This window comes from Lotus japonicus, chromosome 4 (genome assembly GCF_012489685.1).
Source record: "Lotus japonicus ecotype B-129 chromosome 4, LjGifu_v1.2".
In the NCBI taxonomy this organism is placed as follows: Eukaryota; Viridiplantae; Streptophyta; class Magnoliopsida; order Fabales; family Fabaceae; genus Lotus; species Lotus japonicus.
In genome coordinates this window covers 46,254,060-46,325,194 of record NC_080044.1, presented here as the reverse complement: position 1 = coordinate 46,325,194, position 71,135 = coordinate 46,254,060, and the positions used below count along the sequence as shown (strand labels likewise).

At 38.9% G+C, this 71,135-nt stretch overlaps 6 protein-coding genes across 11 annotated transcripts in view; 3 read left to right on the top strand and 3 right to left on the bottom strand.

The window, feature by feature from the left end:
• Window positions 1-1,097, top strand: part of LOC130711365 (phosphatidylglycerophosphate phosphatase PTPMT2) — a 3,932-nt gene extending 2,835 nt beyond the window's left edge. The window contains exons 4-6 of the mRNA XM_057560947.1: window positions 1-46; window positions 151-240; window positions 509-1,097. The exon at window positions 1-46 is cut by the window's left edge and continues 37 nt beyond it. Of these exons, the coding sequence (XP_057416930.1) occupies window positions 1-46; window positions 151-240; window positions 509-904 (532 nt within the window). The 3' untranslated portion in view covers window positions 905-1,097. The remainder of the gene's footprint in view (window positions 47-150; window positions 241-508) is intronic.
• Window positions 1,098-37,856: 36,759 nt separating this feature from the next.
• On the bottom strand, window positions 37,857-38,693 carry LOC130712824 (uncharacterized). Its single transcript, XM_057562640.1, has 3 exons — window positions 38,557-38,693; window positions 38,313-38,496; window positions 37,857-38,231 (listed from the first exon to the last, which is right to left on the bottom strand). The coding sequence occupies exons 1-3, from the start codon at window positions 38,691-38,693 to the stop codon at window positions 37,857-37,859; spliced, it is 696 nt and encodes a 231-aa protein (XP_057418623.1).
• A 3,785-nt stretch (window positions 38,694-42,478) lies between these two features.
• Window positions 42,479-48,187, bottom strand: LOC130710522 (deSI-like protein At4g17486). 4 transcript variants are annotated; one of them, XM_057559823.1, is made up of 5 exons: window positions 48,053-48,187; window positions 47,508-47,751; window positions 43,577-43,864; window positions 43,176-43,262; window positions 42,479-42,829 (listed from the first exon to the last, which is right to left on the bottom strand). In XM_057559823.1, exons 2-5 carry the CDS (start codon window positions 47,659-47,661, stop codon window positions 42,684-42,686), a joined length of 675 nt encoding a protein of 224 aa, XP_057415806.1. In that variant the 5' UTR covers window positions 47,662-47,751; window positions 48,053-48,187; the 3' UTR covers window positions 42,479-42,683. The 4 variants fall into 4 exon arrangements, with proteins under 4 accessions (XP_057415806.1, XP_057415805.1, XP_057415804.1 ...); XM_057559822.1 differs by having other exon boundaries at window positions 47,991-48,127; XM_057559821.1 differs by having other exon boundaries at window positions 47,945-48,083.
• Window positions 48,188-48,287: 100 nt separating this feature from the next.
• LOC130710521 (protein FAR1-RELATED SEQUENCE 5-like) lies at window positions 48,288-52,334 on the top strand. Of its 2 annotated transcripts, none has more exons than XM_057559820.1 (5): window positions 48,288-48,613; window positions 48,857-49,031; window positions 49,160-50,337; window positions 50,428-51,580; window positions 51,690-52,334. In XM_057559820.1, exons 2-5 carry the CDS (start codon window positions 48,876-48,878, stop codon window positions 51,879-51,881), a joined length of 2,679 nt encoding a protein of 892 aa, XP_057415803.1. In that variant the 5' UTR covers window positions 48,288-48,613; window positions 48,857-48,875; the 3' UTR covers window positions 51,882-52,334. The 2 variants fall into 2 exon arrangements, with proteins under 2 accessions (XP_057415803.1, XP_057415802.1); XM_057559819.1 differs by having other exon boundaries at window positions 48,871-49,031; window positions 51,690-52,333.
• Window positions 52,335-52,401: 67 nt separating this feature from the next.
• Window positions 52,402-53,686, top strand: LOC130710523 (uncharacterized). Of its 2 annotated transcripts, XM_057559826.1 has the most exons (4): window positions 52,402-52,838; window positions 52,923-53,024; window positions 53,107-53,172; window positions 53,265-53,686. In XM_057559826.1, exons 1-4 carry the CDS (start codon window positions 52,479-52,481, stop codon window positions 53,322-53,324), a joined length of 588 nt encoding a protein of 195 aa, XP_057415809.1. In that variant the 5' UTR covers window positions 52,402-52,478; the 3' UTR covers window positions 53,325-53,686. The 2 variants fall into 2 exon arrangements, with proteins under 2 accessions (XP_057415809.1, XP_057415808.1); XM_057559825.1 differs by having other exon boundaries at window positions 52,402-53,024.
• On the bottom strand, window positions 53,630-55,786 carry LOC130712823 (protein MAIN-LIKE 1-like). Its single transcript, XM_057562639.1, has 3 exons — window positions 54,814-55,786; window positions 53,972-54,732; window positions 53,630-53,890 (listed from the first exon to the last, which is right to left on the bottom strand). Exons 1-3 carry the CDS (start codon window positions 55,784-55,786, stop codon window positions 53,630-53,632), a joined length of 1,995 nt encoding a protein of 664 aa, XP_057418622.1.
• Between the last annotated feature and the right edge of the window lie 15,349 nt (window positions 55,787-71,135).

Genomic DNA, 71,135 nt, shown 5'->3' with positions numbered 1-71,135 from the left:
CAAAGCTGGACGGGGTCGCAGCACAACTGTTGTTATTTGTTATCTGGTTTGTACCACAACTTAAGAGGGTATAAAAAATATTACTGAAAAGGAGAAGAGGCTGTAGTGTAATTGGCTAATTGTTCTTACATTTTGAGCTTTTCGGTGTAGGTTCATTACAAACAGATGACACCTGATGCTGCGTATGAATATCTGAAGTCAATTCGGCCTAGGGTGCTTTTGGCTTCCGCTCAGTGGCAAGTATGTGTGAAACTTGTGTTTTTGGTTATTGTTATTATTCATTGAAGTTTCACAGTCACTGCAGCTCCAATTTACCCATTATCATGTTTTTGGGTAAGCTGGTCCCTGACAAGATGAAGTGGAAATTTTATTAATGTAATTTAAACCTCTTCATTTTGTCAGTGCCAGTGCATTAACTTTAAAAGTGGAAGTCCATCAAATTTATTCTTTCTTGATCCATTTTTCCGACCAAATTTTTCTTTTGATTTGTGTTGTGTTGAAATTTCAGGCTGTTCAGGAATACTACTACCACCTTATGGTGAGGAGGGCTGTTGGATTTGCTCCTACAGCCGATCTATTCATTAAGGCTTCTAAGGTTGCAGCCGCTTCACGAGAGCTTGTGACATTTGATGACAGCTCTGTAGTTGTGGTAACAGAACATGATCTTGAAGGATACAACCCAAGCTGTCAATCAGGAACCATGCCAAGTGAAATATGGGCAGATTTAAGTGTTGTTTACCGTGTACGTGTTGCTGGACAGGCAGCATTGGCAAGAATATCGTGCCTTTGGCTGCGATACGGTTCTAACCAGAAGATTTCTGCGGAGAACCTGAGCGGGGAAAGCAGTTGCTCAGTCAGAACTAATCACTTGGGAGCAATTAGTGTTGATATCCATGTCTACTGAAAAAAAAAAGCCTGGGTTGCCTACTAAGTTCCCACCAAGTTTGACATGTTTTCCATGTTCTGCACAAAAATAATTCATGCTTGGCTGGGCTTTATATGAATAGCTTACCTCTGTATATTCTGCTACTTCCCTCATTTGAATTCAAATGATGAGTGTGTCATACGGGTTAATCAATTGATGTGCTTCATCTATATATATTTTGCTGATGGTTACTAACTTCTGGTGTCTATGGATATTAGTTGAGTTAACTTGAGTGTTAACATCCACTTTTTTCCCTTGGCGTGCTGGCACCAATGCATATTTAAACATACGTTACTAGGTTTGTTGGAGTAGATATATCAAATTGGGTGAAGTATTTCTGCTGCTAAGCTCAGTTTTCCATGGATGCAATGCTGAAGTCTGCTGCCTAGTAAATGAGGGAGAATTGTTGAATGTTGAGGTTAATTATTGCTATGAATGGTGATTTATTTGGTTTAACCACTAACTCTAACCCCTGGCGCAGTCATTTGGATTGAAATTTGGCTGGCCATAACGCATGCAGTGGAGTCCCAATTAAAATTATGTATTTTCTTCGTAATCAATACTGTTGTCCTTGCTGGTAATTAGGTTTGTTGAGCTGTCTATTACTTTATACTCTTGCAAGTTTTCGGTGAACCGCATGAGCTGGTTTTAGTTGTAGTTTTTGCATTACTATGATGCATCGCGTGCCTTTCAAGAGCGTGGTAACAAATTTTTATTTTATTTTTGAAAATGCGTGGTAACAAATTAAAAGCATCATTGTACATTTATCAGTTTATCACTATACTTGTTCGCTAAACTGCTTATGATAAAGCATCATTATACAACTAGGGATTATCTGCTTATGATAAGATCCTTCAATAATTGTAGTTTCTTGGCACTGAATATTCTAGTTACAACAGTGAGCTGCAAGGCCAATTCAGTCATTTCAGGACCTGAAGTTCAGGTTACATATTTGAATATATTGTTGATGCTCCCATTGCTTTTACCCTACAGAATTTTGCACATGTCACACCTCATGACAATGATCCCATTGTGGTGACGATAAGGGTAAACAACTACACCACAAAGAAAGTATTTCTGGATCAAAGAAGTTCGGCGGACATTATTTATGGCGATGCGTTCGACAAACTAGGGCTTAAAGGATCTGATTTGAAAGCCTACTCCGGTTGCTTGGTCAGTTTCACAAGTGACAGAGTAAATGTGCGGGGGGTTATGGGGAGATAACCACCGCTTTTGGTGAAGGAGAATTTGTGAAAAAGTTTCAAGTAAGGTATTTGGTCATTGCTTGCAGGGCGATCTACAATGTCTTAATTGGTCGGGATACATTAAACAAATCATGTGCTGTCATCTCAACCGCCCATTTGACAGTAAAGTATCCGGCGAGCAATGGGAAGATTGGTGTTTTAAGGGTAGACCAGGAAGCGGCGAGAGAGTGTTACTCACAGAGTTTGGCTTTATACGGAAAGAACGCGGCAAAGGAAGGTCATCGCATTGCTGAGGTCTTTCCTCAGGATGGGTTCACCTTGGATCCACGTGATGATACATGAGATATGCGCCCTCAGCCTGTTGAAGATACAAAGTCTATCCATGTGGTGAAAGGACGTTAAAAGAAAGGACGTTAAGTCATTCTGGAAAATCTCATTAAAGATTTGGAATGGGAAAACAAAGCAGCACAAGGAAAGAAACAGTGCAGGGAATGAGAAGATAGAATGGTAAAAAGAAAGAAGTAAGAGAGAACTAGCCGGTGAAAGGAGATGGTGGGGAATGATCGGAGCGAATGAAGGAGAAAGGAAAGCACCGCGCAATGATGACCGACTGGAGGATTCGGGTCACCGGAAACTCGAAGTTGCACGATTTCAAAAACTGTGGAAAAGAGAAGAAGGAATAGTCTTTTATAGGAAGAAGGGAAAGAGAGAGAATGAGAAAGTGAAGCAACAAACCGGGAAACCCTAGGGTTTTCACCAAACGAGTTAATTTTTCATAAATTGTGTGAAAAGACAGCTGAAATTAATACTAATGATGGCTACTCCTCGAAATTCGTGAAAGCGTGTGTTAGTGGACAAAGTGACGTTTGATTGATGGCAGCGATAGCAGTAATGATGCATGCTCAGACTGTCCAATGATTTTCCCTGAATTTGAATGTTGGCGATAAATTTTCAATACGAAAATGACCGAAGTTGTAAGACCCAAGATTTTAGAATTAAATAAATAATTAATTTCCAACTCACGCATGAGATTATGTGTAAGCGTGAGAGGAACTTGACTCGTGTTTAATGTTTGGATTAGCGTTATGAAGAAGAAAGTTCAGGAAATGGTTAAGAATAGTTATATAGTCGCTATAGGTTATAGCACGAGTTTCATTCACTTCCGTCTTAGGGCGAAAACGTTAGTAAATGGCTAATTTGCTCTTAAAGCACTGTAGAAACGATATTCAAAAATATTCAGAGGAATATAAGAACTTCTCTTATTCCTTTCCTTGACAAGTGTTTCGACACGAAACCCTGGACTGTACGAACGACCGATTTCAATTCTCGGAAGTTTGCCGAAACTGAATCTCTGATAGCTCAAGAACCTTTAAGTAAACAGTCGATGAAGACTTTTTCTATTCGGAGCTTCAAATGAAGATTCCACACGCGTACACCCATTTCTTTCGATGTTTCCAATCTTTCTTCAGAAGGAAGTTTCTGCATCTGACATTCGCTGCAAAAAGTAGTTTTTCGGGTTGAATTATTTCATACCGCTTTTTGGATCGTTTCATTTATTCCAAAACCTTGATTCAAGTTCTGGAAACTTGACATCGGAAACCCACTCAGAATTCACGGAGTATTGCACAGGAAAAATCGGAATCGAGAAATATTTGTTTTGCCAAGTTTTTGACCAATCTATAAATAGCCAAAATTTGAAATATCTTCATCTTTTTCCATGATTTGGCCGTGGGTGAGCTTGAGGAGAAGAGGGAGGAGAGCTTTTTGCAATTCTTGACTGATCGTCGCACTGACAGTTGCTATACGTAGGCCTCGAGGTTTGGAACGAGTTGAGCTGAGGAAAGAGACTTTGGAGCAATTGGTGAGGTTTCACAACTGAGGAGGACGCCCGGGGAACTTGCTGGGTTCGAGAGCTTTATTTTGGATTGGACTGGGATGTTGAGCTTGGATGGAGAAATTGGCTAAGGTAAGGGTAACTCAGTTTTAGCGCGTCTTTGAGTCTTGCATGCTTTTATCGCACTGCATGCGTTTGAGATGAAGGTGTTTAATTTGATTGGCAAGTAATTGAAATATTTGCATGTTTTGCAATGTTGTATGCTTGCTTATGTTGAATGTTTCTAAGGCTTGTGCTAAATGTTTTCTGGAGGCTTCGGCCGAGTGAACTTATTGAGACGCGTGTCTCCGTTTTCTGAGAGGCTTCGGTCGTTTACTGGTTTCTGTCATTACTGCTTTCTAGTTGATATGACAGGTTTATGTTTTCCAACACTGAATTATTGATTGATCGCTCAATAGAGCTTAATGTGTTTGTGTTGATATGGAATTGAGTTGACGTATGCTTGTTGACATTAAGAGTAACATAGGGTTACTCTGTCTTGATTATTGGATTTGAAATTGTTGATATATATTTGTGCATATGCGTTGTTGGATTTTACTGTGTGGCCTTCGTGGCGGACTGTGTGGCCTTCGTGGCGTTATTAAGTGGCAGATCAGTGATTTTCGTTCCACGTGATTGTCCCGTCTTGCGAGACGCTTTTGATTTGACCGACTGTGTGGCCTTCGTGGCGTACTGTGTGGCCTTTGTGGCGTTATTAAGTGGCTATGAGGTGGGTGTGGTCCCGCGTGATTGTCCCGTCCATAGTGGCGTTAAGTGGCGGTGTGGTGGTGATTGTCCCACGTGATCGTCCCATCTTGCGAGACGTTGCTGATCGATCCATATTGGTAGAAGCATTAGTCGCATTATAGGACACTAACATTTAATTATGTTATTATCTGCTTTAATTATATATCGCTGATTATGTTTATATCTGCTTTAATTATATATTGTTGACTATGTTTATATCTGCTTTAATTCTATGTTGTTAGCTTAATTTATTGGAATGTTTTGAAGTGACGATGTGGTGGATATTGTCCCACGTGATCGTCCCATCTTTCGGGGCGTTATCAAGTGGTAGTGGAGTTGATATTTTCACATGACTATCCCGTCCTTCGAGGCGTTACTTAGTGACAGTGGAGTGGATATTTTCACAGGGCTGTCCCGTCTTGCAAGACGTTATCAAGTGGCAGTGGAGTGGATGTTTTCACATGACTGTCCCGTCCTTTGAGGCGTTATCAAGTGGTAGTGGAGTGGATATTTTCACATGACTATCCCGTCCTTCGAGGCGTTACTTAGTGACAGTGGAGTGGATATTTTCACAGGACTGTCCCGTCTGGCGAGACGTTATTGTTTGATTGATATTGTTGAGGATTGTCGATACATGATTTGATGTTGAGGATTATTGATATCTGATTTGTTGTTATATTTTTGAGGATTATTGATATCTGATTTGTTGTTATATTGTTGAGGATTATTGATATCTGATTTGACGTTATATTGTCAAGGTTGTTGACATCCGATTAGATGTTATAAATTGAGGTTGCTGTTATTTGATTTGATGTTATATTGTTGAGATAATTGTCATATGATTTGATTCTATACTGTGGAGGTTGTGGATATCTGAGTTGTTATATGTTGTTACGTTGATATCTGAATTGATGTTATATTGTTGAGGTTTTTGATATCTGATTCGATGTTATATTACTAAGGTTATTGTTATCTGATTTAAATATGTTATTATTATGCTGATATGCTGATATACGATTTGATTTCATGTTGGTAGATATATGTTGTCATCTATCATGAATTAAATTGGTAGCTTACTTACCATGGCATGTATTAGATCTGAATAGCATGTTTTTCTCTTTCATACGTGGTAATGGCATGGAGTTAACCCTTTCTATTTGCTATTTGTTGTTTGGGCGCTTAACGCTATTAGGCGATGGAGAATCTTCGATGGAGCTTGACCTTCATACGAGTCGGAGAGGAGAACTTGAAGAATTGTGGAAGACTTGAACAATAGAGTCGGGTGTAGAGTTAGAGTCTTGAGTTAGAGAGCTAACCATTATTGGTTTAAGCTTGCATAACGGGTTTAGAAATTTATATTTGAGGTTTCGGGTACTCGCCTTGTTCAAGGCTTGATGTAAATCCCTTTGTAGTTGGAAGTATGCATGACATGTTTTGGAAATACATTTGAAAAGAAAAAAAATATACGCATGGTTATAAATCACTTTGGAAAATATTGCATATTTACTTTAATAGGTTACTAAAGTGACACCCGAAAATCGGGGCGATACAGAAGTCAACGGCGGCATAATGGCCAGTGGGCTTGGGTTAGCTGGGCAAGTGCCTACAAGCATGGGCAGAAGATTTTCACAATAGGAAGACATTAAGACTCTCAAGTCTTCGAGCATAATGCCTTGTGGGCTTGTGGGCTGGGCGGACCTTGTTACAAGCCCAAGATTGCCAGGTATATCAACCAAATGTAAGCAAAACACTAGATGGAACATGGCGGCCTTGAAGAAGATAAAGACTCACGTGCCTGGAACAAGTACCTGGACCTACTGCTTTGTTTATATTAAGGAATTGGGCCTCGTTTGGGAGGCCCGATTCCAAGAATCTTTTAGATAAGGACAACACCCACTATAAAAGGGAGCTACATGTGAGCTAGGCGAGCGCCTAGAGACTACTAAGCCAAGAAATTTTCCTCAACTTAGAAGACATCTCAGCTCTCAAAGTTCAAGCTTCATGTCTTGTGGGCTGGGCGGGCTTCTCACAAGCCCACGCCCGCCCAAACACTAGTCAGAAGAATGGTTAAGGTTCCAGATAAGGTAGGGTGGTCACCAGGGGAGCGAAAAGACGTCCGGCCGATACGTGGACCTGGGCCTGTTTTGTCTCATTTACATTGAGAGTTAGACCTCTCTTGTGAGACCCAAATCCCAGAATCTTCTAGATAAGGACAACACCCACTATAAAAGGGGGTACATTGTACTGGATACCTTTTTCATCATTAATGAAAGAATACTCTTATTTTACATCATCTTTCCTTTTATGCTTTGCTAGGGTTTATTAGAATATTCCTATATTCGCTTAAGTAAACCTTGGTACGGAACAATCATTCCTTCATAATCTTTTATGCCTTCTTTTAAATGTTTTCACTGTATCTCACCTATTTGTCATCAAACTATAATGTATTGAAACTTGAAACATGATTCCAGTGGAACGGTGAGTGTGTCATGATGTCATATAGTGCAGCACCAAAGACTTCATTCATTCATCATAAATTAAATCAGTATAATATTTTATACGGTAGTTTGTGTTGGAAAACAAGAAGGTATGAAGAAAAGTTTTTAGAAACGTATGTTTCCTAAATAAATAATTTAATGAATTCTTGAAAATTCTTCAATTATTAGTTTTAAAGACATAATTAAATATCTATTTATGTTTATAATTTTATAAAAATATACTAATCACTCGGGAATAAAAACATATTAATATAATAATAAAAAAGTTAATATTGGCATATTATCTTAATTTTTATTAATAACAAATTTATAAAGTAAAAACATAACGCAAATGTTATAAGGAGAAATGATAAAAAAAAATTATATCGCAAAATATGTATTTTCAACAAAAGTGATTCGCTACAAGAAATTTGCCATATACCAACGACAAAAAACTGTGGGTAAAGGGTTAAAAACCGTGGGTATAACCCAGAAAACCTTTACCGACGGACAATTCATTTCATAGACTTTGAGTTGCTATACCTTCAGATACAATTTCGTCGGTATATCGTTTAGTTACGGTTAAGCTTCCGTTGGTATATCTTTTAGTTACGGTTAAACTTCTGTCAGTATAGCTCTTTTAGTTACGATTAAGTTTCCGTTGGTATATATTTTAGTTCCGGTAAACTTCCGTCAGTATAGCTTATAATGATAGTAGAATAATATTTTAAGATATACCTATGGCTCAACTTCCGTCAATATAGGTATTAATGACACAATAACTTCGCTATACCAACGGAAAAATTCTTCTCTATAGCCTTTAGTGACAGTAATAAGTCTATCAGAACTCAAACATATACCAACGAGATCAATAAAATTAATACCCATTCAGTCTTAAAAATAAAACACCAATAGTAACTATCAAAATCTAAATTCATAACTACGAAAGTTTATACTAAACATCTAAAAGTTCAATATCAAATACTACTAAAGTACAATTTAAATGCATTTTTGCACGATCATTTCTAATCTTCGTACCGTTAGGTTGCTTATTTTATGTATCGGCCTTGTGACTAGTGCCATCCTTCGTCTCTATTATTGTCGATTAAAGATAGCTGGTGCAAAGTCTTTATCTTCACGAGTTTTCTCCTCATAGTTTGATTCTTCAACTTTAGTAGAAATTCTTGATATTCTTGAAATTCCCCAGAAGCATAATCTTATTCTTATCCTCCATGAACTGGGCAATAATAGAAAGGCTTGAAACAAAATAAACAATTAACTGAATTATACAATCAAATAAAACTATCAGTAAATGTTATTGCAAAGATTTTCATGAAAGCTATATTGTGGTAACAACATCTGTAGTGTGGATTATGGCATGGGATTGATGCTACGGTCCCCTTCCGGCCTCAATGCTCTTCTTGACCAATGCTGCTATGGAGGTGGTCTGGTAACTGGTTTTGGGTTGCTTGCTGCTGCTTGTTGTTCTATGTTTTTAGTTTATATATTTGTTACTGCTTGCTGGTTTTGTTAGGTTTTGGGTCTCAGCTCCTGGAGGGTTTTTCTTAGGTTGTTTCTTGGGGTTTTCAGTGGTTCTATGGAAGGTTTTTTAGAGGTTCTTTGGGGCTTATTTAGTGGTCGCTTGGGAGGTTTTTTAGAGGTTGTTTGGGAGGTTTTGGAGCTGAGTTTTTGTCTGGTATATTTGCAGACTAGGTGACTTTACCCATGTTGAGAGGGGTTGTTTCTCAACATTTATCTTATTTATATCTATCTATTTAACTTTCAAAAAAAAAAAACAACATCAAAATGATGTAGTCCAATAAACCAGAAGCCACTAAACCTATAACTCTAATTTGGCATCCTCATTCTAAACATTATACATCCATAGCCATAAAAAATAATTTGGCATCCTCAGTCTAGTATGACCCTCTGATTTTCTAGCAACTTAGCAAAGATTTTAAAAGAATAATGCCATATGAGAAAAAGATGGAATACCTTTCTCATTGTCAAACATTGAATCAACTTCAATACTAGATCTCGTATGCACCTTAAATCCTCTTAATGTGAATGCAGTGACCATCCCAGTCTCAACTCCATCGTAAAAAGTTCTGAAAAAGTCAAAAGACACAAATATTCCGCCCATTTTGATCCTACCAAAACATGTCAATGTAAGATCAAGTTTTGATCTAGTAGTACAACTCTATGTTTTGATGATTACAAGTTAACTATTAAGTATGAACAATTATGGTACTCTAACGTTGTTTTCTGAGTGTTCAAATGACAGACCAATACTCTGGACCTATCTCACAAAAATCAGAAGCACAATGCTCAAAGAGTAACCTCTGCAACGCTTTCGCACGTACTATGTTCAATCTGAACAGTAGATCAAGCTTCAGAAGATCTGAAGATTACAAAGCTCTGATATGGATTCAGCTCACTAGAAACTCTGAAGGATCAGACGTTCTGAAGAATCAAACGCTCTGAAGGATCAGACGCTCTGAAGGATCAGAAGCTCTGAAGCATCAGAAGCTGAGTAGTGAAGACTCTGACGTTCAAGAGTAAGCTGGCTCTGAAGACCAAGTACTTCTCCTCTGAGTCCAGAAGCAGAAGGTACAAAGGTCAGAGGATCCAAGCTTCCCTCTGACTCTGATCATCAAGCTTCATAAGTTCCAAGATGAAGCATCCTCTGATCAGAAGTCAACAAGGTTGAAGGTCATGTCGCTATCCCAAGTACAAAAGCAATTGTACCATTCCTGACGACCTTACCTAACTGATTCAGCCATAGCAGAACTTGGAAATTCCAGATCTGCCCTCCAACGGTAGCATCTCCATGCAACGTTCAAACCCTAATCCTTGGAGTATATAAAGAGGCTGAAGATTGAAAGATGCCGCCTAAGAAACTTACTCACGCGCAAGAAATATTTCAAAATCTTCTTAACAATCTTTCTTCAAATAGAACTAAGTGTGTTTACTATCAGATTTTGAAGAAGCACTTATTTGTAAACCCAATACTTTCAAACAATTGTTTGTTTTACCTTTAGGAGATCAAGGTTGATCGGATCCTAGAGAAGACTAAGAGAGTGAATCTTAGTGTTAGCTAAGTCAATGTATTGTTAGTCACTTTGCAGGTAGCAAGTGCAGTTGTAACAAAACTCTGATTAGTGGATTGCATTCATTCTAAGAAGGAAGAAATCACATTAACGGGTGGACTGGATTAGCTTGAGGGATTTATCAAGTGAACCAGGATAAAATCATTTGTGTGCTTTCATTATCTCTTATCTCTGCACTCTTATCTTTGGTGTTCGAAGAGATTTATTTAAATCTCAAGTGGGTTGAGTTTTTAGTTGTAAAACGCTATTCAAACCCCCATTTCTATCGTTTTTCATACCTTCAGTCAATCAACTAGAACTGATAATAATAAAGTTCAATCAATGTGAGAAGAAAAGGGTCCAACCTGTCCTTCCTTTATTGTGAGTTTTAGATAACTAGTACCGGGTCTTGATCTTCATGAGCTTTCTCCTCAAAATTTGATTCTTCAGCTATAGTAAAAAGCCTAGATCTCCCTCTTGAAATTTGCTAAAAACACCAATCATTGTATCGGACAGTGGATGCTCGCGTCACATGACGGGAGAAAGGCGTATGTTCCAAGAGCTAAAACTTAAGCCTGGAGGCGAAGTTGGCTTTGGAGGAAATGAGAAGGGTAAAATTGGTATTGATAATAGTCCATGCATTGATAATTTTCTGCTAGTAGATGGATTAAATCACAACTTATTGCCTATAAGCCAATTAGCTGACAAGGGTATGATATTATCTTCAATCAAAAGTCCTGCAGGGCCGTAAGTCAGATTGATGACTCTGTTCTGTTTAACAGCAAGAGGAGGAACAACACTTATAAGATCAGATTATCTGAGTTGGAAACTCAGAAAGTAAAGTGTCTTCTTTCTGTTAATGAGGAGCAATGGGTATGGCATAAACGGTTAGGGCATGCCAGTATGAGAAAGATTTCTCAGCTGTGTAAGCTTGACCTTGTCAGGGGCTTACCCACTCTGAAGTTCTCTTCAGATGCTCTTTGTGAAGCATGTCAGAAAGGCAAATTTACAAAAGTCCCTTTCAAGGCTAAGAATGTTGTTTCCACCTCAAGGCCGTTGGAACTTCTGCATATCGACCTTTTTGGACCAGTGAAAACTGAGTCTATAGGTGACAAGAGATATGGGATGATCATTGTTGACGACTATAGCCGCTGGACATGGGTAAAATTTCTATCCCGCAAGGATGAGTCTCATTCTGTGTTCTCTAACTTTATTGCCCAAGTGCAAAACGAGAAGGCTTGCAGATTATGCGTGTCAGAAGTGATTATGGTGGAGAGTTTGAGAGTCTGTTTGATTTCTATGGAATTGCACATGATTTCTCTTGTCCTAGAACTCCTCAACAAAATGGGGTTGTTAAGAGGAAGAACAGAACTCTTCAGGAGATGTGGAAGAAAGTAAAACCCAACATTTCTTATTTTCATCCTTTTGGTTGTGTTTGCTATGCTCTGAATACTAATGATAGATTACATAAGTTCGATTCTAAATGTCTATTACTTGGTTACTCTAAACGATCTAAAGGTTTTAGAATTTATAACACTGATGCTAAAACTATTGAAGAATCTATTCATGTTAGATTTGATGATAAGCTTGACTCTGATCAGTCAAAACTAGTTGAAAAGTTTGCAGATATGAGTATCAATGTTTCTGACAAAGGCAAAGCTCCAGAGAAAGCTGAACCAGAGGAAGACACTCTAGAGGAAGTTGGTCCCTCTGATCCACAACCTCAGAAGAAGAGCAGAATTGTTGCCTCTCACCCTAAGGAGTTGATTCCGGGAAACAAAGATGAACAAGTCAGAACCAGATCAGGATTCAGACCTTCTGAAGAGTCTCTACTTAGTCTGAAGGGATTGGTTTCCTTAATTGAACCAAAATCAATTGATGAAGCTCTTCAAGACAAAGACTGGATTTTGGCAATGGAAGAACTAAATCAATTCTCCAAGAATGATGTTTGGAACCTTGTCAAGAAACCTCAAGGTGCTCACATCATTGGAACCAAATGGGTATTCAGAAACAAGCTAAATGAAAAAGGAGATGTAGTCAAAAACAAAGAAAGACTAGTTGCTCAAGGCTACAGTCAGAAAGAAGGAATAGATTATACTGAAACGTTTGCTCCAGTAGCAAGATTAGAAGCAATCAGACTGCTGATCTCTTTCTCAGTGAATCACAACATAATCCTTCATCAGATGGATGTCAAGAGTGCCTTCCTGAATGGATACATCTCAGGGGAAGTATATGTGCACCAACCTCCTGGTTTTGAAGATGAGAAGAACTCTGACCATGTTTTTAAATTGAAGAAATCACTTTATGGTCTGAAGCAAGCTCCCAAAGCATGGTATGAGAGACTCAGCTCATTCCTTCTGGAAAATGAGTTTGCAAGGGGTAAAGTAGATACAACTCTCTTTTGCAGAACTTACAAAGATGATATCTTAATTGTGCAAATTTATGTTGATGATATTATATTTGGATCAGCTAATCCATCTCTTTGCAAATAATTTTCTGAGATGATGCAGGCTGAATTTGAAATGAGTATGATGGGAGAACTCAAGTACTTTCTTGGAATACAAGTTGATAAAAAACCAGAAGCTATTTACATTCATCAGATCAAGTATACAAAGGAACTTCTGAAGAAGTTCAATATGACAGAATCAATAATTGCTAAGACTCCTATGCATCCTACTTGCATTCTGGAGAAAGAAGATGCCAGTGAGAAAGTATGTCAGAAGCTATATCGTGGAATGATAGGTTCACTTCTATACTTAACTACATCTAGGCCAGATATTCTGTTTAGTGTACATTTATGTGCTCGTTTCCAATCAGATCCTAGAGAAACTCACTTAACTGCTGTAAAGAGAATTCTCAGATATCTGAAAGGTACCACTAACCTCGGCTTGATGTATAAGAAAACATCAGAGTATAAGCTTTCAGGTTATTGTGATGCTGATTATGCTGGAGATAGAACTAAAAGAGAGAGTACTTCTGGAAATTGTCAATTTCTGGGAAGTAACCTAGTCTCATGGGCAAGCAAGAGGCAGACTACTATTGCACTATCCACTGCAGAGACAGAATATATCTCAGCAGCTATTTGTAGCACTCAGATGCTCTAGATGAAAAATCAGCTAGAGGATTATCAAATCCTTGAGAGCAACATTCTAATCCACTGTGATAACACTGCTGCAATTTCACTCAGTAAGAATCCAATCTTACACTCAAGGGCTAAACACATTGAGGTAAAGTATCATTTTGTTAGAGATTACGTTCAGAAGGGCGTACTTCTTCTGAAGTTTATTGATACTGACCATCAATGGGCAGATATCTTCACAAAGCCCTTAGTAGAAGATAGATTTAAGTTTATACTGAAAAATATGAATATGGACTTTTGTCTAGTATGAAGATGGATCAGAACCTCTAACTGTGATACTTCCTCATCAGAAGATGTCTAGTTCGGAAGGTAACTTAGTCAGACGTTAAGTACCCATTGGTGCTTACTCTAAGACAAGATAGTAAGCGTGTGTCAGTTACTTTGATACATAGTTCCTTGTGCTCGTGCTGACAATCTGTTGTAATGAGTGTTGATGTGTTTTATCTCCACCGTGTGATGTGTGTAATAACTGTTCATAATGATGTCTTTAATTTTCAATCGTTGATCTTACTTTTGCTTTTACAATCAACAACGGTTACCTTCTAAGACCACTACGCACACACGTTCTCCATCATTCACGTTTTTGCTTCTCTCTCCTGTTTGCAAAACCCTCGTTTTCCTCGATTCTCTCTCGCATTCTCTCATCTCTACTCTACCCAAACCTTCTACCTTCAACAATGGAAAATTCTGAAAGAGCTGACTCCGGTGAACGATCTGATTTCGCCGACGGAAGAGTCTTTCCCAGAATGGTTGTGGGTCTTCCAACAGGGCAAGTGGGTCCTGCTCTACGTCCCAGATCGACTGAGAATGCTCAAGCACAAGTCCAAGATACGGAGGATGTTGTTCCCCTTTCTCAAAGAAGATGTGAAGTTACCTGCGTCTTCCCTCCAGAAGATCTCAAAGTTCTTGTTGAATGGAGATTCGACCTCGATAATATTGCTGACAATGGAGTTGATCTTCGTCCTGAAGCTCAAGCTCAAGGCTGGGAAGGGTACTTCCAAAGACTACACGGTCCCGTTTATGACAAACTTGTGAAGGAATTCTGGAAGCACGCTGATTGCAATGAGCATCAAGTAGTGTCATTTGTTCTGGGGAAGAGGATCATTATTACTGAGAAGTCGTTTGCAAAACTTCTGGGTGCAGAAACAAGCAAAGGCTACAGATTCCAGTTGCAGGAATCGAAAGTGAAACTTAAGACCAAAGAGGCAGTCAACATGGCTCTCTACTCTACATGGAAGCCAGGGAAAAATGACTGCAAGACCAAGGATCTTCATCCTCAACTGAGAATCTGGCACAAGATTCTGCTAAACTGCATAAATCAAAGGCCAAAGGGAAGCTCTCCAGACTACATCAACATTACCCAGAAGGTGTTACTCTTCTTCATCAAGGAGCACCGCAAAGTCTGTCTGCCCTACTTTATCTTCTCCTATCTGAAGGAGTGCATCAAGAAGTCAAGAACCACTGCTTCACCCAAGTCTGCAATCAAATACATACCTTTTGGCAGATTGCTTTCTGACTTCTTCATTGAGAGCAAACTTATAAAGGATCTGCGACAATTAGGATGCACTGAAGACTTGACAATAACTACTAGGGATGTCTTCACTCCTACTTCCATGAAGAGAATGGGCCTGATAGAGTCAAAGGCTGAGGTCAAAGCTGCTGATGCAAGACCAAGAAGACGAACTCATTTGAAGGACTACCCCCTCTGGTCCAAGGCTGATGACCCAGAGGCAATCAGAATCTACCTCGATGATTTGAGACGGCAAGGCTTTGAAATTGATGTGGATGAATTCTTCAGGACTCTCCCAGATCCTCTTGATTTTGAATCTCCCAGGAAGAGGAAGAGCAAGAGAAAGCAAGTTGAAGCCTCTGAGGAGAATGATCCCTCTGATGGTGATAACCATGATGATGATGAACCACCCCCTCAGAAGAAGGCCAAGAAGGTCAGGATTGTTACTCAAGTCACCCATCTGCAACCAACTCAGGAGACTGCTAGACCTGAACCCTCTACCAGAGTGACAAGATCTGCAACTAGAGCTTCAAGTAAGTTTGTTGTTCTTTCAGATGATGATTTTAATCTGCTTGATGCAATTAATGATCAAACCAATCCTGAACCCACACCAATCAATCAATCAACTTCTCCTCCTTCACCCCCTAGGGCCTCATTCTTCGAACCTTCCATTGAGGAATAACCTCTCTGAAAAATGCTCCAAGCCAACAAACTCTCTGCTTCCACCTCACCTATTATACTTCCATACAATCCAGAAACCTCTGAACCACAAGTCATTGAAACACAAGCCTCTGATAAAACCACCTCTGAATCACATACACACTCACTCTGAACGTGAAATTCTCTCTCCTAGTCCCTTTGTTTCTTTTCCAACCAATGTTCCTTTCTCTTCTCCCTCAAATGAATCTGAAGCCAATCGCAAATTCCTTCAGATTGCAAGAACTATGATTTCTGACATTCCTGCACATTTCAAAACCGTTCCTAGTCCAAACCGCTACGCTGGACCAAGGCCAGAACCTCTGGTTGCTTCGGATTTCCCACTCCAAGCAGTACCTCTGGCCTCAATGCCTCCTCCACCTCCTCCTTTTCAAACCACTCTTCCAGAAAATGCTGAATCAGTCTCAAACCATTCCTCAGACAAATCACCAAATCATGAGACTGAAACCTCTCATCGAAACCCTGAGACCAACATATCTGCACATCAGACTCTGCAGGTTGGCTCTCCCTCTGAGGTAGCTGTCCACCAACCCGTGACCCGCCCGAAAATTGAAAAACCCGAATTTTTTTATGTGCAAATGGGTAGGTCGGGTCGGATAACGAGTTATTTGGGTGAAAAAAAGGTGGTTTGACACGGTTATCATGGTCGGGTGCGGATATTGAAAAAAAATTCCGACGGTGTCCGACCCGACCGCCCCCATCTTAATCATACATGTTCATGTAGTAGTCTACTCTATAGGCATGTGATTTGAGTACCTGTATAGCTCTGATGCAGGCACAACCTCTCATATTTTCTCAAAGGTTGTGATATCAAAATCATTTAATATAATTAACCGTGTACTTACTCTCTTTGTGTCACTTCGTCCATTACTTTTACTACATGTAGCTACTGTGCCTATAAACCTTTCTCCCCTAGCTATAGCTGCAAACACATTTTAATATGTATTTCTTTCTCCAAAAACGTGCATAAAGCTGCAAACTCATTTATTAATTATCTATGTATAATACTAAAAGTAAGGGCACATTTTTTATCAAAGTAAAGAGATGGATGTTGTGGTGGGTATGCTGTATGCTCCACCGTTAGAGCTTCTAAACCATGGCAGTCATTTATGCATGCTTGACAATCCAACTTTCTTCTTCTAATCACACAACTGCCCCTCACCCCCAGCAAGACTTTCTAGTTGAAGCACAATTGCGGTGCGACACCAACTTTCGATCTCTCTCTCTTTCATCTTTCTATTTTTCACTTTCATCTAGATCTCAATGTATTCTCTGCATCTGGTTCCCCCTCTCATATTCTCTTCTTTTTTGCCAATTTTTTTTAAGATCTGAATGGGTAACCGGATGAACCCGCCCGAGTAACCCGCAATCCGCCCAACCCGGAACCCGAGAAAACCGATTGGCTAATCGGACGGTGACGGTCCAGTATCCATGGTGGTTGGTTTTGGTCGGTTTGAGCTTTTTTGGCCCGAATCCGTCCGAAATCGACCGGTGGACACCCTTACTATCAGCTGGTTTGTAAGGGTATAAACGCTCGGTTCCTCTGGATGGTGTACGTTGATGAAGAGATCTTCATCAAAGGCTTTCCTTCTCAACTGCTTAATACTTGCAATGAAGGATGCCATTGTATTTTTAAGCTCAAGAGAATATGAGATGTGAAGACTGATATGGTTTAACCGCTATTTATAAGCTCAGTTCAGTCTCCATAAGTTAATGCTGAAGCAGTTTCTTGAGGATTATTTATTGGTAACGGAAGTTTACCTTAACTCCTCGGCCGGTGGTAAACGTTCAACCTCTTCATTTTACTTTCCGCATATGCATAAATTAAATTCGTTTTCATTAACTTTTTTTTGTTTCTCCATCTTTTTAAACTTAGACCTTCTCTAAGGGGGAGTACCTTGTACTTCAAGCTAAGTTTTTCACACCCCATGCTTTTTGCTTATGACAAAAGGGGGGAGTATAACCCAGTTTTTGATGTGTAAGCTGTGTTAGTGTGATTTCTTTTTCTTTTGGAGAATTTAAGAGTTCCACATTTATGACCATAGATGTGTCATTGGGCAAACACAAGGAATACATTTTCACTTCCTCTGAAGTGATACTAGTTGGCTCTGATACCTTTACTCTGCTCTATGTACTTATGCGCTCTGATTATCTCACTTTGTCTATGTCATAAATTATCACTCTTAACTCTTATGATTTAGCTCAGAATCTAGATATTACTAATATTTTCATTAAGTCTAAGATTCAGGGGGAGCTAAGCTCAAAATCAAGCTGTGACTTGGATTCAGAATGAGCAACATAAACCATTCACCTCAGGATAAGTTTTTCTCTATTCTCTAAACTCTGAGTGAATTCAGTTTATTGTTTAAGAATTGTTCATCAAAATACTTGGTTTTGTCATCATCAAAAAAGAGGAGATTGTAAGATCACGTTTTGATCTAGTAGTACAACTCTATGTTTTGATGATTACAAGTTAACTATTAAGTATGAACAATTATGGTACTCTAACGTTGTTTTTTGAGTGTTCAAATGACAGGCCAAGACTCTGGACCTATCTCACAAAAATCAGAAGAACAATGCTCAAAGAGTAACCTCTGCAACGCTTTCGCACGTACTATGTTCAATCTGAACAGTAGATCAAGCTTCAGAAGATCTGAAGATTTCAAAGCTCTGATATGGATTCAGCTCACTAGAAGCTCTGAAGGATCAGACGTTCTGAAGAATCAGACGCTTTGAAGGATCAGCCGCTCTGAAGGATCAGACGCTCTGAAGTATCAGAAGCTCTGAAGCATCAGAAGCTGAGTAGTGAAGACTCTGACGTTCAAGAGTAAGCTGGCTCTGAAGACCAAGTACTTCTCCTCTGAGTCCAGAAGCAGAAGGTACAAAGGTCAGAGGATCCAAGCTTCCCTCTGACTCTGATCATCAAGCTTCACAAGTTTTAAGATGAAGCATCCTCTGATCAGAAGTCAACAAGGTTGAAGGTCATGTCGCTATCCAAAGTACAAAAGCAATTGTACCATTCTTGGCGACCTTACCGTTTTGTTTAAATAAAATGACTTGTCGAAATACAGACTCAACTCAATCGCGATTAACAGCGACTAACATACGATATAAGTACAGACCTCGCTGCAACTAAAAACATCGTCACGAGTGTCCTCAAGTGACGGAAAGCAACTGAAAGTAGTGCCCGCAGGTAAATAAGTGCGACCCATAGTTAGAGTCATGAGTTTTATAAATACAGTCCTCCAAGAAAGTAAGTCAGCCAAAAACGGCCTCCAAGAAACTTCCTACGTCCGACAAACTCCGTGTGATCCTCATGGAAGAGAACCACACAAAAAGCTAATAGTCGGGGACCTACCCTGCCCCAAAATAAGAAATGAAAATCAGAGCTATGACAACGAAACCCGATATACTACACCCCTAACATCAACCCTCATCCGATCCTGCATGAAGTCCGGGTCCACGTCGAAGGCTCAGTAGTAGTCATTTCGCTCTGGGTCTTCCCCGAACGACGAAGCATCACGAAACAATCCATCAACGGCATCTGACAAAAAGGGCATACATAGCCCCCCAAACACAGGTAGCACGCGCAAGGGTCAACTTACGGAATATAGTATAGAGAATACAAGTCAATAGGTAAAGTATAAGGGGTATATATATATATATATGTTGTATATATACGTATAAGTTCTGCATTGTCTACCTTAAGGTTTATACATAGCATGTTATCAAATCTCTAATACAATTCAATCATCAAAACAAATAACGATGTTTATCAACATCAAATCATCAAAATCTCAACAAATATAGTTAGAGTGCATGATATGTCAATGCAACGTCAATTCAAAAGGTTCAGGAAGAGGTAGGCTGGGCACGATCGAGTCGGTCCTAACACTGGCATTGTGTCGACCATAACCCTCGGGTGTCACTTACAACCTTGACATAGTCGGATCAATCCTAACCCTGCGGGTCGACTTTTCCCTCCGCTATACCTGACAATCAACAGGTCGATCCTAAGCTTACGGTCGATCATATCCCCCGTCGATGCCCGAATTACCCGAAGGTATAAACTGTACCCGAAGGCATATACTGTACCCGAAGGTATAAACTATACCTGAAGGCATAAACTGTACCTGAAGGTATAAACTGTACCCGAAGGCATAAACTGTACCCGAAGGTATAAACTGTACCCGAAGGCATAAACTGTACTTGAAGGTATAAACTGTACCTGAAGGTATAAACTGTACTCGTAGGTATAAACTGTACCCGAAGGTATAAACTGTACCCGAAGGCATATACTGTACCCGAAGGCATATACTGTACCCGAAGGTATAAACTGTACCCGAAGGCATAAACTGTACCCGAAGGTATAAACATTATCTCATGATGACTTCTCGAATCATCCGACTCATCTCCATCCGATGGTCAAAAACTGCTCACCGAGCAAATAGTATCGACATACTCGGAAACTACCCGTTTCCCGGCTTATCTTTTAGATAGCCAAACAACAAAACTGCTCCTCGAGCAAAAGAGTATTAACATACTCAGAAACTTATTAATTTCCCAAAACTTGGATTCGACGACACTTCTCTTTTTCCAAAACTATTATTCAACCCTAAGCTTTCATCCGAGATTGTTATCATTATTCAAAGATTCAGAGGTTGTTTAGTGTCTTATGAATTTTCCTTGTAAAAAGGTTTCCATTTAGTTTTATCGCTAATCTTATGAGTTTAAAAGATCCCATAATCCCAAGTAATTCCCAGAGAAGGTCTCGATCCACTAAAACAATACAAGGCCCGAAACTCCGTTCGTCCCGTCAAGCTTTCCCAAAATCTCATGATAAATTTGGCATAACTGCCCGTTATCCGCACTCTGGCGTACAACAGATATATGTGTAATTTCCTAGTCAAGTTAGCACAATCCAACAGTCATGACACATATATCAACACATCCTAGATTAACCATTTAGCACATAGCATGTAGATCAATATCAACACATCCTAGATTAACCATGTAGCACATAGCATGTGAATCAATCTAAAAAACAATCCAGCGATGGATAATCATCATTGTCAGCCGAAGCCTCAGAAAACATTTCCCAGTCAAACACAATCAAGTGCATAAACAATAAATCAAGTCGAATTCGTCGACACCTAAAGCATTAGCTAGCAAGGTAAGTTGCCCTTACCTCGAGTTGTTCTAGTCTCGCGGTGTAGGTCTCACTCACAAGCTTGCTCAGTCAATCCCGAAGTTTCTACAATTGAACCTTTGAGCAAACAAAGCAATAATGAATCAAAACAAGTCGATACAGTCGAAACAATCCTAACTAACGTTAGATAAAGCTCAAAAAGCTTCAGAGTACAACATCTAGGCACGAATGGAAGGGCTTTCCCCGAATGGATGAGTTTTGACTCGATTCAAGTTTTGTACAAAAACACTTTATTCGCTAAAACGTGCATAACTCGAGCTACAGAACTTGGAATGACACGAAACCAACGCCAAAATTTCGACAACGGAGAGAGCTACGCTATAACTCAGGTCATACAGACCCAAAAATTATTTTTGAACACGGTACCATGGCATATAAGTTTCGGCCACTATCAAAATAGGGCTTCCCGAACTTTTTCTTCGATCTGATTTAATTCCTAGGTATTCTTAGGCGATATCTAGGCCAGGGAAACTCGCAGAAAAATTATCGGGTCGAAAACTGTCATAGGGGTATTTTGGTCAATATTTTTAGCTAAGAATTTCAAAATTGGAATTTCGAAAAACAAATTGGATGGGGACGTCACCAACGATGTTTATGACAACTAATCCTACTAACACTAAGCTCAATCGAGAGTTTTAAGCCTAAAGAACGAAGCTTTGTCCAAAAATGGGTATTTTACTCAGAATTGAAACTCGGCGGCAATTCGGCGAGATTCAGCAGAAAACAACCGGATATTCATGCTCTTGGGCATGTATGCAATAAGTTTAGACACTGAAATCAAGTTATCTGGACAGTTTTACAAAAAGCTCAATACTTTGAGCACAGAAAGACATAGAGAAAGACGACAGAATTGACGATCAGAAGTAAGGAAAAGCATCAGTACCTCGAGGTCTACGCGTAGCAACGAACGGCACGACGATCGGGCAAGAAATGGAATTTTCCTCTCCTCCTCTCCTCCTCCCTCAAAGCCACGGCCAAAATGGTTGCAGAGGATGAAGAAATTTTGCAATTTAACTATTTATAGATTGGTGAAATCGCGGCAAAACGAATATTTTCCGATTTCGATTTTTCCTGTGCAATCCTCCGTGAATTCTAAGCGGGTTTCCGATGTCTAATTTCCAGAACTTGAATCAAGGTTTTGGAATAAATGGAACGATCCAAAAAGCGGTATGAAATAATTCACCCGAAAAACTACTTTTTGCAGCGAATGTCGGATGCAGAAACTTCCTTCTGAAGAAAGATTGGAAACATCGAAAGAAATAGGTGTACGCGTGTGGAATCTTCATTTGAAGCTCCGAATAGAAAAAGTCTTCATCGTCGGTTGATTTTAGGTTTCTTGAACGATCAGTGATTTAATTTCGGCAAACTTCCGAGTATTGGAATTTAACGTTCGTACATTCTAGGGTTTCGTATCGAAACGCTTGTTTATAGACGATCAAGAGAAGTTCTAACATTTCTCTGAAGATTTTTGGAATTAGTTTTCATCGCGTCTTTAAGTATGAATTAATCGTTTACGATCGCTCTTGTCCAAGTTATAAGTAAATACTAATCGTGCTATAACTTTTATCGACTTTACTACTATCCTTAGCCTTTTCCTGAACTTTCTCCTTCATAAATTAATTCCATTTGATAACCACTTGTTCTGGTTTCCTTCACGATACATCGAAACCTAATCGTGAATTTGAATTTAATTAATTTATTCTAAGCTTAAAAACTTGGGTCTCACATTACTACCCTCCAAAAAGAAAGTTTTGTCCTCGAAACTTAGGGCATAGTAAAAAGTTCTAGATATTATTCCTTGATCTTTTCCTCTAACTCCCATATAGCATCGCCGGTGTCTTTGTTCCAAATAACTTTCACTAAAGCACTCTGCTTTCCCCTCGACTGTTTCACTCTTTTAGCCCCAATGCTGACCGACGACGTCTCAAAAGACATATCATCTTTCAGCTCTATGTTGTCCGGCTCGACCACTTGCATTTAGTCTACGTTGGAAGTAATATTTGTTGGCATTCCGTGCAATCGCACAACCTTAACCATTTGCTCCTTCGCTCTTGTTCGTCCAAAATTCTGATTAGAAACTCGGTACATCCCTATGTTCCGGAGTGAATGCTCAACTTGTCCTCGTGATGTTCACTCATGATCCAAAACTCAACTCGATCGCTCGATAACTCCTAGACGAACCATTGCCTTGGAATCTACTAGTCCATTAACGTCACTTCCAACTTCATAATTATCCTCATTCGCCCCATGAAATCAATCTTCTACTTAGTCACCATTCAAATTAAAACTAAACTTGAGTCTTAATACCTTGTGCATCACAAGACTCATTCCCTTTAACATTAACTTATCAACAACTTATAAGCTCATCTTCATCTTAATATCTAACAATCCATTATTATCGTCTTCGTCCTCAAAACCTTCCTCACTCAAACCAATTTACACTTACTGAAATCCCTAACACTTCGCATAAATCGAGACTTATCCTCTAGAAGATCAAATCAAAACTATACCACAAGAGTCTTAACTAGTCATTTTATCATCCCATCCTTCAACTTTCTGAGGTTTAACTACAATCGTAAATGCTAACACCACTAAATCTTTTATTCGTACATGATTTTTTTTTTTTTACTCACAAAATCAATCTTAACCATAGGATTCTTATTCAACTTAGTAAAATTCACTTGCTAACCCCAGCATGCATCATCGGAACCCATAACAAAGTTCTATTCACTCTTAGACTCTAAGAAACTTGTCCAAATATGACAACCTCAAGTATTCATCTTAATACTAAAACTTTCCACTCTGTAATTTGATCATCCTCCAATCAATTCAATACTTAGTCTCTCGATCAAAACCTGACAGGACTTCATGTCTCACGAGTTCGTGATCAAATCGATTTGACTTAAAATCTAAACCTTCACTAAGTTTGGACCTCTAATGTCCTTTAACTCTCCAACACTTCTTAAATGAATATCCATTCCTTAAAACTATAACTCCTTCGGAAAAAGACTAATACTTAATGCGAACTTTTCCTTCCAACTCGACTAATCTTTGATCCAATCAAGTTAATCTTACCAATCCGTCTATCAAAGTCCATTGCCAGTTCTGATTCCGAATATCACCCCCTCAATATTAAGTTGATCAGGCCTAATATATCGAAGGTGAAAATTTAGAAAAACCCACTGGAACAGACAATGAGTTCCTATCGTCCGGTAGTCACAAATATCCTGATATTTAATCCTCAACGATTCCGCTACGGAACTACACACCCTCAATATAATACGTATACTACCCATAAGGAATCTCTCTGAGATTCAATCTTCAGCTCCTAGCTTCCTTTTAAACGTATCGGTGGAAGACTACTCCCTAGGCTTAGCGTGTTATTCTAAACCTCGTGTACTTCTATAGTTTAAACACGAGCAGCAGCCAAATAAAGTCTTAATAGGTGTAATAACTATAAGGTCAAAGCTCAAACAATATAAGTAAGATAGGTGTGTTCCATGCGCTATGAGAGTAATGGAGCGTATTATACTAGAATGAGAAAGAATGGTTAGAAGGTTACCATCGTTCTTGCGCTCTCCTCTGGCTAACCCCTCCGATCCTTCTCCGTCCATGATATAAACTCTTCCCCTAGTAGTGAAGCGCTTTCCCCTTGCAGTGTTAATAGATGGCTCCCTCTTGGGCGCCTTACAATCCACAGCTAGATGTTCCACTCGGTTGCAATTAAAGCATCTTGGTCCAGTCGCTGAGCACTTGTCAGCAAAATGTCCAGTCTTTCCACATCTGAAACATGTCACATCCTTGTTGTCGGCTTGATTCCTTGCACCTCCCGTAGCAATGGTCATCGGTTTGTACTGTCCTAGGGTAAAACCTTCCCCCATAGGGCGCTGATACGGCTTCTTTATCTGAAACTTTCCTTTTCCAAGGTTGTCTTGGGAGCTCGACCTCATCGGTCCCCCAGTTCCTGTTCTATTCATCCTTCTATTTTTCATCAGCTCCACCTCTGTGGCCTTCTCCACCAAAGCTTGAAATCGCAAAATCCCCAACGGCCTCACTGAATCCTCGATGTCTGCTCTCAGCCCATTCAGAAACCGCTTACACATGTAGCGTTCATCAACATGATTGTTGAAAAACTGGAAGTCCTTAGCCAATGATTCCAGCTTGGAAGCATACTCAGGTACGGTCATGCTCCCTTGACAAAGGGTCAGAAATTGTGCCTCCCGCTCATCGCGAGCGCTAGTTGGAAAGTACTTCTCTAGAAATGCAGCACGAAAAGAGTTCCAATTCACCTCTTCGTGGTTAGCTCCCATAATTCCTCTGGTACCCCTCCACCAGTACTCAGCATCGCCCAGCAGCAGATAAGTTGCCAGGCCCACCTTAGCCCCTTCAACAGTCTGCAGTACTTCGAAAATCTTCTCAATCTCTTGGATCCATAGATCCGCATTGTCCGGGTCAGTCCCACCCGTGAACTTGGGTGGATCCTGCCTTCTAAAATCATTCAGTCCCCTGTTCTGGTCCAGGGCTACTTCTCTCTGACGCCGGTGTAGCTCGCGTGCATCCTCAGCAGCACGCCTATGTGCATTGTCATTTGTTTGTACAGTCATTGCTTGGACCAAAGTGGCCACCATCTCAGCAAGTTGGTTCGCGTTCACCATGTTCTGTATTCGTTTAGCAAACAGTCAGTACTAATCATGAGATTATATTATGCATAGCTATACAATATGATTAGGTATCAACTTCAATCAATCTTCACTCTTTGCAGAGTCACACAACCTAGCACAGAAGACCTATTCCCCAAAGACTCCCGAAAGACTCGACAAGCTCTGATACCACAATGTAACACCCCGATTTCGGTGGCGTCACTTTAGTAATCAAAAATAAAGTAAAGCGGAAAAACAGGTTTTTTTTTTTCTCGTTTTGTTTAAATAAAATGACTTGTCGAAATAAAGACTCAACTCAATCGCGATTAACAGCGACTAACATACGATATAAGTACAGCCCTCGCTGCAACTAAAAACATCGTCACGAGTGTCCTCAAGTGACGGAAAGTAACTGAAAGTAGTGCCCGCAGGCAAATAAGTGCGACCCATAATTAGAGTCATAAGTTTTATAAATACAGTCCTCCAAGAAAGTAAGTCAGCCAAAAACGGCCTCCAAGAGACTTCCTACGTCCGACAAACTCCTGTGCTGCCCCAAAATAAGAAATGAAAATCAGAGCTATGACAACGAAACTCGATATACTACACCCCTAACATCAACCCTCATCCGATCCTGCATGAAGTCCGGGTCCACGTCGAAGGCTCAATAGTAGTCATTTCGCTCCGGGTCTTCCCCGAACGACGAAGCATCACGAAACAATCCGTCAACGGCATCTGACAAAAAGGGCATACATAGCCCATCAAACACAGGTAGCACGCGCAAGGGTCAACTTACGGAATATAGTATAGAGAATACAAGTCAATAGGTAAAGTATAAGGGGTATATATATATGTTGTATATATACGTATAAGTTCTGCATTGTCTACCTTAAGGTTTATACATAGCATGTTATCAAATCTCTAATACAATTCAATCTTCAAAACACATAACGATGTTTATCAACATCAAATCATCAAAACACATAACGATGTTTATCAACATCAAATCATCAAAACACATAACGATGTTTATCAACATCAAATCATCAAAATCTCAACAAATATAGTTAGAGTGCATGATATGTCAATGCAACGTCAATTCAAAAGGTTCCGGAAGAAGTAGGCTGGGCTCGATCGAGTCGGTCCTAACACTGGCATTGTGTCGACCATAACCATCGGGTGTCACTTACAACCTTGACATAGTCGGATCAATCCTAACCCTGCGGGTCGACTTTTCCCGCCGCTATGCCTGACAATCAACAGGTCGATCCTAACCTTACGGTCGATCATATCCCCCGTCGATGCCCGAATTACCCGAAGGTATAAACTGTACCCGAAGGCATAAACTGTACCCGAAGGTATAAACTGTACCCGAAGGCATAAACTGTACCCGAAGGTATAAACTGTACCCGAAGGCATATACTGTACCCGAAGGCATAAACTGTACCCGAAGGTATAAACATTATCTCATGATGACTTCTCGAATCATCCGACTCATCTCCATCCGATGGTCAAAAACTGATCAGCGAGCAAATAGTATCGACATACTCGGAAACTACCCGTTTCCCGGCTTATCTTTTAGATAGCCAAACAACAAAACTGCTCCTCGAGCAAAAGAGTATTAACATACTCAGAAACTTATTAATTTCCCAAAACTTGGATTCGACGACACTTTTCTTTTTCCAAAACTATTATTCAACCCTAAGCTTTCATCCGAGATTGTTATCATTATTCAAAGATTCAGAGGTTGTTTAGTGTCTTATGAATTTTCCTTGTAAAAAGGTTTCCATTTAGTTTTATCGCTAATCTTATGAGTTTAAAAGATCCCATAATCCCAAGTAATTCCCAGAGAAGGCCTCGATCCACTAAAACAATACAAGGCCCGGAACTCTGTTCGTCCCCTCAAGCTTTCCCAAAATCTCATGATAAATTTGGCATAACTGTCCGTTATCCGCACTCTGGCGTACAACAGATATATGTGTAATTTCCTAGTCAAGTTAGCACAATCCAACAGTCATGGCACATATATCAACACATCCTAGATTAACCATTTAGCACATAGCATGTAGATCAATATCGACACATCCTAGATTAACCATTTAACACATAGCATGTGAATCAATCTCAAAAACAATCCAGCGATGGATAATCATCATTGTCAGCCGAAGCCTCAGAAAACATTTCCCAGTCAAACACAATCAAGTGCATAAACAATAAATCAAGTCGAATTCGTCGACACCTAAAGCATTAGCTAGCAAGGTAAGTTGCCCTTACCTCGAGTTGTTCTAGTCTCGCGGTGCAGGTCTCGCTCACAAGCTTGCTCAGTCAATCCCGAAGTTTCTACAATCGAACCTTTGAGCAAACAAAGCAATAATGAATCAAAACAAGTCGAAACAATCCTGACTAACGTTAGACAAAGCTCAAAAAGCTTCAGAGTACAACATCTAGGCACGAATGGAAGGGCTTTCCCCGAATGGATGAGTTTTGACTCGATTCAAGTTTTGTACAAAAACACTTTATTCGCTAAAACGTGCATAACTCGAGCTACAGAACTCAGAATGACACGAAACCAACGCCAAAATTTCGACAACGGAGAGAGCTACGCTATAACTCAGGTCATACAGACCCAAAAATTATTTTTGGACACGGTACCATGGCATATCAGTTTCGGCCACTATCAAAATAGGGCTTCCCGAACTTTTTCTTCGATCTAATTTAATTCATAGGTATTCTTAGGCGATATCTAGGCCAGGGAAACTCGCAGAAAAATTATCAGGTCGAAAACTGTCTTAGGGGTATTTTGGTCAATATTTTTAGCTAAGAATTTCAAAATTGGAATTTCGAAAAACAAATTGGATGGGGACGTCACCAACGACGTTTATGACAACTAATCCTACTAACACTAAGCTCAGTCGAGAGTTTTAAGCCTAAAGAACGATGCTTTGTCCAAAAATGGGTATTTTACTCAGAATTGAAACTCGGCGGCAATTCGGCGAGATTCAGCAGAAAACAACCGGATATTCATGCTCTTGGGCATGTAGGCAATAAGTTTAGACACTGAAATCAAGTTATCTGGACAGTTTTACAAAAAACTCAAAACTTTGAGCATAGAAAGACATAGAGAAAGACGACAGAATTGACGATCAGAAGTAAGGAAAAACATCAGTACCTCGAGGTCTACGCGTAGCAACGAACGGCACGACGATCGGGCAAGAAATGAAATTTTCCTCTCCTCCTCTCCTTCTCCCTCAAAGCCACGGCCAAAATGGTTGCAGAGGATGAAGAAATTTTGCAATTTAACTATTTATAGATTGGTGAAATCGCGGCAAAACGAATATTTTCCGATTCCGATTTTTCCTGTGCAATCCTCCGTGAATTCTAAGCGGGTTTCCGATGTCAAATTTCCAGAACTTGAATAAAGGTTTTGGAATAAATGGAACGATCCAAAAATCGGTATGAAATAATTCAACCCGAAAAACTACTTTTTGCAGCGAATGTCGGATGCAGAAACTTCCTTCTGAAGAAAGATTGGAAACATCGAAAGAAATAGGTGTACGCGTGTGGAATCTTCATTTGAAGCTCCGAATAGAAAAAGTCTTCATCGTCGGTTGATTTTAGGTTTCTTGAACGATCAGTGATTTAATTTCGGCAAACTTCCGAGTATTGGAATTTAACGTTCGTACATTCTAGGGTTTCGTATCGAAACGCTTGTTTATAGACGATCAAGAGAAGTTCTAACATTTCTCTGAAGATTTTTAGAATTAGTTTCCATCGCGTCTTTAAGTATGAATTAATCGTTTACGATTGCTCTTGTCCTAGTTATAAGTAAATACTAATCGTGCTATAACTTTTATCGACTTTACTACTATCCTTACCCTTTTCCTGAACTTTCTCCTTCATAAATTAATTCCATTTGATAACCACTTGTTCAGGTTTCCTTCACGATACATCGAAACCTAATCGTGAATATGAATTTAATTAATTTATTCTAAGCTTAAAAACTTGGGTCTCACATGAACTATTTTGGACCACGGTGGGCCAGTTTTAAAATTGACTCGCCGTATGCAAAACCGACATTTCATTTCTATCACTATATAGTATACTAACGAAGTATGCAATTGAAGGTATATGTAATGTATACCCCCAATTTTTTAACATGTTACTAAAATCTATAGTGAAAAATTAAGATTTTTGTTAGTATATAATATATATACTCATAGTTTAAGTTTCGTCACTAGAAGATATAGCTTCGGTAACAATCGTCTGTTGGTATATCATAATTATAGCCGCGGTTAACAATTTGTCTGTTGGTATATAGTGTCTATACCCATGGTTTAAGTTTCGTCACTAAAATATACAACTAATGTCTATACCCATAGTTTAAGTTTCGTCACTAACAGATACAACTATGGTAACAATCATCTATTGGTATATCATACCTATAGCCATGGTTAATAATTTGTCTGTTGGTATATAAGGTCTATATCCATGGTTTAAGTTTCATCACTAGAAAATAAAGGTATGGTAACAATCATCTGTTGGTATATCATACATATAGCCACGGTTAATTATTTTCTGTCGGTATATAATGTCTATACCCATGGTTTAAGTTTCGTCACTAAAAGATATAGCAATGGTAGCAATCATCGGTTGGTATATAATACCTATAGCCACGATTAATAATTTGTTTGTTGGTATATAATGCCTATACCCACGCTTTTCATTGCTGTCACTAAAAGTGTCAGTTGGTATTTGACAAATTTCTTGTAGTGATTGTATGTATTGACAATTTTAACAATATTTGTATAACTATTGATAAAATTTATTATATGCATATAATGGATCCTTATTTAGCTGCTGTTTTTCTAATTTAGCATACGAGTTCAATACTAGTTTAATATAAAGAAGCTACGAAAGTATCGACTTAAATTGCAATTAGAAACATTATTTCATATGGTAATGAAAATATAAACGACCTATAATATATATGCAATGAAAATGCATTGATGAATAAAATTGAAGCTTGGTATTCATGAAATATTATTGATAATATCACATTGTAACTTCATACACTTATTATTCATTAAATATTATTGATAATATCACATTATTACTTCATACACATATGCAAGGCTGAAGTCTTTTATTCCAAGAAAAACAACTGAGTGTCTATCCCTTTTAATATATTATTGCTAGCGCCATGAGCTGAAGGAATCCTGCCCAACAAAAAATGACATTAATAAAATGTAGTAGAAAACTAATATAAATAAATATTAATAATATGTTAACTACTTGGTGAATTAATGAAAGAATTTGTTAAGCTCCTTAAGATTACATACAAAATGTTTTCAAACTTTGATAACTTAAAACATGTTAAGTATTAATATATTTACTTAAAAATTTGTTCACTTTTTGTTCAACACTATCTCAATAATTGGTTGAAATTCATCTGAATCTCACTAAATTAATAGCTGGTCATTTGCTGTCATTTTTATTAAAAAAAATGAGAAGTGCATATTAGAACTTACTTTAATAGTTACAGTTCAAGTCCTTGCTTAAGGTGAAGTTTATACCAACACCACATTGTTTAAGGAGTGCATCAGTTAAGTATTTCTCTGTGTCTGAGAAGTGGCTAACTATATCTTTAAAGCAATCACAAGCAACACGTAGATCTTCTTTACTGAACGATGATGATTCCCCACCACTAATAGCAATTAAAGCATTGCAGCAACCGCTTGATGGGCACCACCGCCAGTAAAGTAACCAATACAAGTAACAAGTGATGACTTCGTTTCTTCACAGTTGAATGCATGCCCGGGCTCCAGTATGGCTAGCAAGGTTAGAAATAAATTGAAGTAATGACAAAATTGTCATTTACAAAAGAAGGCAAAATTTGGGGCCTAGCATATAAAGTATGTGAAGAAAATATGAAGCGGTTAATTCAATTTGGAAGAAAAAAATATGAATGTGTCACTGAAAGATTTCAGCGCCGCATCTGCATGCTCCCACTCTATATTTTTTTGTGCGTTTGTATCAGATTGTAGTAGCTTAGTCTGTTTGTCTTCAGGAACGAAGTCAGGCCTTGACCTTCTTCTCTTACTTGCTTGTACCAGACTGTCGGATATTGTTCCTGCCATGGCTGCAACCTTTGTTTCACCCTCTTTAGCCAGTGTTCCGTTTGTAACAAAAAAAAGATGATAAACTAATTTTTCTTCAAGTGGTTAGCTATATTCAGAAGAAGAAAAAGAAAAAGATGAATGTGTTGCGGGAAGGATCTCAGCGCCACATTTGGAGGCTCTCAACCTCTAATTTGTTTGCATCTTTCTATTAGATTATGATAGCTTAATCTCTCCTTCATTGTTCTATTTATAATCGAAAAAAGAAGACAAACTAATTTTTCTTCAAGCGGTTCATTATATTCGAAAGACGAAGACGATGAATATGTCAGGGGAAGGATCTCAGCACCGCATTTAAAGGCTCCCACCCTCTAATTTGTTTGCGTCTTCGTATCAGGTTGCAATAGCTTATCCTGTCGTCTTAATCTAATTATGAATTTCCAAACTAACCAAATTCAACCGATATTTTTATTCACTAATTTATTAATTTTCAAGTTTAAAAAGTAATGAATTAGGCATCAACTACATTGTGTTTCACATACTTTTCTTACCTTTAGTTTTCCAAATCATCACACAGCCGGCAAGGACGAGACAAATCCCCTTGAGACTCGGAAACCACATTAAATGGGTAAGCTTCTTTCAACAAATCATTCTCCATACATACGTACCGCCTAATGATTGAATCTTGTACTAGATGATTTAAGAGTCCAACTATCTACCAATGTCCTAGACCTTCCCATACATTTCTTTTATTTAATTAATTGATTCTATTCCACTATTTTTTTCATTAATTTAAATAGGAAACTTACGTTTATAGACACTTTTCTTCATATTTTCTTGATTTCCTAAAACACATTTTCATTTAAAGTTGAAATCAAGATATTTTAAAGAAAATATAATACTGATTTAATTGATGATAAATATTTTGGTGACGTTTTCAATCGATGCTTCGCCATATGACATCATGATTAAACTCTTTGACGTAGTTGTTAAAAATTTGTCAGTTTCTTAAAGGTAGTAATAAAATTAACTATTCTAGACATGAGACATTCACAGCTCCACTAGAATCATGTTTCAATTTTAAAAACTGATAAAAACAAATAGTGAAGAAAAATCGAGTTAATGGAGGATCGATGAAGATATAAAAAGAAAAAAGTAAATAAGAAAAAGAGAAAATATACAAGAATTAAATTTATGGAATAAAACTTGTAAAAATTTAATAATTTAGTGTATGCTTCAAAATTCTTCTTTAACTAATTTTAAATTCATAATTAAATATCCATCTATGTTTATAAATTATATATGGGAATAAAAACACATTAATATTATAATAAAGAAAAATACAATAAGAGGGTCTTATATTAAGGGATGGAGGGAGTATTATCTTAATATCTTATTGATATAAAATTTATAAGTTATAAACATAAACAAAGATTATAAGAAAAAATGGTAAAATATTCTTTCTGTCGCAAGAATGATACGGTCAACAATAATGATTGTTTATAGGAAAATTTTAACAATATTTATATTCATAAAATATATTTTTATTTTAACAATAGATGTATTCATAAAATATTGATAGTATTTTTATATTCATAAAATATATTTTTATTTATATATCTTCCTTTTTTATATTTTAGCATACAAGTTCAATACTAGTTTAATAAGAAGCGAAGTTACAGGAGTATTGACTTAAATTGCAATGTCAATTGAAATGTACACAATTAACCATTAATATAATAATAAAAATGCATTGATGAATAAAATTGAAATTTGATATTCATTTAATATTATTGATAATATAATATTGTTACTTCATACACTTGATATTCAACAATTATTATTGATAATATCACATTGTTACTTCATACACATATGCGAGACTCTTTTTTATTCCAAGGATAACAACTAAATGTCTATACCTTTTGGTATATTATTTCCAACACTTTGAGCTTATGTAATCCTGCCTAACAAAAAATGGTATCAGTAAAATGCAATAAAAAACAATGTAAATAAATATTAATGATATATTAACTATTTTTCCCAGGTATTTATCCGGTCATGAATCTAATCCCTGATGCTCTGAGATTACGTTAAGAGGTAGGTCCCTCTAACAAGTGTTTCTTTGTACGCACCGCTTAGAGGTCGTACAGTGAACTACATGCTTAAGAAGTTCAACTATCTTCCAGTTGTACTTTGTATAATATATTAACTATTTCAGGAAATAATGAAATAATTTGTTAAGCACCTTAATGTACATATAAAACATAAAATGCTTTCAAACTTTAATAACTTAAAACACATTAAGTATTAAATGATTTCATATTTTTATGGAGAATCTTGTCGAACACTCTTTATTGAACACTCTCTTAATATTTAGTTTCCAAAGTAGTCCTAAGAAGACAGGATCCCAAGCAGATACTTAGCATGTCCCCCCTGTTCTTGGTCCATCACAAGGGAAACAAAAACCTACATTTTCTTTATTCAATATCAATCTCGAGCTATGAGCATATAGCCTTTTAGGAGTATCAGTGCAATCACATAAATTGTAAATGCATGAATATGATATGGACCAAAAAATTCGTAGTTCCTAAAGGAATAGGTAATAAAGCGACTTTGTTGCATACTGCCTTTAAATCACAACCCCCAAGTCAAACAGGTAACTAATGGAAGTTCATGTGAGTCTCACAAAATTAAAAGTGAGACACACATTTTTAGTTACCCTCACTTGAACTTTAATCAATTAATGAAAGAGTTTTTCTAGCATATTTGTTTCTTAAAGATTATATGAAATGCTTATAAGAACTTACTTTAATTGTTACATTTCATGTCCTTACTTATGGTGATGTTTACACCAACACCACATCATTTAAGGAGTGCACCCGCTAAGTATTCCTATGTGTCTGACAAGCCGCTAGCTACGTCTTTAAAGCATTCACAAACAGCACGTTGATCTTCTTTACTAAATGTTGATGATTCCTCGCCACTGATAGAAATTAAAGTATTGCAGCACCCACTTGACGGGTCACCACCGCCTGTAAAATATCCAATACAAGTAACTACTGATGACTTCGCTTCTTCACAATTGAATGCATGCCTTAGCTCCAGTATGGCTAGCAAGGTTAGAAATAATACAACCATACTCTTCATCTTGTAGTACCTGTTAAGCTTTTCCTGATGGACTTTCTATGATTTGCTTGTGTTTCCATCTATGAAAGGTTGTAGCTATATATATGCAAAAGAACTAGCTCCGCAAATGGAACAAGTAATCTGATATTGAAGTAATGACAAGATAGTAATTTAGAAGAGAAAGCAAAATTTGGGGCCTAGTATATAAACTAGGTTTTCTTTAAGCGGTGAATAAATTCAGAAGAACAAGAAGAAGATGAACGTGTCACGGAAGAATCTCAGCGCCGAATCTAGAGGCTTCCACCGCCTAAATTGTTTGCGTCTTTGTATTATGTTGTAGTTGCATAGTATGTCCTTTTTTAGTGTTATATTTTATAACCAAAAACAGATGATAAACTAATTTTTCTTCAAGCGGTTGATTAAATTCAGAAGAAGGGGAAAATTAATGTGTCACAGGAAGGATCTCGATGGCGCATCTGGAGGCTCCCATCCTCTAGTTTGTTTGCGTCTTTGTATCATGTTGCAGTAGCTTAGTCTGTCATTCTTTAGTATTACGTTTATAACCAAAAAATATGATTAACTAATTTTTCTTCAATATGTTCATTAAATTTGAAAGAAGAAGATGAATGCATGATGAAAATGATCTTTGCGCCCCATTTGAAGGCTACCACCCTCTAATTTGTTTGCACCTTAGTCAGTGTAAAAAAAATAAAAGATGAATGTGTCAGTTATTCACCTAATTATGAATTTCCAAACTAGGAAAATTTCAACCAGGTTTTATTTATTTACTCTTTAATTTTAATTATTTCTAAGTTCAAAATGTAATGAGGTATGCATTGACTACATTGTATTTCCCATACATTTCTTATTTATAGTTTTTCAAGGTATCTCCAGCCGGATGCCATGAGATGAATATTCTCGAGACTCGGAGGTTAGTAGGTCATAGTAAGTGACTAAGTCTCTTCCAACAAGTCATACTCCTTACGTACCGCCCAGGGATCTAATAGTTAAGGAGTTCAACTATCTACAAGTTATCTTAATAGTTTTTCAAGGTATCGCCAGCCGACAACCATTAGATTAATCTGAGATAATCAGAAGTAGCACAAGAAAAAGGGATTTGAACTCTGTCATCCAAAAAATCGGATTTCCAAACGATCGAAGGCATTGTTGCTTTAGTTGGTGTCGTTTGGCACAGCAGATAGTGAGAGTAGAGGAGAAATAATTGAACACCATTGTTTTTATCCTGGATCACCCCTAGAACGACCAGGCTACATCCAGTCCTTGGTTATACCAAGATTTAACTATACCAGTATCAATGACTTCTCTTTACAAGTATTATTTCACTATACCTGTAATAGGCATTGTTGAGTATACTTTCACCGCTGCCTCTCTAGACAAACCAAGTATTCTTTTGTCACTGCCTCTTCAGGCATTGTCAGGTATTCTTTTTCCGCTGCCTCTTCAGGCATTAACAAGTATTCTTAGGACTTCTCCTTACAAGTATTAGTAGAACTTTGAAATTCTTGCAACCGTAGGAAAGATGTTTAACCAGATGTCTAAGACATCTTGTACAACATTACACAAAACACAGCAAACACTTAAGCAAGTTGAATGACAAAAAAACAAAAAGTCACACAAGAGATTGTTAACCTAGTTCAGTGCAATATCACCTACGTCTGGAGGGTTTTCACTCGAGAAAGATAATCCACTATTATAGAGAAATTAAACCCAAAAGGTCTCACCAGAACTGCCCCAATTCAACTACCTTTTCTACCTATCTCTACCCGTGGTTTATTACTTAGTCATCCCCCTAAGTATGAGAGCCCCTCTCACTTTCTCATTCTCAATCACTGCCATAGTGATTGAACTCTAACAAGAGTACAAAACAGATATCAAGATCACACAGAAAACACACCTCTTAGCTTACAACAATGTAATATAGCGGCTAAGAGAACACTCAGTATGAACTCAATGAAACCCTAATACAAAACACACGATCAACACCTATGAACTAGGTCTTGGGTCTTCATAAATAGTAGTCTTCTAGGCCTTGTCTTCGTTGGGCTTGAAAGAGCACAGAGTCCACACACACGCGATCAAGAAGTTGTTTCCGAAACAAAAAACATAACAAGTCTTCAAGGCGTGAATAAAGGTGCAGATTCCAACTTCCGCAAATAACCCCAAATCAAACCCTTGTGAACCGGGTTTGACTACACTTAATATCTCCTTTGACAGCGCACAGAAGCTTCCAACAATAACCTAAGTTGATTACAATGTAATCAACACAAAGCTTCACAAAAACTGCCAAGTAACAGAACATCACTCAGGCACAAATGTCAAAGCACGATGTTGTAACATTTTGTCCAACATCTTGGCACACACAAACATTAGCTAAAATGCAGACAACCATAACAAAGGAAAAACAATCTCACCCTTTGTCTAATTTTAGCTAATACAAACCACTACCAGAAACCTCTTCAGAAACAAACACTTGCAACTTAATTCACAAGATAGAGCACACTGAAGATAACAAGGTAGCTTACACAACTTCTAGCAGCATAGCCATTATCAGGAGCTATAAGTGCAGTATCACAACTAGAATCAGAGTTCAGCATAGCAGAAAACCACAACACACACACCACTTCCCTTCACAATAGACAGAATAAGCACATCATAAACCCTACTGCTATTTTACTGCACAAACATAAACTACTGCTACTTTACTGCACAAACAACAACTACACTACTCCTCCTTATTAGCACAATTTGGCAAAGGCTCAATGAAGATCAATGAAGAACTAGCATACTAATTCATAGCATCCATAGTAGTGGATCAAAGTGCACAGAAATCAAATCCAGACTTATTACAGACCAGGAGCGTAGAAGTCATAGAGTCAGCAGACTTCACCAAATACATCCAAAAAGAAAACAAATTAAAGAGATGTACTAGTAGTGGCAGAACTGGTAGAACTAGTTACATCCTCATTTTCTTCTCCATCGGACTCTTCTTCTTCTTTTTCAGACTCACCATCATCTTCTCCAGCAGTCTCATATTGAGCTTCCTCTTCTGCAACATCAACATTTTAATCCTCAGCATTCTCAGTTTCCTCTTCAACCACTTCTTCCTCTGCAATAGCAGAAACCTCAGTCAGTGCTTTGATCAATTGATCAACATTAAGTTTCCTCAAATTGCAGGACTGGATAGTCTCTTGTAGAGTCTTGGAAATTTCCTGCAATTCAGCCACAACGTCTTCCTTGCTTGATCCAGGTGCCTTAGTACCACTGGCACTGGTAGATCCTCTAGCAGCAGACAACACAATGTCTGGAACATGTGGTCCAGCAAACAGACGATAATCAGCCCTCAGAATGGTGGGATGTTGTTGCAAAATAAGTCCATAGAGAAGACAATGAAACAGAATATGAAACTTCACAGCAAAAGAACCAACATACTTGAGAGTCTGCTCATAGACAAGATTACCAAAATCAAAATCTCCTCATGTGCCAATCGGGTAAAGCATTCTGGTAAGGGGTGGAGTCACTCCAGAGAGATGTTGAGTAGCCATCCAGTTTGCAGTGCCTATTTTGTAGAGCACAACATACTTAGCAGTCAGCTTTCCAGAGGGTAACGACCCTTTCTTGGGCCACTTCTTGACCAAATTCCCAATAAGGGTGTTAGCAACCCTAACCAAGTCAGGCTTCTCCTCAGTCACAGCATCAGGGCTTCTGCCCAAATAAGTATTGATCACTTCAGGAGAGAAATCAATTCATTTTCCTCTCACAAACACCTTCCTATACTCAGCATTATCCTCATTATCACAATCAGAGGGAATGTTCACAATGAATTCCCTTACCAGTTCAATATAGCACTTACCAAGTCCAGTCACAGTCTTCATCAATCCAACTTGTTCAATAACAGCCATGATCTAAGTGTAGCTCAAGACTTCTCCACTCAATTCTCTTTCAACAGCAACCCTCATTTGAAAAACAAATTTCCATCTCTGAGCAAACTCAATAGAGTGGAAAGACACATTGTCCATGGGTGCATCTGGAACATTTAAAGGAATTCTCTTCCCCTCGACTCTCTTCTTTGAAGTGGTAGAAATGTCTGAGACATCTTGCTCGACATCTGGTTCAGAGTCAGTGTCAGAAACATGTTTCCTCTTCCTTCTAGTAGAGGCAACAACCTTCTCGTCTTTCTTTTCCTTCTTTTTCTTCTTCTCAGGAACTGGGACCTGAGATGCTTTTGGAGTCTTGGGGGTCTGAGCATCAGAACCCTTTTTCTTCTTATCTGCAGCATTCTTGCATGCAGGAGCAGTGGCCTTCTTGCTTGCTGAAGCAGTGATCTTCTTGATCAGTTCTTCATCATTAGATTCCTCTTCTTCAGAGGCAATCAACACTGGTTCCTTACCCTTTTTGGACAAGGGTTCAAGAGATTTCTCAGAGTGGATCTTAAAAAAGGGAGTCTTCTCACTTGAAGAATCATGGCTTGCAACATCAGAATCATTGCCCTTCTCAGCATCAGACTCATGAGAGTTCTCTTCAGATTTGGATTCAAAACCACGATCTTCATGTGATTCAACATTTGGTGCAACATCCTGTGCAGTGGCAGCATCAGCAAAAGTCTCCAACACATCATTGATGGCTTGAGTTGCTTCATCATTGGGAACATCGTTTTCTTGATCAACATGAACCTGTGGATCGGAAACAGAATCATCAGAGATGCTCTGAACACTAGAAGCTTTTCCAGCTCCTTTCTTGACAACATGCTTGATTCTCAGACTTCTCGTTCTCTTGGATGGTCCAGAAGATTATGGAGAAGCAATTTTAGCAGAGGAGCGTGTAACCCTAGAGGATGTTGAGGATAAAGTCTTCAATCCAAGAAATTTGACTCCATGAGAATTCTTAACAGGCTTGGGACCGGCAACGTCCTTCTTTCCTGAATCTTGAGTCATGATTGTGAAGAACTTGAGACAAACACGAAAGTAACTGTTAGAGGTTAGAGAGCAAGATGAGCGAAAATAACTGAAATTTGTGGAATCAAGAAAGTGCAATTATGTGACTCCCTCATCAAAGGCGGTTAAATAGAGAGAAAAGTAGTCGTTGCCCTTGACATGTGTCAATAACTGCTATAAGTCAGTTATTACACAAATCCCTAATTTTTCTCTCACTTTTTCAAACTTTGCCACATCCAAGGCTTTAGTAAAAATATCTGCTAACTACAGATCAGTTTCCACATGCTCAAGAGTGATGACTTTTTCTTCAACCAAATCTCTGATAAAATGATGACTAATATCAATATGCTTGGTACGGCTGTATTAAATGAGATTCTCTGAAATGTTGATGGCGCCCAAGTTGTCACAGTACAATGTCATAACATCTTGTAAGACATTGTATTCTTTCAACATCTGCTTCATCCAAAGCAATTGAGTGCAACCACTTCCGGCAGCTATATACTCAGCCTCAGTAGTAGATAAAGAAACACAGTTTTGTTTCTTCCTGGACCAAGAGATAAGGTTATTCCCCAAAAAGAAGCATCCACATGAAGTGCTCTTTCTGTCATCTGCATTTCCTGCCCAATCTGCATCACAGTATCCTACAAGACTGGAGTTTGTATGATGAGCATAAAAGATGTCATAGTCACTCGTTCCACTAACATACTTGATAATCCTCTTAACTTGTATGAGATGGATTTCCTTAGGAGCAACTTGATACCTTGCACACACTCCCAGTGCAAAGGCAATGTCAGGTCTACTAGCAGTGAGGTACAGAAGACTGCTTATCATACTCTTGTACAGACTTTGATCAACATTGATTCCATTATCATTTTTTGTCAATTTAATGTGAGTGGCTGCTAGAGTTCTCTTATGAGATGATCCTTCAAGACCAAACTTCTTGACTAATTCTTTGGCATACTTGCTCTGAGAAATAAACAGAGTCTTCCATCTGTTTCACTTGCAATCCCAGGAAGTAGTTTAATTCACCAACCAAACACATCTCAAACTCAGACTTCATATGTTGAACAAAATGTTCTACCATGTGGTCTGACATCCCTCCAAACACAATGTCATCTACATATATCTGTGCTATCATGAGATTTCCACCATCATTCTTCACAAATAGGGTCTTGTCTATTCCTCCTTTGTTGTATCCTTTGTTTGTTAAGAATTCAGTCAGTCTTTCATACCAAGCCCTTGGTGCTTGCTTTAGTCCATACAAAGCCTTTCTCAACTTATAAACATGTTCTGGAAATGTTGGATCTACAAAGCCCTTTGGTTGTTCTACATAGACCTCCTCATTCAGATAACCATTCAAGAAGGCACTTTCCACATCCATCTGATATAGTTTGAACTTCAACAGACATGCTACTCCCAACAACAATCTGATTGATTCCAAACGAGCAACTGGAGCAAATGTCTCATCAAAATCAATTCTTTCAATCTGAGTATACCCTTGAGCAACTAGTCTGGCCTTGTTTCTTATTACAGTACCATTTTCATCTGACTTGTTTATGAAAATCTACTTGGTACAAATCACATTCACATCATCTGGTCTTGGAACAAGATCCTACACTCCAGTACTCATTTGTTAGAGCTTCCTTGATGTTCTTTGGCTCAATCCTGGAGATAAAACAAACATTTGCAATGATATCTCTAGATCTAGTAATGACTCCTTCATTTAGATTCCCTATTATGTTCTCTTTAGGATGAATTTTCTGAATCCTGATTGATGGAACAACCAGTTAGAGTGCTTACATGGCATGTCAGCTTGCAGGTAAGTGCTCACATGTCGGTTTTTCTTTATTTTTTATGTTTATTTTTTATAAATACAATTTCCCCTCTCTCCCACTTTCTCTCCCCTTGCTAGCTAGCATGCTAAACTTGTTTCCACAAAACCTCTTAACATTTCCCCCATAAATTTATAAAACATATAAATTAATAAAATACAAAAATTAAATTAAACCTAGAAATCTCCTCCTCCTTTGAGATTTTATTGTTATCTACAACTGTTTTTTGGGTGAATAAACACATTTTTTTAACGAGAATAGACACATTAATCCCTCAATATTTTGGGTGCTTATGATTTTGTCTTTATAAAAAGTAGATGGCTTCATAAATCATTGAATGTGGGAAACATAAGTCACATTGATTTTTCACAGTTTGGCTCTCTAAACGATAGTGAACGATAATCCAAGTGTCACTTAAGTCACATCAACTTCACCATTAACGTTCACTAACAGAAAATGTTACTTACAAACCTTAAAAAGAGGTGGAAGAGGTGAAATGAAGGAGAAAGATAGGAAGAAAAGAAAAAGTAAGAAAAAGAAAATATGAGATGTGATAAATGATAGAAACAAAAATAGGTTTGTGCATTGTTGTTCACTAACGGTTGGAAAGCCAAAGAACCGCATGACTAATGTTTCACTCAGAGGATTCAAGCAATTTCTTTCGACAGATTGTGAGAGCCAACTTCCAAGAACTAATTTGCCTATTTTCCTGGCTTTTTTTATCAACAACTCTTGACCTCGTATGTTATGTAATTAAAGGCATAAAATATTTTGCAGTTTACACGGACCATTTACTTTTGGAGCCTACTTCAACATGTTTTAGCATTAAATGATAACAAAGGAATAGATTAGGCTAAAGAAAGATATCACCCCACACAATCATTTTTAAACAATTTTGTTTGTACATAAATTAATAGCATCTAGAAGACAACCATTCGATTTGAAACAGACAAGAAATATACAACAGGCTATCGTCTTTGTAATACAAAACATGTCTCTTGGGTATCCAATATTCCAGTTTAGAAAACTTGCTACACCCTGAGAGCTAAGATCGCAGATACATTAGAAGCAAGAAAGAATAACATTAATAAATAACAACAACAATAATTGGAGCAACAAATGAAAATCATTGGAGATCTCGCGCTAGAGTCATTGGTTTTTCACTTATAAAGGAGACTTCACGAGTTGGTGAAGTTAGCAGATGGTGATTTGAACCCTCGTCTTCACTATCAACTGATTCCGAAAGGCCATCAGATTCTGATCCCTCATCATCTGCAAGGACATATTTAGTTACCTCATAGGTTAATTAACCAAAGTTCTTTGTCTCATGGTATTTGAGAAGGAAAAGCTAAAATATCTCATTTTTCACAGAAGAAAAAGCACCAAAGTTAACTGTTTCTTTCTGGTTTTCATGACTTACATTAGAATGCAATTTTTCTTCATTTTTCCTTCTTAAGTATTAAAATGCACTTATATGTAGAAAAGATAGTAGATGCATCATAAGCCATGTGCCACCCACATTAGATTTTAATTTCTTGGACAGCTGATAAAATCAATCTGTAAGATCCAATGTCGTAAAACAAATACTTAATATAGTTATCTTTAGTTCACAGCTTACCAGAACATTCAAGATGTTCAGGAAGGTGTCTAACAGCAGCAACCTGAAGGCTTTCAGGCAGAAGACAATTGCAGAAAGAACCTGAAACTTCAAACAGAATGAGATCAGATTACAACTAGACTAGTAGATGCAATCAACGGATTCAGAAAACCAACGCCCAAATGCCTAATTATATGCGATGCAGGTCATTATCCCCATCAAACTCTGACTTAACTTATTTCCACACTGATATGGAACTTTTTTGTGCATACACAGAAACATCTAATTTAAAACATCAACTAGTGGTTGAAAATAGAACATATACAAGATCTGAATGTTAGTTTCATAAAATAGATAAAATTGACAAGGTACAGCTTATCTGTAATCAGTTTAAGCAAAGCAAAGAGAAATAGAATCCTCACCAACACGAGCCAACCGATTTACCCATGCAGGTATAGCCTTTCCAGTTAGTTGTTGGCAAACTTCATCTGTGAAATGGTTGCAATTCTTAGCAATCAGATGGTAAGTGTCTCCATGATATTTCGCAGAAAGGCGCTCAATGAAAGATCGAAATTCTGAATAAGACATATCAGTGCTGCCTAACAATATTGAACGTCTGAAGATGAAGCCAGGACAGCTTCTAGGTTGCACCTCAAAAACACCACTTGTTGGGTACTCATGTGCTCCAAAGCCATATTCCATACCATGCACTATACATGAAAACAAAAAGGCTAAAATTAATCCATGCTCCGGACAAATAATTTGTTCCCAGGATATAGTTCTACTCCCTTACAATATACTCTCTCTGTAAATTTCTCATCCGAATTGGAAACTTCATCATAAGACGTCGTAATTTGTAACTAAACAATATTCAAAGTTGTTATGTTAAACAACGAACGAGATTTCTTTCAGAAACAAATGTTAGTGTTAAGGTTGTGTAAGATTTTATGAAAGGAATTTTATTTGTGACTTGAACACAACTACATAAATGGGCACCCAAGTATGACATACTCAGTGTTATTTATAAAGTCCTCAATTTTTTATTCATTCTTTGGTTATACCTTCACTCGATACTAGTCAAGCTCAATGCGAGCACGTATGGGAATCTTTCACTCTAATAAATAAATGAAAACATCCAGCCATATCAAACTTTTGAATAAAAAACTAGTAACTCATCCAACTTAAACCGGTACTATAATCCAAGATAAATTGCTTCACTTATTAGTTGCAAGCACTGTATAGGGTGCAAAAAATATAAAATGGTCATGTTTTGGAATGACAAAATAAGATGGTCCACTAGAAAAAGACAGCAACAAGAAAAAGAAAAGGGTTCATGATACATGAATGACTAATACACAATAAATGAATCAAAATCAAATCCGTTAAGAAATAATCAGAAAAATAACAGTGTATAGAAAATACTAAGACAAATGGAAACCCTAAACTAGTTTTGTATGAGCTATTGTTATTTACAACCCCTAAAAATTAAGCCAACCATCCAGGACTTGATGATGCAAGACGCAAGCCCACAGAAATGCAAAACTCGACCATGCTCAATGATTTAAATTCCAGAATCTCAGTCCTTGATAGAAGAAATGAAATCCTTGTAATAATTTTTTATTTTTTTTGCATATTAAGATCGAAAATTAAATCCTTGGAAGTGTGGGAACCAAAGATGAGAAATTAAAGCAAAGGGGGTAATGACTCAAAGTAGCAAATGTGTGAGTTCAGGCTAGGCCTAACTCAACCCAAAAGTTAGGACAACAAATATACTTGAGTTCAGGCTAGGCCTAAATCAACCCAAAAGTTAGCTAATGTGGTTAGAATTGCCAAAACCTTTATAAGCTCTACCTTGGCCATATCTCTAGTCATTGTGAGATCTCAACACACTCGCCAGTTTAGGCATTTGGATTTTGGAGTGTGGAGATTATTTGACTAACTTCTATGTGGGATTCTAACATACCCCCCCATGCTCAGAATTGGACATATGAAGCATCGGGATTATAAAGGATTTTTTATTGCACTAGAAATCCACGAGACTAGGTTGATTTCAATGGGAAAGTCGTAGGCCAGACAGATTGCACTGAGAAATCCGTAGACCCGGGTCGATTTTTGGACATCGGTTGATGGCCCAATATTAGATCTAAGATAGGCTCTAATACCATCTTGAATTTAGACTAGGCCAAACTCAACCCCAAAAGCTTGCTCTTGAGGCGAGTCTTGCCAAAGTCTAAATGGCCATAAAAAGATATTATATATATATGAATATATGATCAGTCCTTAACTTTCTCAAAACACCTTAGCAGTGTCTTTATATATCTAAAAGACTGTTGTATCCAGCTATAGTATGCAATGATGTTATTTCTTCATGAGGTGTCCCCCACCTTAAATCACAGCCTTATCTAGAAGCATAGAGCATCCTTGAGGGGCCATAAGCTAAACCTCAGTCTCAACACTCAAGAGAGAGAAGAAGCCATGAAGTAGAGAAACCACAACTCTTTAATGACAAAACTTAAAGCTCTTTTGGCTAGACAATAAGTTTCATTAGAAGGCAGAAAAATGTAACCATGTGTGTGCGGGTGCGTCAAGCCTTTAGCATGAAACAAACATATACCCATAATGGTCACATTAATGCTCAATGAAATGCTTGCATTCCATTGTCAAAATAACTGCCAAGTCACCCTTTGAATCATAAAATCAGCATTGAACTGCATCAGGAACATAATTAATCATAATAACTAGCACATCAGAGGGTACTATAAGGATTCTTTTCACGAACATCAATAGAATAGAAGAAGGCAAAAAGGTAAGAAGATAGAAGAGAGCAAAAACAGAGCTCAGAGGGAGAGAATATGAAGCCAAAGGAAAAATAAATAAATACGTCGTTGAAGAAAAGGAGCAAAACAACTGCTCCCTTGTATAGGTAATCCAAATATATACAAGATTATTTAGGAATAAAAATCAAACCTTAGGTACATTAGAATAATACTAAACCATATTAAATGCCTAAATAATTAAACCAGAGCTTGAAAATAATAGAAAAATATATCTTAAATTACCACATAACCATATGTAAATAATTAAGCAAATTACAAAATGAGTATCTTCAAGATAACTAGAAATTCCTTAGTTATAAGTAAGTATCAGCAGATCTTACCAGGTTTACCACCATAATTTACTGCACTTCCATATTTGATAGTGAGATTCAATTAGGGTGGTCAATAGCGCGCTCTAGCGGGCATTATAGTGTCGAAGCAATGTGCAGTGACCCCTGGCTGCTCCTGGTTGCCACATAGCATTGCAGTTTAATGTAGAGGCCATCACTGCATCTAAAGCAGGGGAAATATCGGCCATCACGGCACTATTTTGCCGCTAATCAGTGAAACTGACAAAAACCCAAAATGCCCTCAAAATTTTAATTCTAGGGCACTTTGGGGGGAATATTTCAGTTCAGGGCTTTTGTTTAGGGAACATACTGAAAAGGGTCTGGTTTGAAGAGGATGAGAAGGAAGAGAACTACAATTGTGATACTAATGAAAGAGATAAAGATGAAGACTTGGATTTACAAGAGGATGATTGATAATTCCTATATAGGAAACTTATTTTGAATTTTCATGTTTTTTAGATAGTTTAGTTTAAGCCTTAAACACTTAAACTGCTTGGTTGCAATGACTTTTATTGGTATTTACTATGTTTCGTTTAGGACAACTACAACTTTTAATTATGAATGTTATGACTTTCGACTTTTGAGTATTTTTCTTTTATCATTTTTAGCATTTATAGATGTATATAGTTTAAATTATATAAACGCTACAACAGATTCAGCATAGCGGCCATTCCGCTTTGCACTACCGCTTAACCACTATTGCTTTTTGGGACGGCTGCTACGCACTGCTATCCGGGATTGAGGGCTTCAATCATGTTTGTTATAAAGGGTTATCATGGAAATGAAGTTCCAACCAAAGACAGAAATATATTAAAAGCGGAGACCTTATCCCGATCATTTTGAGCATTACTTCCTAGGTTCACCATCATGCACATGCAGTATTCTCTAAAGGCATATCATAAATAAAAACCCTCCGGTAAAAATATTCAACAAAACCTCAATAGATGAGTGGAATGATGACCTACTGCCTGGTAATCTATTCTCATGCCTCTCTTCAACTTCATATAAATTACAAAACTTAGTCTTTCAATTTCCTTTTTTCCTCTTCTTTTCAATGATCAAATATTTCACCATAAGGTCATTTGCAATTTCTATGACAAGTACAAAATTTAATTCTCTTGTAATCACAACAAGCAACAGAATTAAAACTAGACAGCAAATGAGGTACAAGGATCACGCAGACACACCTTCTATACCCGAATGAAAGATTCCAACCCCGAATACGTAAAGATAATTGTTGGCAGGCGTAAGATCATACACATTGAGATACACCATAGAACTATTCTTTTTATTGCTATCCTCTACATTTTCCGATCCCGAGCTTGAGGGCAACGACGGCATCGTGTATGATTTGCTCCCTCTCTTCTCCCCAATTCTCCAATTGCATTCCCAGCCTCACCACCCCATCTTCTTCTCGCCGCAAAGAGAAGCCTACAAAATCATCCAAAAAATAAAAATCAATTTTTTTCCGCAAAAATAAAATACCCATTTACAAACACACATGATACATCAAAAGGGATGGGAAAAAATTCAAACTTTTCATCTGGGGTTGGTTTAAAAAAATCAAAAAACAAAAAAGAAGCTTAATTGAAACCATGCTGCGTTTATCAAAAATGGGGTTTACTGAGAAAAAATGCAGGTGAGGTTCAAAGTTTGTGTGATGAAATGACCCTTAAAATCTCTGGTGGAAAGAGTTGAATCAAGTGAATCGAATAGAAATTGGGGGGTTTACAATGAATATAAAAGGTGGATCGTATGAGGGTTGAAGAAGCAACAGGAATAGAGAAAGGGATAGGAAGAAACTTAGAGCTCTGGATTTGGCACCCCAGGGCTTAGAAATGGCACCCCAGATTTTTTAAAAAATGCCAGAACTACCCTTTCGGACACCGGGTATCCGTAACACTTCGGAATCCAAAGTTTCGAATAATACCTTGTTGAATCTGACACTTAAACGACAGACATAATTCGGAAACGTACAATCCGAAGTACTTCGGATTCGTACAATCCGAAGTACTTCGGATTCGTTGAATCCGAAAACCTGTCGCACACTGCCACCTTTTGAGCACCATTACTCCTCCACCACCAACTCCATCACCATTACTCATCCACCACCAACCCCATCACCACCCCCCCATTACAATCAGATTCAAAAAACTCCACCACCACCACTCTTCCTCTTCTTCCTCCACGTTTGTTTTCCTCCCCCTCACCACCATCTCCTTCCAAGTTCCACTTGCTCCACCCTCAACCACCATCTCCTTCCAAGTTCCACCTTGCTACCAAGTTCCTTCTGGTAAGTTTCATTTCTCTCCCCCTTCATATCCTGCTTTACTTATCATTGTAGTTACATTTCATTGTTGTTTGTTGGAAGTTCGTTTTGCACCACCATTGTTTGCTTGTATTCTGATGCTGTCGAGCTTGATACGGATTGTCTGTATCCGAACGAATTCGGATTGTCTTTATCCGAACGAGTTCGGATTGTCTGTATCCGAACGAGTTCGGAATCCCAATGTCCGAAGTAGTTAACCAGTTGCAGTTTGTTACATGCAGGCTGAATGACTGAACCGTACCTATATGAAGAAGATTTACTGGTTGATGCCGCATGCGATGCCGCATGCGGTTCTGGGAATGTTGAGCCTCCTAGCAATATCATTCCGTGGGTGCCCCCTCGTATAAGCGTGGACGCCACACATTTATTTACAACTGACCAGGTATTCATTGAATAATTTTTGTTGGAACATACTACTATGTATTTGGAAAATGATGTGATGATCATTGAATAATTAGTGATGGTTGGTAGGATGTTTTATTTCTAAAGCAATATGTTATCATTGAACAGATATTTGATACTCGTGATGAGCTTGAACAATGGGCTAAGAATGTTGGAAAGGCGAATGGTTATGTGCTGGTGATTGCAAGGTCTGACTATGCTATAAGTGGAGGAAAGGTATTTGTTACTATTAAGTGTGCAAAGCATGGTATTTACAGGCCATACAAGGACCCGAATACATTCAAGTACAAAAAGACCGCATCACAAAAGACTGATTGTAAGTTTAATCTCAAAGGACGACCTACGAAGGGTGATAGAATGTGGTGGCTGAAAGTGATGGATGGTAAACACAACCATGAACCAGCTAAATCACTAGTTGGACACCCCTACGTTGGTCGACTAACAGAGGAAGAGAAGGGGCTTGTGGGCACCATGACTAGTACTTGGACTCCACCGAGACAAATACTAGCGGCATTGAAGGAAAACAATCCAAGTAACTTGACTACAATCACTCAAGTTTACAGTTGCAACAAAAGGTTTAAAAAAGAGGAGAGGGGACCATTGACAGAAATGCAACATTTGATGAAGAAGTTGGTAGAAGCCAAGTATGTTCACTTTGAAAGGCAACAAGCTGATTCAAGTGAGATTAGGGATCTCTTTTGGGCTCATCCTGATGCGGTCAGACTCTTCAACACATTCCCTCATGTGGTCATCATGGATTGCACGTACAAGACAAACAGATATCAGATCCCCTTGCTTGAAATGGTTGGTCTCACTTCTACGGGGTTGACTTTCTCCATAGCATTTTGCTACATAGTTAGGGAGCACACAATTGACTATGTTTGGGCCTTGGAGTGCATGAAGTCTCTTATTGCCGATGATGCCAGATTACCTCAAGTGATTGTGACTGACAGAGATTTGGCTTTACTGAGTGCTGTTAAGCAATGTCTTCCCAATTGTACCAATTTATTATGCCGGTTCCACATAAACAAGAATGTGGAGGCAAAGTGCAAAGTGTTGATTGGCACGGATGATTTTGCCCTTTCAGTGATGGAGAACTGGAAATGCCTGATTTATGCTGAAACAGTGGAACAATTTGATGAGGAATGGAAGGAAATGTGTGTCATGTGTAAGGACTTCCCAGATTTCATATCCTACATTTCTACTACATGGTTAAAGCACAAGGAGAAATTTGTGAGTGCGTGGACCAATTCTGTGTTGCATTTTGGAACTACAACGAGTAACAGGTACAATGCACACTTTATTGGTTGTGATCTTTCATTTCATAGTCTTGCTTTATTAGCAGAAATTGATAGAGTATGATCTTTTGTATGCAGGGCTGAAAGTGCACACTCAACCTTGAAGAGGATGCTGAAAGACGGCAGAGGTGACTTGTGCGCCTCGTGGGATGCAGTGGATAGGTTGACCACTGTACGACACAATGAAATCAAGGCATCATTTGAGCGCAGTATCAACCTTGTAGAACATCGTTTCAAGTCGCCCATGTATACAAATATCAGGGGATTTGTGTCCAGAAAGGCCATGCAACTCATGGAAGATGAACAGAACAGAGTGATGCGTGATGGTTGTGGATGCGCATTCCAAGTTACCCATGGGCTTCCTTGTGCGTGTGCACTTCATAGTTATGATAGAATTCCGTATGAGGCAATCCATACTTTCTGGAAGATACTTGGTTGGGACCATGTACCCATTGGGAGTCAAGCCTCAAACCAAGGAGACCTCAAGTCAGAGATTGATGGCTTGACCGCTTATTTCAACACTTTGGATGTTGCGGGCCAAAGTATGCTAAGGAGGAAGGTAAAAGAGCTATATTGTCCTTCTAGTAGTTCACTGTGTCCTCCTCAAGTGAAGATAAAGCCCAAGCGCTCGTCCAAGGCTATGGAGAGTAAACCACCTAGTCAACAAAAACCATCCTTACAACGTGATCCTTGTTATTGGGAACATGTTAACAATAGCCTCAAGCCAACACCTAACAAAGTCTCTTGTCCTCGAAGCAAGAAGTCTAAGAAGAGCAAGCAGTCCTCCACCAGCATATACTTGGATGATTTGCCATCTTTCTTCCATCAATATATAGAAAAAGTCATAGATGTTATTGCAGATGGTAATTGTGGTTATAGATCAGTTGCTGCATTGTTCAGACCCGACATAGGTCAAGACGGTTGGGCTTTGATTAGGGAAGAGTTGCTTGTAGAACTCTCAAAGAATACCGCTTACTATAGCAACATATTTGGTTATGAGAGGGTTCAGTCTCTACAAAATCGTCTCATCCTTCCGATTGGTACAATTGCAACGGAAGACAAGTGGATGTCTCTACCGGAGATGGGGTACCTCATTGCTACGAGGTTGCAAGTTGTCTTCATCTCCATTTCACTAAAAGGTTGTTACACTTATCTGCCATTGAGAGGAGGCGCCCCACCGGAAGTACATCCCGTTATAGCAGTTGGTCACGTCACCAACCACTTTGTTCAGGTATAACTTTTATGAAGTACCTTACACTCGCTTGTCACGTTAAATTAGTATACTTTGTACTCAGCCACTTTGTTCTTATCTAACTTTATTGCTATACTCTCAAATGTAGCTAAAGCTTAAGCCGGGACATCCTATGCCAACAATAGCTCCCCAATGGCCGTTTTTGGCCAAAGAACCCACCGACCAATGGATCTTCCCGTATGCGGCGCGTTTGGCTACATTTACGGCAGAATTGAATGCTTGGATTGATCCTACGGGTGGTCCTCAAGAGAATGTCTTTATAGACCTTGGAGAAGATTGAGACTAGGATTGATGTTTGTAGCAATGACATATGTACAACTAATTAGAAGTTCAAAGTATTATGATGTAGTATTAAACTATTTCTCATGTGCATTTTATCTGTTTCTGCCCTGCAATGTAGCTGGTTATGAGAACTTGTGATTCTGCCTGCATTGTTTCTGGTACTGTCATTTTAACTGGTTAAGCAAATTTCGGAACTTTGGTTTCCGAAGTACTTCGGAACTACGGAGTCCGAAATCTTTCGGACGACTCCTTTCCATTTCCGTGTCATATACTTAAATTTGGCACCCCCAAGTTTAAACAATCTTCGACATTTAGGTTTCCGAGACAGTTCGGATTTATAGGATCCGAACAACTTCGGAATCTGGGGATCCGAACGTTAATTTTTTTTCTCATTTTAATTTTAAGTCTCTCCATCACTATCCACAACCAACCACAACCAACCTCATTACTCTCATCCAACCACAGCCAACCTAATTACTATCAACCACCAACAACAACCAATCCCATTACTCCTTCATCTATAAATTTGCTTGATTTAAGCTTTCTTGTATTCATCCTCTCCTTTCATTCTTTCAACGAAACCTTCAAAATCAAAATGGAACAAGATTTGCCCACCTTCATCCGCCCTTGCAAACTCCGAGGCAACTCTTCTGCAAGTTCTCGTCCTCTCATTCCCGGCCCTGCTGGTGTTGTCCAGGCCGCCATGATTCAACGCAGCTCCACCACCGACGGACACCTCATTCCAACCCAACAATTTGTTAGGCGCGTCGTCGAAGACGGTCACGACACTGATCCCGATTTTCACTCCAATGCTTGGCTTTCAGCCCTGCAATTAGGCGGATCTGCAACTCCTCTGGGTTCAATCACTCACCATCTAGAAAGGGTCGATCTCATCGTCGCAGTTATCAAATCATGCACGCCAAACGGATTCGGCGATGTGTCAGTTACCCTGAAGGTATTTCCATCTTCCGCGTTCTTTTTCATCAATGTCATGGTATTTAAATGTCCTCTGTCAATGCCATATGGGTTTGAGTTGCAGGATCCTACGGGCACTGTCGGTGCTAGTGTCCATCACAAGGTTTTCACTGAAAGCGAATTCGCGAAGGACATAAATGTTGGATCTGTTATGCTTATCCAGAAGGTTTATTATTTCTAACCGACTTGACTATTGTTTCTACTTCTTTAGACAATTTGAACATTATTTCTTCCTTTTTTGCTTTTAGGTAGCTGTGTTTTCTCCTAGAAAATCTAATTGTTACCTGAACATAACATTGCCCAACATAGTTAAGGTATGGAAATCTTTTTTACACATATATAATTAAAATAAAAGTGACTGTGGATTTTTACACATCTCAATTTTCGTTTATGTGAATTTTCACAGGTATTCTCCAGTGACTGTGGACCTCCATCTGAAACATTCACCGACATTACAGAAGATTGATTAATGTTATTTGGCTAATTTTGAATTATTTGCAACTTTAAAAAATCCTTGACCTGGATTATGTAGGCTATGTTGCGTCCCTTGAATTATGTACGTTATTTTGCTTCAATTGGATTATGTGCGTTATTTCACTTCCCATTGGATTTTGTTTGTTATTTTACCTGATTTAAAAAGAGATAAAAATGTAATCAAATCAAGTAAAGCGTGATAATGTGAAATCCAAACTAATAATGCGATAAAAGTACAGACCGATAATAAAGCGTGTATAAACTAATAATGCGATAAAAGTACACATAATAATAATGTCACTGCCCCCTGCCCCTACGACCCACCCTACCCCTACGACCTCTGCCTCCGCCTCTGCCACCTCCTCTATCTCCGCCTCCTCCTCTGCCTCGACCTCTGCCTCCTCGTACACCAACGAAAGTGACGCCCTGGGTCCTGCTCAAGTCTCTGATGACAGTGAGGCACTTCTCTAATAAAGTGCGGGAGCGTGTATCTCTAGGGGGACCGTCGTCGACCTCAAGTCCCTGCTCTAGCAAATCAACGGCCCGACGCAAAGAAGCCTGAAAATAAATCAATATACATGTTAGTAAACCGCATACACAAAACCACAAATGCATAAAGAAAATTAAGTTCACACTTACCACAGCACTGAGATCGGCCCTACTCTCATCCGGGATGATGAACCGGTGAGATACACCGGTGTACCAGTCCAGGTAATCATCTACTGCCGCTCCATCCACTATACTAGGGACCCCCCCTGGAATCAAGTGTGGCTCATAATCCTGGTATGCTGCATCAACGACCTCCGCAGCAGAACTCATGCCCATCACAACAGATGGGTGTCGCGGGATAGGCTGCACGTACCCAAACTGCCGCATCACACGCTCAGGAAGATGAGGTCGCACGGTCGTCCGGATGGGAGTCCGGATGTAGCCTGAGTATAAAGCTCGGACGTCCAGCTCTCTGTGACTCCTGTGCTCCTCATACGGTGTCCATATGACGTCCTCTGCCGTCATCTCATCGAAGAGAACTCGCCTCTCCATCAGTCCAGCATGCCCAGCCCGGGACTCCATCCACCTGCACGCTCTGGGCTGGTCCTCCGTGTACTCGGGGACCTCAATCCGCTGAATAATGGTGGGTGGGAAGTGCTCAAACACCCAAGCTACCAGGAGGGAAGAACAACCGCTCATCTGCTTGGTCTTCCTCCGTGAGGCATGACCAAGTGCATCATACAGTGTAGCTAGTGCAATGGCGCCCCACGCATACTCTGACACCCGATCAAGGTGCTGCAGCATGCCGATCCAATGGACAGAAGTGTAGTGTCCTCCACTCTTGTTCGCAAACAAGGTCGAGCCGAGGAGGTGAAGTAGCCACATCCGTGCTGCATGGTCATGCCGATGCTCTAAAGTACAACAAAGAAACCATTAATCATTTAATTCACATATAATAGTTGCAAATAAATTAAGTATACAGTACAACTAACCAGCAAGAGCCCTAGTGTAAAGAGTCTGCAAGAACCCGAATCGCAAGCCAATGGTCTTCACCGCCTTAAACTCCATGATGTAGTCCGTGGCTACCCCTCCTAAGAGCAGAACACAGGTCTCCGCTGCCTGTTCTCTGCTGGCCTGTCCGGGAGTATAAAACCTATCACCCATCGGCAAATGAAGTATAGATGACACGTCATCCAGGGTGATGGTCATCTCCCCGAATGGCATGTGGAAGCTGCTGGTATCCTCATGCCATCTCTCGACGAGGGCAGATAGAAGGGGTGTGTCTATCTCCAGATAGGTGCAACTGAAGAGCGGATAGAGTCCGGTCCCCTCCACACGCTGACGAACAGCGCTCATATCGTCTCCCTCGCCCTCACATGTCAGCTTTGCCAGCTTCATCCCAGCGCTGGCAAACTTCAACACACCTCTATCGGGGTAACGCGGGTCGGTGCCTATAATATGATGCCACAGACACGGCGCAACGTGATGTGGGTAACGGACCAACAGTGACAGATCATCAGGCCCCCCTGGAAACGGTGCCTCTGTCTGGACTGGCACCTCATCCCGTCGTGCTCCAGCATCACCCTCAAGCTCCACACCAACCTCAGGCTCCACATCAACCTGAAGCTCCACATCAACCTCATGCTCCACATCAACCTCATGCTCACTCTCTGCCGAACTCTGAGGAGTCATCCGACGAGAAGGCGGAGAAGGCTCGGGAGTCGTCTGACGAGAAGGCTCATGAATCATCTCACAAGGGTCTCGACGCTCCTCATTTGATGTCCCACCAACATCCTGGTCCTCACCAAATCTGCCTCTGACTCTACGAAAAGAAGCATGCAGCCGTCTGTGGCGATCCTCAACATCATCAGGGGCTGTGTAGCGATCCTCAACATCCTCCGTGGCATCATGGGAGCTCCCAGCAACATGTGATTTCCTGCGCCCTTGGCTCTTCCTCTTAGCCATCTATGAAAAAATAATACTCATCAGATAATTGTAAAAGTACCAATTGATGAGCTTTATAACTGAATATTCATGCAATCAGCAAGAGATAGTACCAAGACAGATTATCAAGTATGTTGAGGATGTTTAGATCAACTTTTCTTTAAACATGATCAATAGTAAAAGAAACAATCAGAAGTGGAACAATGCAAGCATACTATATAAATCTGGTTGGAGAAAAGGCTTTTAGGGAGCATAATGAAATCAGATAGTGGGGTGAATCATTTCCAATGGTTAACTTCTTCATACAGTGTATGGTAGGATAGACATCCTCATGATTTGTGAGAGAACCTTTGCCTTCTTATTCAGCTAATTTCTCATGGATATTTTTCACATCTTATCTGTATATTCCTTCACTACACTAAATAAGATAAATTCAGGCAAACAGCATAACTATTAGCCCCCTCACAATGCAAAGATATCTTCATAAATTTATTAGCATCTAGCTTTATGCTTCACCGAAATCAGCAATTAGCCCAGAGCAAGCCAAACACAACTATTTTTTCCTCAACTTGCTTTCTATGAAAACTGTATGTGAAGTACATTGTACCACAAACAAAGGATGCATAATTTACACAGCTTCACTAACTTTTACAACACAGCAGGGGACACTAGGCTGCTTAAGAAACTAATGTAATTAGTGGACACACAGAAGGAAATATAATCAATTTGTGAGAATGGACTTATTGGAGCTTAACTAGATAACTTGTGGGTTTCCATTGTTATCAATAGCATGGCATATCTATCTTAGAATCTAACTTCTTTCATTTGTTTTAATTTTTAAACAATACCCTTAGAGCCCAATTTCATTTCAATGTAACTTGGTACATTGTGACATTACAACATTGTCACTAAACTGCTAGAGCTTCATTACACTGCTCTACCTTTTATTTAAATCCTAAATTAAATAGGGTGAAAAATTCATTAAAATGAAAGTTTTAAGTTCCTTAACCCCAAACAAGGAAAACAAGTATAGAATCGGACATTATCCTTTGTTTTAACACTATAGAAAGGAGGGGGAAAACATTTTGAACAATTAGTGTATAATACAGTAATATACTGGACCTGGAACGCGTGTTGAGACCTAAATATCTACCTATACCAACAGACATCCTCCCACAATATTTCTTACTGGTTTCTTAGTCTATTGGCTATCAATTTCTTGATTAAATATCTTTTGAACACCCTCTCTATTTTTCACTCAGACTTCACTCCTTGCATATCCCAACAGTATGCCACTCCATTATCATTTGAAATATCTAAGTTTCATGATCTCATTCTTTTGTATTAAATTTTACAGAGACAATTTCAAACAAAGGTAAAAACTGGAATGAAAAACTGGAGTTTCAGCCCTGTAATTAGGCTTTCAACAAACTTTCTTTCTAAAATATCTCAACAAAGATATAGCAGAGGGGAATTTATAGCAACAAGTTACAAAAAAATCCAGCAATATAGCAACAATCATCAATATAGCAGCAACCTATGTAACCTGAAAAGAGTAATGGTTATTTATATAGCAGCAACCTATATAGCAGCAACCTATATAGCAGCAACCTATATAGCAGCAAAAGTTAGCAACAACCTAGTAATGGTTATTTATATAGCAGCAACCTATATAGCAGCAACCTATAGCAACAACTTCCTATATTTATTGTTCCACAGCTACCATTTCATGCAAATCAAAAGTTATGCTAGAAAAGAGTAATGGTTCTGTCTCAATTATTCATGAGATTGAGAGTAAGTGTACCTGAAACAAGTTCTCCCTTTGTGCTCAATCAAATCTTTTTGCTCAAGTTCTTAAGTTCAGAGGGGAATTTCACAGTTGCCTATCAAAAAAAACTAATGGATCAATGTTAAGAAAAATAAATGCAAACATGGTAGATAACAGGTGAGAAAATGCAGCTTCCAGAACTCAAAACTCCAAAACTCAGGGTAGATAACAAACAGTGAAAGGGATGTGAATTTCAATTCGTTCTGGGGTGTGAAAACATGGTGCCCGTACATGAATTTCAATCGTTTTTCATATCAAACATGAATTAGTATAGGATTCTCCACAATAAACCCTAATACCCTAATAGCAAACCGCACCCAACGAATCGAATCCGTAACCCTAAAAACAAGATGATGATGAATGAAGGGAGAGCTCTGATGATGATGAAGATGAACGAAGATTACCTCTATTGCGGAATCCCAGTTCCAGGAGCAATTCCAGTTGACGAAGAAGATGATGAAGGCAGAGCTCTGATAGAGGGCTTCGGAAATGGAAGTTCAAGAATGGTTTCGGAATGAAATGGGAAATGAGCCCGTGTTTTGATTTAATAATAACATCCTTCGGAACTTTATTATCCGGAGCATATCGGAATTGAGCAATCCGAAGTACATCGGAAATGGTTAGTCCGAACTAAAACACGGAGGGGCATAATAGTATTTCCCCACTTTTAAGTGGGGTGGCATTTCTAAGCCCTGGGGTGCCAAATCCAGGGCTCAGAAACTTACGATACGAGAGGGAAGAAGGGATGGGATAGGATGGGATGGGAGAAAGGGTACAAGTTGAAAATTTAACAAAAATTTGGGGTGCAAATTGGAGAAGCAATGTAAGGTAATAAGGTTAGTTTTTAGTTTCTTCCTTATTATTGTGAATGTTAAGGAAACAGGTTTTTCTATGTTTCATATTTTTTGACATCATGATTCATAGTTTTTTGAGAGAAATGATTCATAATTTTGTATTGTTACAACAGCTTCATTCTGATTTTTCATATATAACATGTGTTAATTTTTCTCTAAATTAATACATTTTTTTGTTTTAATTGTTAAATAATGAAATTAATGTTTGTAACTTTTAAACCATCATCCTAATGTCTATTTATGTGTTGAGGATATATTTACTTATAAGTAAAATAAGTTTAGAATTCCTCACAATAACACTATTTGAAAAATATTTTTTATAAAATATCTTACTAAAAGGACATTTGTGACAAGCCAAAGTGAAAAGCTCTTCCGGTTGTAGTAGTAGATTTACCCAACCGTAGTAAGAATGTATGAATGTAATAAAGTGATACTTTGTTGGATCGCTCCTCTCTGGACGGACTCCACCTTCTCGTAATACAATGACCAAGTGGGCACTAGAGATGGGTACATACAAGATACACCAACGTTCAAGTCAGCAAAGCTAAAAAAGAAATAAGAATTGTGGTTCGAAGATAGTGTTTACATACCTTTGGTGGGTCCCTTGTTGTGTATTTAATATTTAGAAAGTTTGGGTTTTTTTTTCCAAAGCAAAAGGTGTTGAATGCTAACTTACTCCTTCACAAAATCTAGTGGGAGTAAGTTAGCATTCCTCATATATATATATATATGTATAAAAAACTGAAAGGAATCTTTTATGATATGATGGAGATATGCGAAGATATAACAAATGTTATTTAGCAATATAAGATATCACCTTGATTTAAGAGATCTTATTCTCATATGAGCAGGACGTTATCGACATTAAGCCACATGGACCGATAATTTTATTCCATACCAGTTGCCCTTAGTCCGAGTATTCCAGGCATTAGGATGTTTGGAGTGTCAAGATCTGAGATAGTTTATGGTCTGCCGCAATGAAATGTATGTCATGCCTCATACAATATAGTAGTAATCCGAGATGAGTTTAAAAGCTCCAAGGCACGTGTCCGAGATGATATAAGCCAAATTTGTATAGCCACTAGATTTAACCTATTGTATCATCACTTTGTCCGAGGTCCCTTGGAATGATAAGAGATGTGTGTCCTCACGGTTTAACTGCTGATGGAGTAAGTGAACTCGTAGAACTTCTAGATTGGTGAGGGTTGATTCATGTGATTCTCTAAAGGTGGCTCAATTATCGGTATAGAGCTCAAAATGTCGTCTTGCCCTCGTTTGGGAGGTGAAAGATCGCATTTTCCTCGGTTCATTGCCTTTAAATTAGGAAACTGGGAGCTCTTTCACCTTCTTCCAATTTCTTCCATCTTTGTCAAACTTATGCTTTTAGAGACCTCAAATCCAAAACATGTGAATCACTTCTTGCCGAAACCTTCAATTCTCCCATGATTTCGTCCTTGATTTATGTACCAGAGAGCAAAGATGTCCCTGAATGAGATTGTTCAATCACTCATCCACCATCCGTGAATATAGCATGAAATCCAAAGAATTATAACAATCAGGCTTTTGATCATACTAGATTTTGAAATAAAATAATTAGAGCTTGTGACTATGAGTGTGTTCCAAAAGGTGTTGTCATCAAACGTAGCATTCATATATGTCTCGGTAGATTGGTACTCCTTTGTCTTTGGTGGCTATTTAGTTTCAAAACAACGAGGTGTGGAATGGATTGATCTCCTCGTCCCTTAACCATGATGCCAAAAATTTGATTCTCTCCGATAAGAATGACCACTATCAGCATTGGATATCCTAATATTAGTAAAAAAAAAAATTCTAGTATTTTTTTAGAGTTTAACTATAATGCACTAACAATGTAATTTTTTTTTACATACTCATCCAATAAGAATCCATCAATTTTCCATGTCATTATTTAATTTTGAATCTAAAATGGAAAATGAAGAAATGTGATTAGTTTCTAATAAAAAAAGAAAGGGCGAAGGTTGCCGAGAATGGCATAGCGATCAAACTAGTGTTAGTTTGATCATATATAAGGACTATTTTGATCATATCTCTTGTCAAAATAGGACTTCTTAACACACTCTCACACACAATGTTGGACATCTACAGTATGAAATATGCAGGAATGAACACCTGTGGGTGGCGCATATACGGTGGTCTCCACTTAACGAGTCTAGAATATACTATGATACCTTATTAGAATTTATGAGACCTAATTCTGCCCTAAAAACTATCTTGTGAGGCAGAGATTGTTTTCCCATATATAAGAATTAACTTAGTCATATCTCTAGTCAATGTGAGTCTTCCCAACATCCTCAAAATCCAAGACCACCCAGGGTCGGCCCAAGGATAAAGCCACCCAAGCAACCGCTTTAGGCCTTCAAATTTATATATTTTTTTATCAAGTAGAAAAGGCCCCAAATTGTTTTTTACTGAGTCAAAAAAGGCCTAAAAAACCAAGCCTAAGACAAAAAAGCCCAAAAAAGGACCTTAATTTAAAATTTGTTTTAGGCCTCATTTAGTGTTGTGCCGGCTCTGAGACCACGTGCACACTTAGAGCGGCAGAGTCGCCAATGGATTTTCCACCATGTGACACTTCACTCCAATAGAACAAAGACCATCAAACAAGGCAAAATAAGACTGGTTGTAAGCTAGACTTCTCTTCTCGCCCGAGAGAGATTTTCCTTCCACTCATTGAACTTCTTTCTAACCCGTTCCTTGAAAAATCTAATAATCCAAATCTTTGATTTGCCAATACCGACAAGAAGACCCAGATATTTATCCCAACACAGCAACACTCTAACGTGTTACGTGTTAATTCCTAACAGCTGGGTAAATTGATTGAACCTGATGCTTAACACATTTTTCAATTACAAGAAAAACATACTTGTAAAGATCAAGCTCCTTCATAGAAAGTGTGGACAGCCTTAACTCTTAATTAGTAAGCTATACGCATCTCTGCCTCTCTGGCCCAAGCTATTAATAAGACATATATACTTTCGTTGTTTGCGCTGCACATTTCAAACATGCCACATTGTGAGAGGATTGCCTTTTTCATCAAAAAATAATTTCGATTCAGCAGGATCAGGGAAATGGATTTTCTTTTATCTGATAGGGAACAAAATGTCCGATGTCATTCATTATCATGACAAATAAATGGAAACCCTGGGTCCATCTCAGCACCATTATATCTATCTGTCTTTAATAATTTAAGGAAAGATAATGTTATTGATATAACAGACTTCTGAATTCTACACAAAAATACTGAATTCTGAATTCACACATAATTGAACACACTTCTCATATTTAAATGTACTAATTTTATAAATTGCATTTTGAGTCCGGCCCCTACTTTATATACTTTGGGTGAGTTTGGTTGCTCTATTTTTTTTTCCGAGTTAATCGAGTCTCTCTACTTTTAAAATTATGCAAATTGAGTTATTTTCTCGATTTTCATTTGAATAAAACAATTAAATCTTCATTGAAAAAATTTAAAAGTTACGATGAGTTTTTTTGATGCTTAAGTTATGATGAGTTTGATAGCAATTTAAAAGTTAAAAATAAAATCAGTGAAAAATTGTTATATTTTGAAGGGTATGAAAATAGGGTTTAAAGGGATAGGAATTTGGGATTTTTTTATTTCTTTTATTGAAATTAAATTTTGCAAGTAAATTGTGATGGAAATAACGTTTACAATAATTAAATTGCTTCAATTTATGAAGACTATCTTTTATAAATGAGAACTTGAGAGTTTCATATAGAATAGTAATGATAGGAGGTGGACTGGGCGAGCCCCTAGAGGGGCAACGCCCAGCATGTAGCCCGCCCTATGGCGGGGCCCTGGCCTTAAAATTGGGCCTTGATCTCGGAGGCCCAATTGGCCCAATAGGTAGTACTCAAGCTCTATAAATAGAAGGTAGTTACCAATTGTAAGGGACTTTGGCTCACTTGATGAAATCATACATGAAATTCAGCATTCTCTCTCTAGCGCAATTCTCCACTCTCTAGGTACTATACTGTAAGACCTGGATTTTCAGAACAAGCTAGTTTCCGACGCACGCGTAGAATCAGTGTAAGCGTGACAGGAGTTTGACATTTGAGAAAGATTAATGAAGAAGAAAGTTCAGGAATTGCTTGAGGAATGTTGCGTAGCTGTTTTCGGAGTTAGTGCGAGTCGTCTGCACACCTGCCTTATGGCAAGCGTGTCCAGAATAGGCTATTTCGCTCTTAAAGCAACGTTTTGAGTGAGATTTCGAACTCTCGGAAAATTTAAAGATTCTTTTTATTTTTCCATCGACCAGCGTTTCATTTCGGAACTCTGGACTGTACGCACGATAGGTTTCACTTTTCGGATGTCCGCCGACGCTAATTTCTTTGCTTCGAAACCCTATTTTCGAGCAATGGATGAATACTTTTTCTATTCGGGACTTCTAACGAAGATTCCGTCCGCGTTGCCAGACTTGTTTCGACGTTTCCAATCTTTCTTCAGTTGGAAGTTTTGTCGTTTGAGCATCACAGCAAAAAGTAGTTTTTCGGGGCAGATTAACCGACACCGCTTTTGAGTTTTTCGATATCGTTTTTCCCAAATCCTAGATATTTGTTTTGAGTTCTGGAATTCCGACGCCAGAATCTCTCTTAGAATTTCTCGGTGATCGTGCTGCAAAAATCAGAATCGCGAAATTTTCATTTTCCCGCGATTTCACCCGCCTATAAATAGCGCGAAAAAGCAAAATCCTCTCATTTTCTTTCCATTTGTGGCTGATTTCGTGGGGAGCAAGGGGGGAGGGGATTTCCGCGAAAACTTGACCAATCTTCGTGCAGTTCGTCCCTACTTCTAGGTATCGAGGTAACTATCATGAATCCTGCCTCTGATTTCTGTTTCTGCTGAGTTTCTGAAGTCGTTTCTGTGCTCTAAGTTTTGAGCTTTTTCTAAAATTGTCCGATTTCTCTGATTTCTCGCTTGGGTTATGTTCCTTATGTTCCCCTGAGTCTAAAACCTCTGTCAGTAAACTCTGATTGCGATTCAGTTGTCCAGGATCTGAAAAATTGACTCAAAACTCTTTTTGTCTCACATTTCGAAACTTTATTGTCGAAAAGACTTAATATGACTTCGTGCCTTTAGGATTTGTTGTCACGGATATCATGAGGATCGTTGCTGTCAAATTTGTTTTCAGAACTGATAACTTTGAAGTTTTGAGCCTTTATTTTGGACCAAAATGCCCCTGCGTAGTCGTATTTCGGCCCGATTGTCCGAAAATTGTTCTGACAGTTTCTTTGCCTTAGTTTTACCCTAAAACTACCTTGTAAACTGATTTGATCGAAGAAAAAGAGCCGAAGCCCTTTTCTCCTTTTGGCCGTGGGTTTTTCCTAAGGGGAGGGGAGTTTTTCGTTTTCGAAAACTTGTCCTTTCGTACCTGTTTGTCGTATTCTGAAGCTTTGATGCTTTGTCTATCGTTTATGTATTGTATTGCGATCGAACTAATCGATTTTGTGTGGATTCTGCTTTGTTTTTCCTCCGAGGTTCAGTTGAAGGAACTTTGGAAGTTTCAAGGCATTCCTGTGAAGGAGATTTGATTTGCGAAGCTGGATCAGCTCGAGGTTAGGGCAACTTACTATATATTAGCTATGACTGCATGATAGGCGTCGATAAATTCGACTTATGTTTTATCTGATGTTGTTTTTGATGATGAGTTGATGTTATGATGCTTTTCCATACTTGTGATGTTGTGCTTTTGTTGGATTGAGCGTTTTGACGCAATTTCGGAGTGGAGATTCATTGATCTGGTGATCTTTGATATTTCGGGTTGGATGAACAACCCTAGGCAAGTCCAAATGTGGGGTTTGAGACTTAGCCATATGTTGGAATTCTTAGACTTTCCCCGGGAAATGTATTTTGGGTGGTTGATCTTTGAAAACTTAGAATGATAGAGCTTTGAAAAACTAAAGACTTGGGAAACTTAGACTTTGAGAAATAAACTCATAACTTGACTAATTCGAATTGAAACAATTTTTATTAACGTTTAAGCATAGGAGAACTGAAGGGGAAAATATTTACGAAAGACGGGGAAAAGTCGACTTTGTTGTGGGTTTGGAGAGTTATCGGAATTGGGGGAAGCCACTAAGGTGAGCTATGGTGATGATTGAAAGTCACCGAGTACTCTAGTACTCTTGGGGATTGTTGTGGAGCCGTGTTGTATTGACCGACACCTAGTGCTCTTGTTGTTTGGGCTGTGTTGTATTGACCGACACTAGACCCTTGTGTATTCTGTGGATGGAGTTGTGTTGTATTGACCGACACTTACTCCGAGTTGTGTTGTATTGACCGACACTAACTCATGGGTTTGTTGAGATTGGGTTGTGAGCTAAACACTTTCGTGGTAAGGACGATTCGTTGTTTGGCTAACCACGTTGCATTCAATCGGGTGAATAACGGGAATGGTTCACCTGTGCATATCATGGTGAATAACGGGAATGGTTCACCTTGCATTAATGATGAATAACGGGAATGGTTCATCATTCGGTGAATAACGGGAATGGTTCACCAAGGATGAATAACGGGAATGGTTCATCCAGGATGGATTTCATCCAGGATGGATAACGGGAATGGTCCATCCATAGTGAAAATGCTTCACTTGTGGCGAACGGGAACGCGTCACAAATCCGGATACATATTGTGCATTTCACGCATACATTCATGCTGACTGAGATTGTGTGCTGTTTGTTTATTGAAGCAATGTTAGAGCCATAACATGCTAGGATTGTTTATATGTATATATATCAACATATATCTATACCCCATATCACATGTTGAGTGTATATCTACTTATTGCTGTGAGTTGACCCTAGCGCCTTGGCTTTGTTTGTATGTTTGTGTTTGGGCGGTCGGCCTGCTGCCAGATGTCGATGGCCGACTGGTGTTCGATGGTCTCTCCCTCGGGGGGGATCAGATATGAGCTTGTGGATCGGGATGCCCCCACCGCTTGGGTGATCGATGTTGTGGGTCATCGAGCGACGTACCGGGGAAGGGTCATGGAGGACCGGACTGACGAGTGTGAACATCTGACGAAAGAAGTTCTACGACGCATGGAGCTGAGCTTCAACTTGCCGTCTTCAGTTCGCCGAGGACTCGGATGTGTGAGCAGTTATGGGTTGGTAGAGTTAGGCAGGCGTCATATTTGTGTAGAGCTCTGATTCGTTTTGCTTTTGGGACGGGGTAGGTTCCCGACGCATGGCTTTTGTGTGGTTCTCTTATTGAGGGATCACAGTGAGTCAGTCGGACTATAAGAGTCTTTGCTTAGGCCATTTTGAGGCCGACTTTCTCCCAGTGGATTGTAATTATAACCTTTTCACTCACACTTCTGGATCTGTAACTATTTGCCTACGGGCACACTACTTTGGAGTCACTGCGAGTGCGCGTGACATGGGAGTGCAGCTGAGGCTGTACATGTGTATATATTTGTGTGTTGGTTGGGTTTTGTCTTTATTTTCTATTGCTTGATTTAAAAGGTATCAAACGAAAAAAATTACCTGTTTTCAGCGTAAAGTCTATTTTTGGTTACTAAAGTGACACCTGGAAATCGGGGTGTTACATTGTGGTATCAGAGCTTAGTCGAGTCTTTTGGGAGTCTTTGGGGAATAGGTCTTCTGTGCTAGGTTGTGTGACTCTGCAAAGAGTGAAAATTGATTGTCTGCAGAGCGATTTTCGCTCTAATTGCTTGCGTTACTACTCAATCGGATTGAGTGGTTTGTCTAGTGCTACCGTATGGTTAGTACTAATCGGACGTTCGATGAGATATAGGATGGTGGATCTTAACCGGATGGCGGAGGCTACACGTGAGCATCATCAACGACTGATGGCGACAGCAATGTATCAATAAAGAGGAATGAACCGAATTGGAGCTGGGGGACCAATGAGGTCAGGTTCCCAAGGCTACAACGGAAGGAAGAGTTACCATAAGTGGGGACCATATCAGCGTTCCGAGGGAAGAAATCTTATCTCAAGAGAGTACAAACCGACGACTGCTGATACTGGGGGGGAAGCCAGTTGGTGACAAAGGAGTGACATGTACTCGTTGCAGAAAGTTTGGGCATTTTGCTAACAAATGCTCAGTGATTGGACGGAGATGCTTCAAGTGTAACCGAGAGGGGCATCTAGCTGTGAACTGCAAGACCAAAGAAAGTCTATGCTTCAATTGCAACCAACCGGGACATTTCTCCCAAGATTGCAAGGCACTCAGGGGCGAATCATCAGGGAATGTTGGGAAAGGAAAACAACTTGCTACAGAGGAAAGGATTCATATCAAGGGAGGAGCAAGAGTTGAGGAGTCGAACGAGGAAGAACGTGGGAACGATGGTAATATTTTAACTGTTCTCGTATTCTAGAATAACTTACTCTTTTATATTCAAGCGAGTGTGACGCGCCTAACTTGTATTTACTACTTAGACTATGATCCTATGATTATTATCCCTAGTAGGACCTTATTCGAAGTTGCTCGTGATTTAGCTATAGAGGTTACACGAGATCTAGAATAGCACGCGGAGCTAGGGAGTTGTTTTACCGAGGCGTTGATAAGGAAGCTAGGATCTCAGGGAAATTCCTTATGGGTACGAATCGTAGGATTTTAGGGCGTTTAGTTTTGAAGCGGAGTCGTTAGAGGATCTTTCGGCAAAAGGGATTCATTCGACCGAGTGTTTCACCGTGGGGAGCGCCAGTGTTGTTAGTCAAGAAGAAGGACGGAAGGTCGAGATCGTGGGTGGATTATCGACAATTGAACAAGGCGACGATCAAGAACAGATACCCGTTGCCGAGGATAGATGATTTGATGGACCAACTACGAGGGGCTACCGTATTTTCCAAGATAGATTTGAGGTCAGGCTATCGTCGGATCAGAGTGAAGATTGAGGATATACCGAAGACTGCTTTAAGGACACGTTAAGGACACTACGAGTACCTAGTGATGCCGTTTGGAGTGACGAATGTACCTGCTGTTTTCATGGATTACATGAACCGCATCTTTCAGGAGTTCTTAGATCGGCGTGTGGTGGTGTTTATTGAGGACATATTGATCTATTCGAAGGACGCGAATAAACATGAAGGACATTTGCGCCAAGTTTTACAATTGTTGAGAGAGAAAAAGCTGTATGAGAACCCTTCCAAGTGTGAATTCTGGCTGGAGGAAGTCAATTTCTTAGGCCATGCTATCTCGAAGGAGGGCATAGCTGTGGATCCGGCGAAAGTGGAGACTGTTTTGGCTTGGGAGCAACCGAAGATGGTGACAGAGATCAGAAGTTCTGTGGATTTAGCTGGATATTATAGACGCTTCATTGAGGGATTTGCCAAGATTGTTGGACCTTTGACTCAATTGACGAGGAAGGATTAATCTTTTACATGGATTGAGGGTGTGTGGTTCCGTAGCGGAATCGTTAGGAACTTGATATCAGGATAATTGTGGTTACTGGATGTTAGGATCTCATTGTCTGTTCCAGTGGGTTTTTCTAAATTTCCACCTTCGATGTATTAGGCCTGATCAACCTAATATTGAGGGGGTGATATTCGGAATCACAGCTGATAATGGACCTTGATAGAAGGATGTGTAAGATGAATTTGAATTGATTGAGGATTAGTCGGATTTGGGAGGAAAGTTCGTGTTAAGCATTTGATTGTACAAGATTAAGATTTGAACCTTTGGAAGTTGATGATTTTCGTATAGACATTGATTGGTTAGTTCGTGTGATTACTCCAAGTAGAGGTAGACTAAGCCAATAGAATTGATGTTGGAAAATCTTTAAGTATTTTCTCGGAAGTTATGAAGTCATAGGTTATGTGATTTCTGACGTGGGATTATTAGAGATTAGATAGGTTGGATTTAATATCCGGTTATAGATGATTGTTTGATGGTAGCGAGATTGAGAAGAATTAACTCTGAACTAGATTGTTATAGTCGAGTTCGAGGAATAAGTTTTGCTAAGCGTTGGATTAATATGTGGAGACATTATAGTCTTAAGAGATGAATTTTCGCTTGAAAAGTGTTGAATTAATGATTAAGTTGGAGAAAGAAAGTTTTAGCATAAGTTGAATACTTGAGGTTGGTGATATGGATTCCAAGGAAATATGCTGAGATTACTAAGTGAGATTTACTAAGTTGGATTGAAATCTTAGGGTTAAGATTGAATCTTGAGAGTCGAGAATCGCATACGAGTAAGAGATCTTACAGTTGTAGCTGTGACAATAGGAGTTGAATCTTAGAAGAATGAAGACCTGGAGATGGGTTTCGGGTTAAGACCGTTGAGGTATAATATAAGAGTGATCTTGAAGTAAATGAATCTTGGGTTGTGTAGGGTCATAAGGTTGGTTATAAGTTGGTGATCGATTGATGTTGATCATGAGGTTGCAGACATAATGAGCCATGTGATATGATTTGAATGATGTTAGCATAATAAGTTGTGGATGTGAAAGCATGACGACACTGGTCAGGTCGTTTGGGTAAGTGAAGGAATTATAGTTTTTAAGAAACGGATATTCATTTAAGAAGTATTGAAGGATTAAAGGACATTAGAGGACCAAACTTGGAGAAGGTTTAGGTTTTAAATCTATGAATGTCTGTCTAAGGTGTGAAGGACTCAAAGTTTGTCAGAATTTGATTGGGAGATTAAGAAGTTGATTGACGAGATGGTGGTTGAGTCCCAAAAGGAGGGTGTTGGTGTTAAGATGAATACTTGAAGTTGTTATGTTTGGACAAGTTTCTTAGAGCTTAAGAGTGGATGAAACTTTGTTATGGATTTTGATGATGCATATTACGGTTAACAAGTGAATTTTACTAAGGTTGAATGAGAATCCTAGGGCTAAGGTTGACCTAGTGAGCTGAGATTCATGTACACATACGAGATTTAGTGGTGTTAGCGGTTACGATAGAGTTAAATCTCAGAATGTTGAAGGATCGGATGATAAGATGGCTAGTTAAGTCCCTTGAGGTATAGTTATGATTTAATCTTCTAGAGGATAAGTCTCGATTTATGCGAAGTGTTAGGGATTTCAGTAAGTGTAAATAGGTTTGAGTGAGGGAAGTTCTAAGGAAGAAGACGATAATAATGGATTGTTAGATATTAAGAAGAGGATTATCTTATAAGTTGTTGGTAACGTGATGTTGAAGGGGATAAGATTAGTGAAGGACAAGAAATAAGGACATAAGTCGATTTTTAATTCGAATGGTGACTAAGTAGGAGATTGATTTCATTGTGCGAGTGATGATAGTTACGAAGTTGGATGTGACGTTAATGGACTATTAGATTCCAACGCAATGTTTCGTCTAAGAGTTATCGAACGAACAAGTGATGGACTGTAGATGAAGATCACGAGGACAAGTTGAGTATCTACTTTGAGATGACAGAGAGGCACTGAGTTTAAGAAGAATTCCGGACGACCGAAAGTAAAGAAGTAAGTGGCTAAGGTTGTGCGACTGCACGGAATGCCAACCGGTATCATTTCAAGCAGAGGTCCGACGCAAGTAATCGAGTCAGACGACATGAGGTTGAATGATGTTTTGTCTTTTGAGACGCCGATAGTTAGCAGTGGGGATAGAAGAGTGAAACAGTTAAGGGGAAGGCAGATTGCTTAAGTAAAGATTTTGAGGAACAATGACACAGGCACTACTACATGGGAATTGGAAGATAAGATCAAGGAACTGTATTCCGAACTTTTTGCAGAGCTCTGAGTTTCGAGGACGAAACTTTCTTTTTGGAGGGGAGTATTGTAAGACCTGGATTTTCAGAACAAGCTAGTTTCCGACGCACGCGTAGAATCAGTGTAAGCGTGACAGGAGTTTGACATTTGAGAAAGATTAATGAAGAAGAAAGTTCAGGAATTGCTTGAGGAATGTTGCGTAGCTGTTTTCGGAGTTAGTGCGAGTCGTCTGCACACCTGCCTTATGGCAAGCGTGTCCAGAATAGGCTATTTCGCTCTTAAAGCAACGTTTTGAGTGAGATTTCGAACTCTCGGAAAATTTAAAGATTCTTTTTATTTTTCCATCGACCAGCGTTTCATTTCGGAACTCTGGACTGTACGCACGATAGGTTTCACTTTTCGGATGTCCGCCGACGCTAATTTCTTTGCTTCGAAACCCTATTTTCGAGCAATGGATGAATACTTTTTCTATTCGGGACTTCTAACGAAGATTCCGTCCGCGTTGCCAGACTTGTTTCGACGTTTCCAATCTTTCTTCAGTTGGAAGTTTTGTCGTTTGAGCATCACAGCAAAAAGTAGTTTTTCGGGGCAGATTAACCGACACCGCTTTTGAGTTTTTCGATATCGTTTTTCCCAAATCCTAGATATTTGTTTTGAGTTCTGGAATTCCGACGCCAGAATCTCTCTTAGAATTTCTCGGTGATCGTGCTGCAAAAATCAGAATCGCGAAATTTTCATTTTCCCGCGATTTCACCCGCCTATAAATAGCGCGAAAAAGCAAAATCCTCTCATTTTCTTTCCATTTGTGGCTGATTTCGTGGGGAGCAAGGGGGGAGGGGATTTCCGCGAAAACTTGACCAATCTTCGTGCAGTTCGTCCCTACTTCTAGGTATCGAGGTAACTATCATGAATCCTGCCTCTGATTTCTGTTTCTGCTGAGTTTCTGAAGTCGTTTCTGTGCTCTAAGTTTTGAGCTTTTTCTAAAATTGTCCG

Bases quoted from the DNA above. Each gene is read 5' to 3' on its own strand.
- LOC130712824 (XM_057562640.1), bottom strand. From the start codon at position 38,693: ATGGCTGTTATTGAACAAGTTGGATTGATGAAGACTGTGACTGGACTT. The intron at 38,497-38,556 runs GTTTGTGAGAGG...TTATTTGGGCAG, and splicing joins AATGCTGAGTATAGGAAGGT to AAGCCCTGATGCTGTGACTG. The intron at 38,232-38,312 runs GTGACTCCACCC...GTCTATGAGCAG, and splicing joins CTACTCAACATCTCTCTGGA to ACTCTCAAGTATGTTGGTTC.
- LOC130710522 (XM_057559823.1), bottom strand. From the start codon at position 47,661: ATGCCGTCGTTGCCCTCAAGCTCGGGATCGGAAAATGTAGAGGATAGC. The intron at 43,263-43,576 runs GTGAGGATTCTA...TTCTGTTTGAAG, and splicing joins AAATCGGTTGGCTCGTGTTG to TTTCAGGTTCTTTCTGCAAT. The intron at 42,830-43,175 runs GTAAGCTGTGAA...ATGTCCTTGCAG, and splicing joins TGAACATCTTGAATGTTCTG to ATGATGAGGGATCAGAATCT.
- LOC130710521 (XM_057559820.1), top strand. From the start codon at position 48,876: ATGACTGAACCGTACCTATATGAAGAAGATTTACTGGTTGATGCCGCA. The intron at 50,338-50,427 runs GTACAATGCACA...TTTTGTATGCAG, and splicing joins GGAACTACAACGAGTAACAG to GGCTGAAAGTGCACACTCAA. The intron at 51,581-51,689 runs GTATAACTTTTA...TCTCAAATGTAG, and splicing joins TCACCAACCACTTTGTTCAG to CTAAAGCTTAAGCCGGGACA.
- LOC130710523 (XM_057559825.1), top strand. From the start codon at position 52,479: ATGGAACAAGATTTGCCCACCTTCATCCGCCCTTGCAAACTCCGAGGC. The intron at 53,025-53,106 runs GTTTATTATTTC...TTTTGCTTTTAG, and splicing joins CTGTTATGCTTATCCAGAAG to GTAGCTGTGTTTTCTCCTAG. The intron at 53,173-53,264 runs GTATGGAAATCT...GAATTTTCACAG, and splicing joins CATTGCCCAACATAGTTAAG to GTATTCTCCAGTGACTGTGG.
- LOC130712823 (XM_057562639.1), bottom strand. From the start codon at position 55,786: ATGGCTAAGAGGAAGAGCCAAGGGCGCAGGAAATCACATGTTGCTGGG. The intron at 54,733-54,813 runs GTTAGTTGTACT...GTTGTACTTTAG, and splicing joins TTACACTAGGGCTCTTGCTG to AGCATCGGCATGACCATGCA. The intron at 53,891-53,971 runs GTAAGTGTGAAC...ATTTATTTTCAG, and splicing joins GGGCCGATCTCAGTGCTGTG to GCTTCTTTGCGTCGGGCCGT.